The 72,089-nt window shown below is 35.5% G+C and overlaps 1 protein-coding gene and 1 pseudogene across 1 annotated transcript; one reads left to right on the top strand and one right to left on the bottom strand.

Annotated features, from left to right (window-relative positions):
• Nucleotides 1-35,932: 35,932 nt before the first annotated feature.
• Nucleotides 35,933-38,314, bottom strand: LOC149147252 (protein neprosin-like). The gene is made up of 7 exons (XM_089441761.1): nucleotides 38,183-38,314; nucleotides 37,982-38,062; nucleotides 37,704-37,862; nucleotides 37,360-37,527; nucleotides 36,984-37,037; nucleotides 36,752-36,898; nucleotides 35,933-36,331 (listed from the first exon to the last, which is right to left on the bottom strand). Exons 1-7 carry the CDS (start codon nucleotides 38,312-38,314, stop codon nucleotides 35,933-35,935), a joined length of 1,140 nt encoding a protein of 379 aa, XP_089297887.1.
• Nucleotides 38,315-57,864: 19,550 nt separating this feature from the next.
• Nucleotides 57,865-58,351, top strand: LOC149147251 (putative phospholipase A2 homolog 1 pseudogene; annotated as a pseudogene).
• Nucleotides 58,352-72,089: the final 13,738 nt, after the last annotated feature.

The raw sequence follows: 72,089 nt of genomic DNA, 5'->3' as shown, positions 1-72,089 counted from the left end.
AACCTGTTGTAGCAGGAGGCTAACACTACCAAAACAGACATGGGATTGCATGGGGAGGCCTATGTTGCAATGGTATCCTATCCATCTACAAATGGTGAACCAGTAGAAGATCCTACCTATGGGAAGATTGCAAGGAGTCACTGTAGATATCGAAGGGGCGAGTGTGCTAGCAGATTTCAAAGTGATAGAGATTGTTGATGACAACAATCCCTACCCCATGCTATTAGGGATAGATTGGGCCACTGACATGAATGGGGTAATAAATCTAAAGAAGTGCAAAATTATTTTTGAGAACAAGTCTTTTCGCTTAGTTGTATCGTTGGACCCTGCGGAAGGTCACATTACACAGAGGCAGTGCACGATGATGAGAGCGAGGATGATCTATATTGCATCTATAATATAACCGCGTGAGAAGAAGACCGGGTGAATCCAACCACGGATGGATGAATCTCATGGGAAAACAAAAGCTCATGTATGTTAGATTCTGATGAAGAAATAGAACGATGGTAGAACTGGTTACACGAAGTAACCATGCTAAACTGCAACATGATGACAAGATCATTGTGTTGTGTATTAATGGAAGTAAGGGATCTGCCTATGTATGATGGGTTAAGCAAGGTAGATGATTTCTTAAACAAATTCGAAAGTGAGGTTCCGAAACAGCATCACTTTGAGACATTGAAATGGGTACTGTGCGCTATGCCCACAAGGTGGTGGGGTACACACCAAGGAAGCTTTGTAGTTTGGCGCGGATGTAGGAGGATGATGTGTGCACGGTTTGAGAAGATGTAGATGTGATTAAAAGACAAGTATGACGGACGGGATGATCCATGTGCACACCTAGCCAGATGGGCAAAGGTCTATGGCGAAGAGCCACAACCTAAGTGGGTTCACCTATTCTTTCATACCCTATATATTATACCGATGAACTAGTATATAGAGATAGAGATCCACCATGGGATGAGTGAACGGGATATCTTGCACGAAGGATTCTTGTTAACCTTCACATTTGAGGACCGATGGTGGGACACTGTTGATGACGCATTGCAAGCAGTGAAAGAAACTATCTTTAAATTACCCCAGGAGCCAATGGAATTGATCCAACCTAAATGGGATGTTTAGCTTGGTTGTGCGCTAGAATGCTATAAGGTGAATGCGGAAGAACAAGACGAGGATCCATGAAAATTTAACATTCTAGAAATTGAGGGCCATTGCAAGGTTCGAGTACCATTGATTGAAGACCTTAACATAACTGCGCTGGTAAAAACAAAGAAGGTGAATATTGATATGGAAGCCGAACCTAAGTATGCCATGCTTAGTGACTACTGGGATGACGCAATAGTGGATAAGGTCACTGAGTTACTCCGTGAGTACCAGGAATTATTCCTGGCTAAAATCACAAATTTAAAAGGAATCGTTGGCAATTTAGGGATGATGAAGATCACCTTAAAACCCGACGCAAAGCCGGTTAAGCAGAGCCTTACTACTTGAACCCAAAGTACAAGGAGAAGGTTCGTGTAGAACTAGAAAAAATGCTCGCGCTAGAATTATCGAGTCAGTGGAAAAATCTGACTGGATAAGCCCTATGGTAGTATAGGAAAAGAAGCAGAAGGGCGAGATAAGAATATGACCCATTCCCAACTCCGTTCACAAACAAAGCACTGGAAATTGTCGGGGATAGGAAGCATATTCATTTACTGATGGATTCTTAGGGTACCACCAGTTCAAGATCATGCCAAAAGATAGGAGAAAAATGACCTTCGTGATTGAATGGGGCTTCTTTCAATACACTGTTATGTCGTTTGGGTTAAAAAACACGCCGGCCATCTTTTGGCTCATAGTTGTTGCAGCATTCAAAGAATATATCCACAAGTTCTTAGAGGTTTATCTGGATGATTGGGCTCTATTTGGATTGGTTAAACACCACGTAGAAAGCTTATTCTTAATGTTAGATACCTGTCGACGACACCAAATCACGTTGAACCTCAAGAAGTGTACATTCCTCGTTCCCTTTTGGAACCTTTTCGGCATGCGATTTGCAAACAGGGACTGATGGTAAACCCCATAAAGATTGTGGTGATTTTGAATTTGGAGGCGCTGTGAAGTGTCAAACAATTGCGCACTACCCTAGGATATACGGGGTACTATAGGAAGTTCATCAAAGTTATGCCCAGATCACCGTGCCAATGGAGAAACTATTGAAAAAGGATGTCAGGTTCTGCAGGAATGATGATTGCATGAAGAGCCTGGATGTACTCAAATAGAAATTGGCTTCTGCACCAATTTTGGTCTTCCCGAAATGGGATGTGGAGTTTCATGTCCATGTTGATGCATCATGTATAGTACTGGGAGTAGTCCTAACACAAGAGGGTGGAGAGGGATTGGATCGCCTTATCGCATTTGCGAGTCATCAATTGTCTAAAGCAGAAAATAACTACTCCACAACTGAACGTGAAGGATTGGCTCTGGTGTAGGCGCTCCAAAAATATTAGCACTATTTGCTAGGAGGACACTTCAAGATGTATATAGATCACTCCGCATTGAAATACTTGGTCAATAAGCTTGTGTTGGGTGGGCACATATGCAGATGACTCTTACTGTTCCAAGAATATGATTTTTAGGTCATTTTGAGGCCTGGACGCCTGAACACGGGACCCGATCACTTGTCACGCATTGAGACAGGGGAGGAACCTACTAGTTTGGAAGAAGGATTACATGACGCACATCTCTTTGTTGTGCACGTAGCGGATGGACACTTCGAGGATATAATTCACTTTTTGAGGTTTATCTTAGGGGGTTGGGGGGAATGGTTTGAATCCTCCCCACTCAAGTTTAATTCCTATAAGTGACATGATCAACTTTGGTGTAATGGATTTGAGCCTTATTAAAAAGAATAAATCCGTCAAGCAAAGGAATATGTATATTCCTCCATATAATATAAATGTTGGAAATAATACTGAGAGGGGGGGGTGAATCAGTATTATCAAGTTTAAATCTTCCTTATTTATACTTTGAATTATTTTTGCATATTAGTACCATAAAATAATGAGCATGAACAAGAAAAACAGATAGTCACTCCAAAGAACACCAGATGTAAGGTGGAAACCCAATGTGGGTGAAAACCACCTGCTGCAATATGTCTCTATCTTCTTTCAAATTAGAAACTCCTTTTACAATGATTTTGTACTGGTGCAGTCCTTTACTAGTACACAGGCTGCAACCTGCAGAGAGTTACAACTCTCTCTCGTTTTCCAGTCTTTCCTGGAAGGGAGCTACAACCCCCTACTTCTTTTCTTACAAGGACCACTTTTCATAAAGCATCAAATGATCATCAAGTACATGTAAATTACACAGTCAACTGCAGTAACCAGATCAACAATAATAGAACTAACCCAGAACACCTTATCAGAAGAAAAAGTCAATCAACAGAAGATCTTAAGACAGATACGCAGTTTTTCTTTCTGTGGCCTGCGTTGGTATGCACTTCACCTTCTGCGTTGGTATACCCGCAGAGAGCCTTCTGCTGCACCGCGTACCCACGCACTGCTTCTTCAATCGCGCTGCGTACTGTTACTGTAGGTACTCACCCAGAGACACTATCACGCCGCGTACTGTTGCTGTAGGTACGCACCCAGAGACACTATCGCGCCGCGTACTGTTACTGAAGCCACGCACTCAAAGATACTATCGCGCCGTGTACTTTTGTTGTGCGTACGCACCTGAACCTTTGTCGCACTGCGTACCCACGCAGTTCTCCTTCTTTTGCTCTGCGTACCCACGAAGCTCTCATGTTTCTGCTGTGCGTACCCACACACCTATATCGTTAATCACCTGCGTACTTCTGATTAGGGCCGAATTGGCAGTCCACCAGTGTAGCACAGTTAGTCAGATGCCCAGATCTGATCATGCGCTCGAGAGATCACCCTTCACAGATTCGCTTTCAACCTCACTTACATATAGATCAAGCTTTTAAGACAATAACCCAATATTTCAGATCTTAAGATATTCAATTGCAAAGATACTTAGCCAAGTGATCTCCTTTGATTTATATAGGCAACCTCCTCCTAAATTCATGGATCAATACCATAGATAACCAATACCAGGGACCCAAAAACATGGGGCTCAATAATAATAATAATATAAAATAATACCACGGGCCAAAACCATAGAATCAGGAGCGGCGGGCTAAATACCACGGGCCAAACATAGGAAACCCCATGTGAATGTGCTTCTCTGCCTTGAAGTAAGTGAAACTGGGGGTACGCACCTCCTGAACGGGTGACCTGCGTGTCTGGTCGCGATCCCTTCACGGTGTACCTGCAGGTACGCATCTTCTGAACTGTTCTCCTGCGTACTTCTTAATTTTCAACATATTGAGAGCCTTGCCACAGGTGTTGCCATCAAGTACAACATCTGTAACATAGAGCCATACCAGAAACATAATGCCAACAATCTCCCCCTTTGGACTTGATGGCAACTTTAAAAACTTCAGCTTCATTCTCCCCCTTTGACATCAAGGGCAAAGGGTTATGCTCCCCCTAAGAACATGCTCCCCCTGAATATGAACCAGATCTACAAAGAAGAACCATAATCCACCAGACACCATAAATGACCATAAAAGAGATAGAGACATATTGCAGCTATATTCAGACCAGCTTCCATGATCTCTTTCTGTACATCCTCCATAATGCCAACAATGCATTATATGCTCCCCCTGAACCTGTGCCACAACCCAGCACATGTACGCATATACCCCAGATGAACCATGCGTACAACCATCAATCAGAAGAGTTTCAACAATAAGATGATGCATCAACAACCCCCAGCTTTTGCTTGAGGTATTCAAAAGTCTCCCTAGGCAATGGTTTGGTGAGAATATCAACAACTTGTTCCTTAGAAGGAACATACTCCAACTTGACCTTCTCTTCAAGCACTTGCTCCCGGAGAAAATGATACTTGATTGGTATGTGCTTGGTTTTTGAATGCATGACAGGATTCTTTGAGATGTTGATTGCACTTGTGTTATCACATAAGATGGGGATAGGTGGTGTACAAGTAATTTGAAAGTCCTGCAAAGTCTACATCATCCAAAGGAGTTGAGTGCAGCAAGATGCAGCAGCAACATATTCCGCTTCGGCTGTAGACAAGGCAATCGAACTCTGTTTCTTGCTAAACCAGGATGATGAGCCCCAAAAATGTACAATTATTTGGGCTCATTCAACTTCCTAATTTGGCTTAGTCCACCATTCTCATTTGTTTATTGCATGTTTTTGATTATTTTTATGTTAATAGAGTGAATTTGGTTAGTCATTATGCCAACAAGTCTAATGGGTGCTTTGTGTAGCCTTTTTGGTCAACTTGGAGACAAATTTGAAGGTCTTAATGAGCACTTGGCAGCCAAATTCGTGGGAGAACAAGCTAGAGGATTTGTAGGAAGGTGTCCCCCTCATTTATGGGCCCTTACCTCGAATTCTCCACCATCAGCTCGGAGTTCAAGGGCCACCGAATCAATCAGCTCAAGGGCAGCCAAGCAAGTCAAGTTGGACTGCTGTTAACTCCAAGTCTTGGGCAGCCAAGTCCCTAACTTTTAGGAGGACTGTTGGGTCCTCAAATTGTATAAATAAGAAGGCTTGGGGCCTCATTTGGGTTAGCTAGTTAGTAGTCATTTCTGTAGCTAGTTGGTAGTCAATTATTTTAGCTAGTTAGTCATTTTGTTTTAGCCATTAGTTAGCCATTTTGTAATTCGATTTTTATGCAATAGACTAGCTTTGCTTTCAGCTCATGTTCAAGCTCTCCTTGTGGACAGTTTTGATGTGATTTTCATTTCTTGATTAATAAAGATGGATCCAGCTTTGCACCAGCTCTAAATCGTTCTTGGGAGGCTGTAGTTCTTGGGGTTGGGCCCATCTCAAGCGCCCAATACCTCCCTTTTTTATCTTTATGTGTTTGTTGCGCTCTTGAAATAAAATCTGCTCTTTAGACTTAATTCGTGCTTTGTTACTTAGGTTTCTTTTGATGGTTCAAGTAGCTTTTCATGTTTATAATAGATTGGTAGGAGTTTGTTATGCATTTAGATCTTTTGGCATGTTCTTGCTCATGTGATGTATATGGTTCTCTTTCCAAACAAAGCTGTTGTTTATTCATTTCATTGACAGTTGGATTGAGTTAGCTAGGACTTGGTTTGTTTGCAAGAATTCCTTGATTTGTTTGAATGAGCATTGTGCAGGGCATCTCTATCACCTTCATCACCTCCTCGTTCATTTGAGCCTCGTTCAGATCAGCTCCTCCATCACCAAGTCTGTTCCCTCATCTCCCATCTTCTCTTTTGCCAAGTAACCTTACCTTCTTCTCCATTGTTGCCTCAACTACCTTAAAGCCAAATCAGCCTTCCACATATCATCTCATCACTCCATCCATCAGTTCCTAGGTCACTTCAGACCCCCATCCTACCTCCATAACCATCCATGCATCTTCCATCAACCATCCATCCTCAAAAATCCAATTTGTAAACATCCTGTAGAAGAATTACAGAACATCCTGTAGAAGACCTACAGGACTTTCCTGTAGAAACCCCTGCAGACTTCCTGTAGAAGTTCATAAACACGGTTGCATGTCATCCAAACTTTGTGAAACTCTCAGAGAGAATGTCAGGTATCCCTTAGACCCTCTCTGTACCATCCCAGCCTTTCCCAAAGCATTTCATCCCTTGATCCATCCCTGCACAGTGGAAAACTAGTTAGAAGCACATGCATGATAATTTCAACAACTTAATCAAAAATACAAAAATATGTTTTCTTCAGATAGTGATAACTTAGACACATGCATTTTATCTTCCTAGAAGTAATGGCATCTCTTTTCGTTGTTTTCATTCTTTCCTTTGCATCAGTAGGACTAGCTGGTAGAATTAGGGTTTGCTAGGGTTTGTGTTTCCTTTTGGCTTTCAGTTTCTTTTCGCAAGTAGATTAACTTCCTTTGAGTTAGCTTTCGTCCATCAGTTAAAAAGATTCTTCTGAGAGCATATAGAAGTTGGCTTGAGCCCTAGCGGACTTGTGCCAGCTGACCAAGTGACAGCTGCGACAAGAGCTAGTACTTGTGCATACAGCACCGTCGCTTCCAAGTTTGTACGAACTACCGGGTTGATAAAATTAGAGATAGGGAGCTCCAGGAGTTGTAGCATTATTGCTACATTACTGGAGCCCACCATCTTTTTGGCGCCGTTGCCGGGGAAGCGGCAAAGTATTGGTGATTGTTGCTATTCTTCTATTTTCCTTTACAACCTTCTGCTAAGTAGTTTATTTCTTTTCCCTTATGCAATTTCATTTATGCAAAAGTAGATTAGCATTTCTTGCTTTCATAGATTAGTATTTCTTGCTTTCATAGATTAGCCTTTCCTGCTTTCATAGATTAGCCTTTCCTGCTTTCATAGATTAGCATTTCTTGCTTTCCTAGATTAGCCTTTCAATTCCGCAATTTCAATTTTGCAAGCGTAGACTAGCCTTTCCCTTCCTGCAAGCGTAGATTAGTATTTCAATTCTGCAAGCGTAGATTAGCATTTCTTGCTTTCATAGATTAGCATTTCAATTCCGCAATTTCATTTCTGCAAGCGTAGATTAGCATTTCATTTCATGCTTTGTAGGAGTAGAGATAAGTTAGAAAAATGATTGCACAACCCCCCCACTGCTTCACACAGCCAACGTTCTTCTTCGATGGCTGTGATGAAAGAACCCCTGGGTGGACATCAAGACATATCTGAAGAACCTCTAGGGGAGAAAAAGAAAGAAACATTCCTCTAGAGCAAATGGCTACAAGCAGAGATGTTGGGAGCAACATCTTGTCCAAAGATGAATTTAAAAATTAGATCAAAGATTTCAAGGATGATATGAGGCAGTTCCTCGCCATGCAACTGGATACCTTGCGGATCCAAAAGAAGCAAGAAGAAGCCAAGAGGGCTTTGGTATTTTTTTGTCCTAGGTGCCTTAAAAAGCATCCCAGGAACGAATGTCCAATGCACTCCCTAGAAGTGTGTTTTGTATGTGAAGAATACCATCCTACAAATCAGTGCCCTTCCTTGCCCAGAATCAAAGCTGCATATCAAAGAGCCAAGGGAGCCACTGAATCACTCTATTATATGAACCAAAGGAGGCCACATGGACCTAGATCTTACCAGCAGGAGATGCAAGGGATACCCGAGACCTATTATGACCCTTATCAAGCCACTTTCATGCCTTCTTGGGATCCCCCTGCTCATCCTTCCTGGTCTACACCTACTCCTTGGTCATATTCTCCTTGTTCCTTCACAGATCCATATTATGCCCAACCAGTTGCTCATTCATTTCACTCTTATGCTCAGCCACAACCTCAGTGGAATGCACCTTATCAGGAGTGGAGGCCCCAGTACAACTCTCATCCAGCTCATTTTCCTCCACCACCTGCTCATCCACAACCATCGCCTCCTCCAAGGCAACCCCAAATGCCTACCCAACCACAATGCCATCCATCTCCATCTCAAACTCACACCTCCACTCATCTACCCGTACCTCCATTTCCAAAACCATGCAATGGAGCAGCTCAACCTAATTGCAAAGCTGAGGCACAACATGTGCAAATGACTCCGTTTGAGCTCAATGATGTTCACCATAGATCAGGAAGAGTGTTGCAAAAGAGGGAATCTATTGACAACAGTGAAGGACCAAAAGCAAAAGAAGATTCCAAAGAGGAGATCAAAGAACCATGGGCTGCACTTAATGAAGAGAAGACATCAAAATCAGAGATAAAGAAAGATCCCTCATGGTTACCATCAAATCTTCCATGTACTCAAGAAAAAGATCAACAAAAAGAGGAAGATCAGAAGGTCATGATAGAAGGTGACATGAAGAATGATCCAGATCAGCAAAAGAACCAAGGATATCAAAGCTATATTGAGATATGGTTTAAGAAGATCACTAAGTTGCAACAGTACTTTCTTCCTCAACTTCGTTTGATCCCTTCAAAGCCAGATCATTTGGTCTCTGAGATCTGGATACTTGTCCAAGCATGCATTTCGAGCCTTCACATCATTTTGTCTCTAATCTCGATGTGCACATGGCTCCATTGGAAGTATTCTTATACTTGAAAATGATTTTGTTTTTCAAGTAGGGTAGGGTAGAAAAAAATGAAAAAAAAGAAAAAAATAAAGAAATGAAAAAAATGAAAAAAGAGAAAAATAAAAATCTAAGGTGAAAACCCCCTCGGAGGCGCCTTAGATTGGCTCATTGATTGAAAACCTCCATGAGGCGGTCAATGGGTTGGAAAGAAAAGAAAATAAAAGAGAAAAAGATCTTTGGGTGAAAACCTCCCTTGGAGGCGCCCAAGGCAGGCAATTAGGGTGGAAACCTCCATGAGGCGCCCTAGTTGTTTTTCAAAAAAAAAGAGAAAAAGAAAAAGGAAAAATAAATCTAATCTCCATTGAATAAGTTCATGTTGCAGCAATGACATTGCAGGTTAAAGGAGGACGTGTCATGACAGGAGGAGCACTCAGATCAAAGACAAAGGAGTTTTTGTGCCTTCTACAGGAAGTTTCGTATCTTCTACAGGAAGCTTACAAAAAAGTCAAATTGATCTCCAAAGAGGACCTAAAGGCTTGGAATATGTCCATGAGGCCTACACTCATCTATGTTTCCACTCCTCACCCCTTTTCCATCATTTTTTTTTCATGTCATTATGCTTCTTTCCTCAAAACTGTGTCTTCTACAGGAAAGCTTTGAATTTCTACAGGAAACATCCTGTAGAACCTTTGGACGAGCCAAATCCAATTTCAAAAGTGAATCTGATGGTGGGAGCCTATTGGTTAGGCCTGCAAGCACTTGTGTGTCCATCCCTTGCCTTCATCCATCATTTTTTTCACCTCCTTGTGCTTCTCATTGTGCTTCTACAGGATCTTCCTGTAGAAATTGTGGGAAACTAGGCATGCATTTCAAAAAGTGGTTTGGCGAGCATGGTAGCTTCCTCAAGGGTTCAGAAGCCCTCATGCCATCTTCCAACTCCTCCTCCATCATCTCCATACCTGCATCACAAGAAAAATTCATTTTGTCATCCCATGCAAGCACATGCAAAAAGCCTTGAAGCAAAAATACCTAGAGCCAAATTTGTTTTTGCCATAACTTGAAAACCATGCATCCATTTGACAAACCGTTTTATGGGGAATTGTACAAGGCCGATGGCAACATGCTTGAGCAGTTTCAGCCAATTCCGGTGCACGGTTTCCAAGGAATCAGCCTCCATCACCATTAGCCATTTTTGCATTTTCTCCATATCCGTGCATCCGTTTCAAAACCTGTTTCATGGGGAGATGCACATGGATGATAGTAGCCTACCCAAGTAGTTTCAGCCAATTCCGATGCACGGTTTCCGAGAAATCGAGCTCTGAAATCTTCAGCCATTTTCCAATTTTCTCGAAATCCGTGCATCCATTGATCACGAATTTGCTATGGGAGATGCATCATGATGGTAGGAACATGCCCACCGAGTTTCAGCTCAATCCGGTTTGCCGTTTGGGAGAAATGGCAAAAATAAGTTCTGGTCCTTTGAAAATTCAATGGCAGCAGTTTCAGGATGCAAATCTGAACGTGGAAATGAACTTTTGTTGCATGCATCTGGCCAGAGGACACCTGCACAAGGAAACCAGCCATGAATCAGCAACCAAGCCATCATGCAACCATAAAATCAAGTTCATGCAGCAACGACAGCCCACAACAGCTCACGGCAGCCATTCGACTTCGAGGTACGTGACTGATCTCATTCTTCTATTGCATAGATTTAATTTGAAAACTGCATGAATTGATGGGATGGTGGAATTAAGCCATGAATTTAGGAAGGTTCACTTGATGTCCAGTTCTCTAGCGCTCAAGGAAAAATCACGTAGCCCACGTGTATGGTCGTTCATGGAAAATTTGGAAAACACAGTTAGTGGTATATTTGTTGAACTTCAGTGCACAGGGCATCAATTAATTAACAAATAGAAGGGTTCATGATAGCACAACAGTTCATATGCGCCAGCACACGTTTTGCCACCTCACCACAAGTCACGCAGTAATTCAAGGGACGCTCGGCTGAAACTCTCACCACTCTTTGTTCAACTGCGGTCAACTGAAGCGCATGTCCACCATCCAGATCAGTTAAACAATCGTGCTCTACCGATTTCTGCCTTTCATTCTCAAGATCTCTTCAGTTCCTTAAACAATTCCCGCCTGTCGCACTGTTGATCGAATTTCCTTCAAGTCAAGAGGACCGAGTTGAATTTCTCCAATGCCATTCGCTCAGATCCATTTCAGATTTCTTATGCATTAAGAGGAGACTGATTTCATATAGACCTGTCATCGTTTGTAGCTGAGTTTCATGCTCAGAAAAAGGATCAAGCTTCACTCATATAGAAGCCTGAAATTTCCTCTCAGAAATCAAATATGTCCTCCAGCACTTAAACCCAAGACCGAATATTGTTCCCTTGGGTAATTTTAAGAGGTTTAAATGTCCACATTCCACAGAGGCCGGATTGATCTCTGCACTCTCATTCACTCAGCCTAAACTTCCAGGGTTCATTTCAGTTTTTGTGCATCAAAGAACATACTGATTACATGTATTGGTGGCTGTCTTTCTGATTAGAAAAAGGGTTGTTCTATTCTGCATCTCAGACTTATTTATGTGCCAAGGACATGCTGGTTATTTGGAATGATGGCAAATTATTATTTAAATGGTGGTGACACCCGTGGTGACACCCGTGTCTACAGGAAGACAGAAAAAGCCACTACAGGACTTTCCTGTAGAAGCCAGCGAACAGTTTCTACAGGAAAGTTTGAAAAAAGGGCAGCAAAAGGAGAAATCGGCCGAGATTTTAGCTAAGGAGGTAGCACATGTGTTGGCCACCCCAAGCACATCCATCCCCTCTATGAACACTCATTTCTTTCAAGGTTCGGGCACAATTTAGTCACGGTTCAACCTTCTACAGGAAGCTACAGGACTTTCCTGTAGAAGCCTTTTGGCAGGCCATAATCAATTTTGGAGAGGGATTTGAAGCTTGAAGTCTATTGAGGAGGCATGCAACCACTCTTTTCTTCTATCCTCCACTGGTTTCATCTCCTTTCACCACCATTTCCGCCATCAGATTGAATATACTTGCACAATCATACCCAAGCTGAGAATTCTTTAGGAAAAGGAGCAAGTAGTGGGAAGAAGCAAGGAAGCATGGTTTCATGACAGAGAAGAGGACATCACTTTAGAAGCTTGGCATGACAAGGAGGCCATCAGGGCCATCAAAGACAAGGAGAGAGATTGGTTGCTCAGAGGATGAGCAACACTTTCAGTAGGGGGGTGATGATGAGCCCCAAAAATGTACAATTATTTGGGCTCATTCAACTTCCTAATTTGGCTTAGTCCACCATTCTCATTTGTTTATTGCATGTTTTTGATTATTTTTATGTTAATAGAGTGAATTTGGTTAGTCATTATGCCAACAAGTCTAATGGGTGCTTTGTGTAGCCTTTTTGGTCAACTTGGAGACAAATTTGAAGGTCTTAATGAGCACTTGGCAGCCAAATTCGTGGGAGAACAAGCTAGAGGATTTGTAGGAAGGTGTCCCCCTCATTTATGGGCCCTTACCTCGAATTCTCCACCATCAGCTCGGAGTTCAAGGGCCACCGAATCAATCAGCTCAAGGGCAGCCAAGCAAGTCAAGTTGGACTGCTGTTAACTCCAAGTCTTGGGCAGCCAAGTCCCTAACTTTTAGGAGGACTGTTGGGTCCTCAAATTGTATAAATAAGAAGGCTTGGGGCCTCATTTGGGTTAGCTAGTTAGTAGTCATTTCTGTAGCTAGTTGGTAGTCAATTCGTTTAGCTAGTTAGTCATTTTGTTTTAGCCATTAGTTAGCCATTTTGTAATTCGATTTTTATGCAATAGACTAGCTTTGCTTTCAGCTCATGTTCAAGCTCTCCTTGTGGACAGTTTTGATGTACTTTTCATTTCTTGATTAATAAAGATGGATCCAGCTTTGCACCAGCTCTAAATCGTTCTTGGGAGGCTGTAGTTCTTGGGGTTGGGCCCATCTCAAGCGCCCAGTACCTCCCTTGTTTATCTTTATGTGTTTGCTGCGTTCTTGAAATAAAATCTGCTCTTTAGACTTAATTCGTGCTTTGTTACTTAGGTTTCTTTTGATGGTTCAAGTATCTTTTCATGTTTATAATAGATTGGTAGGAGTTTGTTATGCATTTAGATCTTTTGGCATGTTCTTGCTCACGTGATGTATATGGTTCTCTTTCCAAACAAAGCTGTTGTTTATTCATTTCATTGACAGTTGGATTGAGTTAGCTAGGACTTGGTTTGTTTGCAAGAATTCCTTGATTTGTTTGAATGAGCATTGTGCAGGGCATCTCTATCACCTTCATCACCTCCTCGTTCATTTGAGCCTCGTTCAGATCAGCTCCTCCATCACCAAGTCTGTTCCCTCATCTCCCATCTTCTCTTTTGCCAAGTAACCTTACCTTCTTCTCCATTGTTGCCTCAACTACCTTAAAGCCAAATCAGCCTTCCACATATCATCTCATCACTCCATCCATCAGTTCCTAGGTCACTTCAGACCCCCATCCTACCTCCATAACCATCCATGCATCTTCCATCAACCATCCATCCTCAAAAATCCAATTTGTAAACATCCTGTAGAAGAATTACAGAACATCCTGTAGAAGACCTACAGGACTTTCCTGTAGAAACCCCTGCAGACTTCCTGTAGAAGTTCATAAACACGGTTGCATGTCATCCAAACTTTGTGAAACTCTCAGAGAGAATGCCAGGTATCCCTTAGACCCTCTCTGTACCATCCCAGCCTTTCCCAAAGCATTTCATCCCTTGATCCATCCCTGCACAGTGGAAAACTAGTTAGAAGCACATGCATGATAATTTCAACAACTTAATCAAAAATACAAAAATATGTTTTCTTCAGATAGTGATAACTTAGACACATGCATTTTATCTTCCTAGAAGTAATGGCATCTCTTTTCGTTGTTTGCATTCTTTCCTTTGCATCAGTAGGACTAGCTGGTAGAATTAGGGTTTGCTAGGGTTTGCTAGGGTTTGTGTTTCCTTTTGGCTTTCAGTTTCTTTTCGCAAGTAGATTAACTTCCTTTGAGTTAGCTTTCGTCCATCAGTTAAAAAGCTTCTTCTGAGAGTATATAGAAGTTGGATTGAGCCCTAGCGGACTTGTGCCAGCTGACCAAGTGACAGCTGTGACAAGAGCTAGTACTTGTGGATACAGCACCGTCGCTTCCAAGTTTGTACGAACTACCGGGTTGATAAAATTAGAGATAGGGAGCTCCAGGAGTTGTAGCATTATTGCTACAATACTGGAGCCCACCACAGGATACTAGTGTGGAACCCATAAAGAGTGCACCACCACTTGTGCTTTTCCTGTCATCCACGCTTCCGGCCCAATCTGCATCTGTATAAGCATGAAGTGTGAGATCTGTATCTCTAGGATACCATAAGCCATAATTTTGAGTCCCTTGAAGATATTTGAAAATTCTCTTCACTGCCTGAAGATGAGTCTCCTTCGGATTTGCCTGAAATCTTCCAACTATTCCAACTGCATGCATGATGTCCGGTCGGGTACCTGTCAGATAAAGTAAACTTCCAATCATAGATCTGTAGGTTGGTTGATGCACTGCTGCAGATTCATCATTTGCACTGAGGCTACATCCTGTGACCATGGGTGTACATACTGGTTTTGCATCTTCCATGCCATATTTCTTCAAAATCTGTTTGAGATACTTGGTTTGAGAAAAAAAGATCCCTCCTTCTTTTTGTTGGATTTGCAAACCAAGAAAATATGTCAGTTCTCCCAGCAAGGACATTTCGAATTCTTTCTGCATCACCAAGGCAAAGCTTTGACTCATAGCTTCTTCATTGCTGCCAAAGATAATGTCATCTACATACACAACAAGTATTAGCAATTTGTCATTTTCAACTTTTATATAAAGATTGCTATCTGCTGATCCTTTTGAAAAACCTTGTTGATGAAGATATTTTTCCAAACGATAGTACCAAGCCCTTGGAGCTTGTTTGAGACCATAGAGAGCCTTTTTCAATCTGCATACAAGATTTGGATCATTTCCAAGAATGAACCCATCTGGCTGCTCAATGTATACTTCTTCTTCCAAGTCTCCATTCAGAAAGGCTGATTTCACGTCCATTTGAAATACTTTGAAGTTTTGAAAGCTTGAGAGAGTAAGGAACATTCGGATGGCCTCAAGTCTTGCAACAGGAGCAAAGGTTTCTTCAAAGTCTATTCCTTCTTGCTGCGCATACCCTTTACAAACCAGTCTGGCCTTGTTTCTAATTACTTCTCCATTTTCATTCAATTTATTTTTGAAGACCCATTTTGTTCCGATAACATTCTTATCCTTTGGTCTAGGGACCAGCTCCCAAGTGTTGTTCTTTTCGATCTGCTCAAGTTCTTCATCCATTGCTTTCACCCAACATTCATCTTTGCATGCCTCTTTCACATTTTGTGGTTCAGTGGAAGAGAGTAATGCCAAATAGCTTGAGGCTTCTGCAATTTTTCTTCTTGTTTGTACACCTTCTTCTTTCTGCCCCACAATCTGAGATTCTGGATGATTCTTCTGAACATATCCGGATGGAGTCTTCTCTTCTATTCTTGTCTGCTCCTCTGGTTCTTCTTGAGGTTCTTCTTCTTCATCATTCTGTCTTTGAGGGTAGCCTTCATCTTCTTCGATGTCTTCATGATGTACTTGCTTAGGAATGTATCCCTTCTCATCAACCACTACATCAATGCTGTCAAAAATTCTGCCAAGTCTCTTATTGTAGCACTTGTATGCTTTGCTATGAGGGGAATAACCAAGAAGAATGCCTTCATCTGCTCTAGGTTCAAGTTTGCCAAGTTGCTCATCAGTATTCTTAATATAACATTTGCTCCCAAATATTTTGAAGTGCTTTTCCGAAGGAGCCTCACCACACCAGAGCTCATGAGGGGTTTGAGTGCTGTTTACCCGGACATTTGTTTTGTTGAGAATAACAACCACAGCATGTGCAGCTTCACCCCAGAAAGTTGCAGGAGTTCCCGATTCATCAAGCATAGCACGAGCTATTTGTTGGACTGTTCTGTTCATTCTTTCCACAACTCCATTTTGTTGAGGAGTTCTAGCTGTAGAGAATTCTCTTCTTATCCCATGTTCTTCACAGAAATCGAAAAATTCATTTGAGGTAAACTCCCCACCTCTGTCGGATCTGAGGCACTTAATTTTGTGTCCTGATTCATTTTCAACCAAGGCTTTGAAGGATTTGAATTTTTCGAATGCTTCATCTTTGTGCTTCATAAGTCCTAACCAAACAAACCTGGAGAAGTCGTCAATGAATAATATCAAGTACTCTTCTCCTCGAGGTGTCCTTTTCCTAAATGGACCACATGTATCTGTATGAACTAGCTCAAGAGGCATGCTAGCTGATCCTTCCTTCTCTGGAAAGTTAGTTCTGGTTTGCTTTCCAAACTGACATGATTTGCATATGGTGTTGTCTGGAATTTTGATATCTGGAAGATCGCGAACTGCCTGATATCTGCATGCTTTCCTTATTTGTGAAAAGCTTAGATGCCCCAACCTCCGATGCCATAACCATTGTTCATCATCCTTGCTCAGATAGCATTGTTGTTGTCCTTCTTCAAATATGTATATATTATTTGGAGTTCTTTTACCTTTGATAACTGTTTTACCTGTATCAAGATCACGAACAAGACATCCATTTGATCTGAATATCACCTCGGTTCTTTGATCACACATCTAACTGACACTTAGAAGATTATGTTTCAATCCATCAACATACAAAACATTTCCAGCTTTGACCTTTTCTTTTAACTGAGCAGTGCCTTTTCCTTTTATAGTTGCAGGAGTATCATTTCCAAAAAAAACTTTCTTTCCTTTTTCTAGAGCAGAATATGATTCAAGTTTTTCTTTATCACCTGTCATATGCTTTGAACATCCACTGTCAATGTACCATAGATTTTCCTATCCCTCTGCATAAAATGCTATCCCACATCTTTCTGGTTGTGGTTCCTTTATTCTCCATGTTTTGGTGCTTGTGGCTTGTTCCTTTGTCTGCTGAAACCTGCTCCTGCATTCAGAATCTTCATGACCAAAGTTATTACAAATAGAATCTTCACCTTCATTTTCAAGAACCGAAAAGTTGTTATAGGTCCTTTTTGTAATCCCGGTCATACTTCTTTGTTTTTGAGCTTCTCTAGTCATGATCGTTTTATATGCAACACATTGAGCTGCTTTGTGACCAAAGTTATGGCAAGAAAAGCATTGTCCATTGAAGAAACTTCTGCAGTTATCAAATCTACCGGCCAAATGATTGTAATTTCTATTTTCATCCATTCTTGAACCAAATTGAGAAGATTTTACCTGTGGCTTGTTGTAGCTTTTGTTCACCCTTAAGACGGATTGCCCCTGATAGTCTCTATTTGCAATTCGTCCCTGCTTTACCTGATGGTCTCCATTGTGCTTTTGCTCATTTCTTCTTGCTGCATCAAGATAACTTTTTGAGGTGGATGCTTGAGAAGTTTCTCCATTATAGCCCAGACCTGTCTTGTTTAGTGGAGAACGCTGTACATTGATAATCTCATCCAAAGTTTCAGATCCTTTGACAAACTTAAGATTAATAGCTTTTGTTTTCTCAATCTCTTTTCTAAGACCAACAATTTCACCTTCTAATTTTTCAAGATGTTTTTCCTTTTCATCAATTTGAAATTGTAGAGTATCAATGATCATATTCTTTTCTTCTATACATCTCTTGAGTCTAGTAATTTCTTCATAAAGGCTATCCACATCTATAGCATCCATATAATCATCACCTTCAAATGCCATTAACAATTTATATTCATTACCTCGTTCATCTTCATCACTATTTGATAGACCATCACTATCTTCATGAGTGTAGTAGCTTTTCTTATTTGCACTATGTTTCTTGTTCCATCTAGCAGGTTCCTTTCCTTTATCCTTATAAGGACATTTTGCAGCATAATCACCTACTCTTCCACAAGCAAAGCATTTAAAAGGTAACTTACCTCTGAACCTTCCAGAACCCCTTTGAAGATTTCTGACGAAATTTGATTCTTCTTCTTCTTCTTCTCGCACGTGACTTGCTTCATAATAATCTCCTTTGCCCGAAGCCTTGAAAGCAGCTTCTCTTCTGTCTGAAGGACCTCCCTTTCTCATTTCATAAGCAGTTAGAATTCCGTGAAGCTGAGACACAGTAAGAATTCGTAGATTTTCCTTTTCTTCTATTGCAGACACTTTAGATTCAAACTTGGGGGACAATGATCTTAGAACTTTTTCAACCACAATAGCCTCTTTTTTTCTTCACCCAAATTTTTCATGCAATTAACAATCTCATCTACCCGAAGAAAATAGTTAGCCACACTTTCATCATTATACATCCTGAGATTCTCATACTGAATCCTGAGAGTTTGAAGTTTAGCACGCTTTACCTGTTCATCTCCTTCGTAGCTCAAGACAATCTTGTCCCATATTTCTTTTGTGGATTTATATTGCATAACCTTTACGAATTCTGTTTGAGATAAGCATCCCAGCAATGTATTGACTGCTTTAGCATTTGTTTCATATTTCTTCTTTTCGGCCGCATCTGTAGGAGTAGCTGAAGGAAAAGTGTAGCCTGTATCTATGATATCCCAAACTTCTGTACCAAGAGATTGAAGATAGGCAGTAACTCTTACCTTCCAATAATTGAAGTTTTTCCCATAAAACATTGGTGGCCTGATTGATGCTTCCCTCTCGTAGTTGCTCATGATGAATGATATTCCTTCAAGCAATCAAGCTTCTCCGAAGGACTTGCTCTGATACCAATTGTTGGAAATAATACTAAGAGGGGGGGGGTGAATCAGTATTATCAAGTTCAAATCTTCCTTATTTATACTTTGAATTATTTTTGCATATCAGTACCATAAAATAATGAGCATGAACAAGAAAAATAGATAGTCACTCCAAAGAACACCAGATGTAAGGTGGAAACCCAATGTGGGTGAAAACCACCTGCTGCAATATGTCTCTATCTTCTTTCAAATTAGAAACTCCTTTTACAATGATTTTGTACTGGTGCAGTCCTTTACCAGTACACAGGCTGCAACCTGCAGAGAGCTACAACTCTCTCTCGTTTTCCAGTCTTTCCTGGAAGGGAGCTACAACCCCCTACTTCTTTTCTTACAAGGACCACTTTTCATAAAGCATCAAATGATCATCAAGTACATGTAAATTACACAGTCAACTGCAGTAACCAGATCAACAATAACAGAACTAACCCAGAACACCTTATCAGAAGAAAAATTCAATCAACAGAAGATCTTAAGATAGATACGCAGTTTTTCTTTCTGTGGCCTGCGTCGGTACGCACTTCACCTTCTTCTTCCCTGCGTATACCCGCAGAGAGCCTTCTGCTGCACCGCGTACCCACGCACTGCTTCTTCAATCGTGCTGCGTACTGTTACTGTAGGTACGCACCCAAAGACACTATCGCGCCGCGTACTGTTGCTGTAGGTATGCACCCAGAGACACTATCGCGCCGCGTACTGTTACTGAAGCCACGCACTCAAAGATACTATCGCGCCGCGTACTTTTGCTGTGCGTACGCACCTGAACCTTTGTCGCACTGCGTACCCACGCAGTTCTCCTTCTTCTGCTCTGCGTACCCACGCAGCTCTCCTGTTTCTGCTCTGTGTACCCACGCACCTGTATCGTTAATCACCTGCGTACTTCTAATTAGGAACGAATTGGCAGTCCACCAGTGTAGCACAGTTAGTCAGATGCCCAGATCTGATCATGCGCTCGAGAGATCACCCTTCACAGATTCGCTTTCAACCTCACTTACATATAGATCAAGCTTTTAAGACAATAACCCAATATTTCAGATCTTAAGATATTCAATTGCAAAGATACTTAGCCAAGTGATCTCCTTTGCTTTATATAGGAAACCTCCTCCTAAATTCATGGATCAATACCATAGATAACCAATACCAGGGACCCAAAAAAATGGGGCTCAATAATAATAATAATATAAAATAATACCACGGGCCAAAACCATAGAATCAGGAGCGGCGGGCTAAATACCATGGGCCAAACATAGGAAACCCCACGTGAACGCGCTTCTCTGCCTTGAAGAAAGTGAAACTGGGGGTACGCACCTCCTGAATGGGTGACCTGCGTGTCTGGTCATGGTCCCTTCACGGTGTACCTGCGGGTACGCATCTTCTGAACTATTCTCCTGCGTACTTCTTAATTTTCAACATATTGAGAGCCTTGCCACGGGTGTTGCCATCAAGTACAACATCTGTAACATAGAGCCATACCAGAAACATAATGCCAACAATCTCCCCCTTTGGACTTGATGGCAACTTCAAAAAGTTCAGCTTCATTCTCCCCCTTTGACATCAAGGGCAAAGGGTTATGCTCCCCCTAAGAACATGCTCCCCCTGAATATGAACCAGATCTGCAAAGAAGAACCATAATCCACCAGACACCATAAATGACCATAAAAGAGATAGAGACATATTGCAGCTATATTCAGACCAGCTTCCATGATCTCTTTCTGTACATCCTCCATAATGCCAACAATGCATTATATGCTCCCCCTGAACCTGTGCCGCAACCCAGCACATGTACGCATATACCCCAGATGAACCATGCGTACAACCATCAATCAGAAGAGTTTCAACAATAAGATGATGCATCAACAACCCCCAGCTTTTGCCTGAGGTATTCAAAAGTCTCCCTGGGCAATGGTTTGGTGAGAATATCAGCAACTTGTTCCTTAGAAGGAACATACTCCAACTTGACCTTCTGTTCAAGCACTTGTTCCCGGAGAAAATGATACTTGATTGGTATGTGCTTGGTTTTTGAATGCATGACAGGATTCTTTGAGATGCTGATTGCACTTGTGTTATCATATAAGATGGGGATAGGTGGTGTACAAGTAATTTGAAAGTCCTGCAAAGTCTGCATCATCCAAAGGATTTGAGTGCAGCAAGATGTAGCAGCAACATATTTCGCTCCGGCTGTAGACAAGGCAATCGAACTCTGTTTCTTGCTGAACCAGGATACTAGTCTGGAACCCATAAAGAACGCACCACCACTTGTGCTTTTCCTGTCATCCACGCTTCCGGCCCAATCTGCATCTGTATAAGCATGAAGTGTGAGATCTGTATCTCTAGGATACCATAAGCCATAATTTTGAGTCCCTTGAAGATATTTGAAAATTCTCTTCACTGCCTGAAGATGAGTCTCCTTCGGATTTGCCTGAAATCTTCCAACTATTCCAACTGCATGCATGATGTCCGGTCGGGTACCTGTCAGATAAAGTAAACTTCCAATCATAGATCTGTAGGTTGGTTGATGCACTGCTGCAGATTCATCATTTGCACTGAGGCTACATCCTGTGACCATGGGTGTACATATTGGTTTTGCATCTTCCATGCCATATTTCTTCAAAATCTGTTTGAGATACTTGGTTTGAGACAAAAAGATCCCTCCTTTTTGTTGGATTTGCAAACCAAGAAAATATGTCAGTTCTCCCAGCAAGGACATTTCGAATTCTTTCTGCATCACCAAGGCAAAGCTTTGACTCATAGCTTCTTCATTGCTGCCAAAGATAATGTCATCTACATACACAACAAGTATTAGCAATTTGTCATTTTCAACTTTTATATAAAGATTGCTATCTGCTGATCCTTTTGAAAAACCTTGTTGATGAAGATATTTGTCCAAACGATAGTACCAAGCCCTTGGAGCTTGTTTGAGACCATAGAGAGCCTTTTTCAATCTGCATACAAGATTTGGATCATTTCCAAGAATGAACCCATCTGGTTGCTCAATGTATACTTCTTCTTCCAAGTCTCCATTCAGAAAGGTTGATTTCACGTCCATTTGAAATACTTTGAAGTTTTGAAAGCTTGAGAGAGCAAGGAACATTCGGATGGCCTCAAGTCTTGCAACAGGAGCAAAGGTTTCTTCAAAGTCTATTCCTTCTTGCTGCGCATACCCTTTACAAACCAGTCTGGCCTTGTTTCTAATTACTTCTCCATTTTCATTCAATTTATTTTTAAAGACCCATTTTGTTCCGATAACATTCTTATCCTTTGGTCTAGGGACCAGCTCCCAAGTGTTGTTCTTTTCGATCTGCTCAAGTTCTTCATCCATTGCTTTCACCCAACATTCATCTTTGCATGCCTCTTTCACATTTTGTGGTTCAGTGGAAGAGAGTAATGCCAAATAGCTTGAGGCTTCTGCAATTGTTCTTCTTGTTTGTACACCTGCTTCTTTCTGCCCCACAATCTGAGATTCTGGATGATTCTTCTGAACATATCTGGATGGAGTCTTCTCTTCTATTCTTGTCTGCTCCTTTGGTTCTTCTTGAGGTTCTTCTTCTTCATCATTCTGTCTTTGAGGGTAGCCTTCATCTTCTTCGATGTCTTCATGATGTACTTGCTTAGGAATGTATCCCTTCTCATCAACCACTACATCAATGTTGTCAACAATTCTGCCAAGTCTCTTATTGTAGCACTTGTATGCTTTGCTATGAGGAGAATAACCAAGAAGAATGCCTTCATCTGCTCTAGGTTCAAGTTTGCCAAGTTTCTCATCAGTATTCTTAATATAACATTTGCTCCCAAAGATTTTGAAGTGCTTTACCGAAGGAGTCTCACCACACCAGAGCTCATGAGGGGTTTGAGTGCTGTTTACCCGGACATTTGTTTTGTTGAGAATAACAACCACAGCATGTGCAGCTTCACCCCAGAAAGTTGCGGGAGTTCCCAATTCATCAAGCATAGCACGAGCCATTTGTTGGACTGTTCTGTTCATTCTTTCCACAACTCCATTTTGTTGAGGAGTTCTAGCTGTAGAGAATTCTCTTCTTATCCCATGTTCTTCACAGAAATCGAAAAATTCATTTGAGGTAAACTCCCCACCTCTGTCGGATCTGAGGCACTTAATTTTGTGTCCTGATTCATTTTCAACCAAGGCTTTGAAGGATTTGAATTTTTCGAATGCTTCATCTTTGTGCTTCATAAGTCCTAACCAAACAAACCTGGAGAAGTCGTCAATGAATAATATCAAGTATTCTTCTCCTCGAGGTGTCCTTTTCCTGAATGGACCACATGTATCTGTATGAACTAGCTCAAGAGGCATGCTAGCTGATCCTTCCTTCTCTGGAAAGTTAGTTCTGGTTTGCTTTCCAAACTGACATGATTTGCATATGGTGTTGTCTGGAATTTTGATATCTGGAAGATCGCGAACTGCCTGATATCTGCATGCTTTCCTTATTTGTGAAAAGCTTAGATGCCCCAACCTCCGATGCCATAACCAGTGTTCATCATCCTTGCTCAGATAGCATTGTTGTTGTCCTTCTTCAAATATGTATAGATTATTTGGAGTTCTTTTACCTTTGATAACTGTTTTACCTGTATCAAGATCACGAACAAGACATCCATTTGATCTGAATATCACCTCGGTTCTTTGATCACACATCTGGCTGACACTTAGAAGATTATGTTTCAATCCATCAACATACAAAACATTTCCAGCTTTGACCTTTTCTTTTAACTGAGCAGTGCCTTTTCCTTTTATAGTTGCAGGAGTATCATTTCCAAAAAAACTTTCTTTCCTTTTTCTAGAGCAGAATATGATTCAAGTTTTTCTTTATCACCTGTCATATGCTTCGAACATCCACTGTCAATGTACCATAGATTTTCCTGTCCCTCTGCATAAAATGCTATCCCACATCTTTCTAGTTGTGGTTCCTTTATTCTCCATGTTTTGGTGCTTGTGGCTTGTTCCTTTGTCTGCTGAAACCTGCTCCTGCATTCAGAATCTTCATGACCAAAGTTATTGCAAATAGAACATTCAACTTCATTTTCAAGAACCGAAAAGTTGTTATAGGTCCTTTTTGTAATCCCGGTCATACTTCTTTGTTTTTGAGCTTCTCTAGTCATGATCGTTTTATATGCAACACATTGAGCTGCTTTGTGACCAAAGTTATGGCAAGAAAAGCATTGTCCATTGAAGAAACTTCTGCGGTTATCAAATCTACCGGCCAAATGATTGTAATTTCTATTGTCATCCATTCTTGAACCAAATTGAGAAGATTTTACCTGTGGCTGGTTGTAGCTTTTGTTCACCCTTAAGATGGATTGCCCCTGATAGTCTCTGTTTGCAATTCGTCCCTGCTTTACCTGATGGTCTCCATTGTGCTTTTGCTCATTTCTTCTTGCTGCATCAAGATAACTTTTTGAGGTGGATGCTTGAGAAGTTTCTCCATTATAGCCCAGACCTGTCTTGTTTAGTGGAGAACGTTGTACATTGATAATCTCATCCAAAGTTTCAGATCCTTTGACAAACTTAAGATTAATAGCTTTTGTTTTCTCAATCTCTTTTCTAAAACCAACAATTTCACCTTCTAATTTTTCAAGATGTTTTTCCTTTTCATCAATTTGAAATTGTAGAGTATCAATGATCATATTCTTTTCTTCTATACATCTCTTGAGTCTAGTAATTTCTTCATAAAGGCTATCCACATCTATAGCATCCATATAATCATCATCTTCAAATGCCATTAACAATTTATATTCATTACCTCGTTCATCTTCATCACTATTTGATAGACCATCACTATCTTCATGAGTGTAGTAGCTTTTCTTATTTGCACTCTGTTTCTTGTTCCATCTAGCAGGTTCCTTTCCTTTATCCTTATAAGGACATTTTGCAGCATAATGACCTACTCTTCCACAAGCAAAGCATTTAAAAGGTAACTTACCTCTGAACCTTCCAGAACCCCTTTGAAGATTTCTGACGAAATTTGATTCTTCTTCTTCTTCTTCTGGCACATGACTTGCTTCATAATAATCTCCTTTGCCTGAAGCCTTGAAAGCAGCTTCTCTTCTGTCTGAAGGACCTCCCTTTCTCATTTCATAAGCAGTTAGAATTCCGTGAAGCTGAGACATAGTAAGAATTCGTAGATTTTCCTTTTCTTCTATTGCAGACACTTTAGATTCAAACTTGGGGGACAATGATCTTAGAACTTTTTCAACCACAATAGCCTCTTTTATTTCTTCACCCAAATTTTTCATGCAATTAACAATCTCATCTACCCGAAGAAAATAGTTAGCCACACTTTCATCATTATACATCCTGAGATTCTCATACTGAATCCTGAGAGTTTGAAGTTTAGCACGCTTTACCTGTTCATCTCCTTCGTAGCTCAAGACAATCTTGTCCCATATTTCTTTTGCGGATTTATATTGCATAACCTTTACGAATTCTGTTTGAGATAAGCATCCCAGCAAAGTATTGACTGCTTTAGCATTTGTTTCATATTTCTTCTTTTCGGCCGCATCTGTAGGAGTAGCTGAAGGAAAAGTGTAGCCTGTATCTATGATATCCCAAACTTCTGTACCAAGAGATTGAAGATAGGCAGTAACTCTTACCTTCCAATAATTGAAGTTTGTCCCATCAAAAATTGGTGGCCTGATTGATGCTTCCCTCTCGTAGTTGCTCATGATGAATGATCTTCCTTCAAGCGATCAAGCTTCTCCGAAGGACCTGCTCTGATACCAATTGTTGGAAATAATACTGAGAGGGGGGGGGTGAATCAGTATTATCAAGTTCAAATCTTCCTTATTTATACTTTGAATTATTTTTGCATATCAGTACCATAAAATAATGAGCATGAACAAGAAAAACAGATAGTCACTCCAAAGAACACCAGATGTAAGGTGGAAACCCAATGTGGGTGAAAACCACCTACTGCAATATGTCTCTATCTTCTTTCAAATTAGAAACTCCTTTTACAATGATTTTGTACTGGTGCAGTCCTTTACCAGTACACAGACTGCAACCTGCAGAGAGCTACAACTCTCTCTCGTTTTCCAGTCTTTCCTGGAAGGGAGCTACAACCCCCTACTTCTTTTCTTACAAGGACCACTTTTCATAAAGCATCAAATGATCATCAAGTACATGTAAATTACACAGTCAACTGCAGTAACCAGATCAACAATAACAGAACTAACCCAGAACACCTTATCAGAAGAAAAATTCAATCAACAGAAGATCTTAAGACAGATACGCAGTTTTTCTTTCTGTGGCCTGCGTCGGTATGCACTTCACCTTCTGCTTCCCTGCGTATACCCGCAGAGAGCCTTCTGCTGCACCGCGTACCCACACACTGCTTCTTCAATCGCGCTGCGTACTGTTACTGTAGGTACGCACCCAGAGACACTATCGCGCCGCGTACTGTTGCTGTAGGTACGCACCCATAGACACTATCGCGCCGCGTACTGTTACTGAAGCCACGCACTCAAAGATACTATCGCGCCGCGTACTTTTGTTGTGCATATGCACCTGAACCTTTGTCGCATTGCGTACCCACGCAGTTCTCCTTCTTCTGCTCTGCATACCCACGTAGCTCTCTTGTTTCTGCTCTGCGTACCCACACACCTGTATCGTTAATCACTTGCGTACTTCTGATTAGGACCAAATTGGCAGTCCACCAGTGTAGCACAGTTAGTCAGATGCCCAGATCTGATCATGCGCTCGAGAGATCACCCTTCACAGATTCGCTTTCAACCTCACTTACATATAGATCAAGCTTTTAAGACAATAACCCAATATTTCAGATCTTAAGATATTCAATTGCAAAGATACTTAGCCAAGTGATCTCCTTTGCTTTATATAGGTAACCTCCTCCTAAATTCATGGATCAATACCATAGATAACCAATACCAGGGACCCAAAAATATGGGGCTCAATAATAATAATAATATAAAATAATACCATGGGCCAAAACCATAGAATCAGGAGCGGCGGGCTAAATACCACGGGCCAAACATAGGAAACCCCACGTGAACGCGCTTCTCTGCCTTGAAGTAAGTGAAACTGGGGGTACGCACCTCCTGAACGGGTGACCTGCATGTCTGGTCGCGGTCCCTTCACGGTGTACCTGCGGGTACGCATCTTTTGAACTGTTCTTCTGCGTACTTCTTAATTTTCAACATATTGAGAGCCTTGCCACGGGTGTTGCCATCAAGTACAACATCTGTAACATAGAGCCATACCAGAAACATAATGCCAACAATAAAGATATTTCTACCTCAAAATATTGTTGACACATATATGCAATGAACCTTCTGCGCTTGTATCCATGTCCCCTAAAAAGAAAGCACTTTAGCTACATTGAATGATGTTGAATTTTAAAATTTTGAATCAAACCCTCAATCTCATTTTTTAATGCATATGGATAACTATAAGATCTAATGTTGAGTGGTACACTTCTTGGTTGCAAATGAATAACATGGTCATGATAGTGACTATGAGGAAGACCCTTAGGTGTCTCTCTGTTGGGTCCCTATAATACTAGTGATTACCCCATTACTATTGTAGTTATACCCCTTATTTATATTGTTGTGCCTCTATTACCCCCATGTTGTTATTTATGTGCCCCATAGAATCCCTCTATTGTTTTTTTGTGGCTTTATATTATTATTGTTAGGTCGGCTGGATTATATTGTGACTCCTTAGACTCCTATATATAGAAAGGAGGTTTTGTCATTTGTATCATCCAAGAATTGTTCATTTATGTAATGTAAAGGAGGTTTCCCCTCGAAGAGGCTGAATTCTAAGGCGTGGATCTCTCTTTTCTATCTTTTTGTGAGCTAGTTTCATAACATTTGGTATCAGAGTTTTGGATTCTAGGGTTTCGCTGCTCCAAACAGGTCATCGTGGCATTTTCGCTATAACTTTGTTTCTGTGACGTTTCAGAAGTCGCAAAAAAACCCATTTGAGAAGAAATTGTGCTGAACCTTGGGTCCGAATTTCAGAGCTTTTCGCGCGATATTTGCGGAGATATGATCTGAGGAAGTTGGTCCTTTTGCAGACTCCTGAATTACATTCAAAACAGGTGACCTGGGGAAAATCGTCATAACTTTCTCTCTGGGGATCGGATTGAAATTTTATAAGAAGGTACAAAAGGAGGATGGACTTTAGTTTCTTGTATGCATTTTTCAGATTCAAAGGTTGAAACAGTGACTCGTGGCACGTCGTACAAGTTAGCTCTACTGAACTAGTCTAAAAGCAAGTCACTGTGGGAGATTTCACATAACTCTTCCTTGGAGAATCCAATTTGGCTCAGACTTGTGGCATTGGAAAGAGGACACAGAAGGCTACTACAGGTAGCAATTTCAGAACTGGATGATACGAAATCACAGAGATACATCAGATTCAATATCAAGCTTCTATAAAGTGAAAAAAAAGTGTGTAGTTTTTTTTTTAAATTTTTGTGTAAGCTTGGTTTAACGGAATTCAAAGGGCATAGTAAAGCATTATTATTGGTAACTGATGCCCCGAGGAAAGAAAATGCAAACACCTAGTAAGGAACCTGAAAGCTCTAGCATGACTCATGAAGAAGAGGAAGAAATGCTACATGATATATCAAAATTACAAGAACAAGTGCAACAAATGTCACGCTCACAAAAGCTAACAGAAGCTAAGATAAGTGGCGTGGAATCTAAGATAAATGGCGTGGAATCTAATATAAATGGCGTGGAAGCTAAGATGGACGATTTGAAGATAGATTTGAAGACAGATTTGAAGAAAGACATGGCAAATTTGAAGACAGATTTGAAGACAGACATTGCAGATTTGAAGACAGATTTGAAGACAGACATTGCAGATTTGAAGACAGATTTGACAAATTTTCTACAAGAGATACTTACTAATGGTGAAAAGGTTGTAAAGGAAACTCATGATGTGAAAAAAAGTAATGTTAATCATGATTCCATAGATTCTAATGTTGGATCGAAGACCCACCATATTCCAAAAATCGATATGAGGAAGTTTGATGGCAAGGATCCCGCCACATGGATATTACAGATGGAGCAGTTCTTCGATCTCAATAATGTGCAAAACACACAAAAGGTACGTATGGCAACTGTATATTTGGAACCAAATCAGTTTGTATGGTATCAATGGCTTTGCTCTCGTAAAAAATTTATCACTTGGGCAATTTTTACGGAAGAATTGATAGCACATTATGAAGATACAAAAAGCAACACTTTTTTTAGCCAATTGATAAGTCTCAAACAAAAGGGTTCAGTAATGGAGCACATTGAGGAGTTCCAAAAATTGAACATAAGGGTAAAAGATATTCCAGAGGAGCATAGGATTGATGTGTTCATAGGGTCTTTAAAGGATAATATCCAACATGATGTTCGCCTTTGGGAACCTGATTCATTAGAGAAGGCATTCAGGTTAGCAAGAAAAATGGAAAGCAAAATTATGGCAACTAGGAAGCATACCACTCACAACTATAAAGACGGAAGTGTTGTTGCCCCTAGTCTTCCACAACCTATAAGGTTGACACCACAACAATTGGAAGAAAAAAGAGCAAAAGGGCTTTGTTACAGTTGTGATAGCAAATACACTAAAGGTCATAAGTGTGCTGAGAAGAAATTATTCTACATAGATTGTGAAGAGGAAGAAGAAAAGGAGCAAGAAAGGTCAAAAGAAGAAGATATACTCCAGGAACAAAGCCTAGATGAAGAACAAATAAATCCGACCATATCTTGTAATGCATTGGCGGGAATTACCACTCCTCAAACCATCAAGATAGAAGGACAAATCAAGAAGAAAAAGGTAATAGTGTTGATTGATTCAGGAAGCACCCACAATTTTATTCATTGTAGGGTAGCAAAAGAATTGAATTGCTTCCTATATCCAGCACCAGAGTGTCAAGTGATGATTGCAAATGGAGGAACAATAAATTGCTCTGGAAAGTGCCATAATATCAAGCTATCCATGGGAGAATATGTATTGACTAGCCCAATGCTTTCCATTCCAATGGGAGGTGCTGATGTTGTACTAGGAGTCCAATGGCTACAATCCTTGGGTACAATAGCTTTTAATTTTCAAGAACTTTTCATCAAATTTTCTACGGAAGGAAAGGAAGTTGAATTAAGGGGTATTGCAGGGAAACCAGGAAAGATAATCAGCTCTAATGGTATGACAAAGCTTCTAAAAAAGGAGCAAAGAGGTGTAATTGCACAATTATGTTCGCTAGATGTTTCCACATTGGAATCATCTATTTCTCCAGATCTCCAAAAAGTCCTGGACAATCATTCCAAGGTATTTGAGACTCCCAAAGGTCTCCCACCTATGCGTGATCATGATCATGCTATTCATCTGATTCCAGGAAGTGTTCCTCCAAACATCAGGCCGTACAGATATCCCTATGTCCAAAAAAGTGAAATTGAACGTATGGTTGCAGAAATGCTAGAGGCTGGTATAATTCAACCAAGTCAAAGTTCTTTCTCTGCTCCAGTAGTATTGGTGCACAAGAAGGATGGATCATGGCGCATGTGTCCGGATTATAGGGAGCTCAACAAGCTCACTATTAAAGATAAGTTCCCCATTCCTGTCATTGATGAATTACTGGATGAATTGCATGGATCAATTTACTTCACCAAGTTGGATCTTCGTTCGGGATATCATCAAATCAGAATGAAGATTGAAGACATTCCGAAAACGGCATTTAGAACTCATGAGGGTCATTATGAATTTTTGGTCATGCCTTTTGGCCTTACCAATGCACCTTCAACATTTCAAGGTTTGATGAATTCAATTTTCAAACCATTCCTTAGAAAATTTGTGTTAGTATTTTTTGATGATATACTAATCTACAGCAAGTCTTGGAAGGATCATGTTGAACATGTTGACAGGGTGCTACAACTATTGGAGGAGAAACAATTATATGCAAAAAGATCCAAATGTTTCTTTGGAGTCCAGGAGGTGGAATATTTGGGTCATATTGTATCTCATGAAGGAGTTAAGGTAGACCCTAGCAAAATTAAAGCCATTAAGGAATGGAAAATCCCCACATCCATAAAGCATCTGCGAGGATTTCTTGGGTTGACAGGGTATTATCGCAAGTTTGTTAAGAATTATGGGAGAATAGCAGCACCTCTAACAACATTATTGAAGAAAGATGCATTTTCATGGACTCCAGAAGCAACAAAGGCCTTTGAACATCTTAAAGAGGCAATGTGCCAAGCACCGGTCTTAGCTACACCGGACTTCACAAAAACCTTTATTGTGGAATGTGATGCTTCAGGAAATGGAATTGGTGTTGTTCTAATGCAAGATGAAAGACCCATTGCTTTTGAAAGTCGTCCAATCAAGGGAAAGTTTTTAAGCAAAGCTATTTATGAGAAGGAAATGTTGGCAATACTCCATGCACTTAAGAAATGGCGACCCTACCTAATGGGAAGACACTTCAAGGTAAAAACGGATCATGATAGCCTTAAATACTTTTTAGAACAAAGATTATCCTCTGAAGAGCAACAAAAGTGGGTCACAAAGATGTTGGGTTATGACTTTGAAATCATCTACAAAAAAGGGAAGCAAAATGTGGTGGCAGATGCACTCTCAAGAAAGGATGAGGATGTGGAAGCATTGTTGTGCGCCATTTCTATTATCCAACCAGATTGGATAAACGAAGCAAGGGAGGAATGGAAGAATGACGAAGAAGTGTGGGCACTTATTCGAAAGCTACAACAAGATTCCAGTACGTCTGATACATTTAGCTGGCAAAATGATTCGTTATGGTACAAAGATCGCTTATACCTCTGTAAGAATTCCCAGCTAAAACAAAAGATTCTTATGGAATTGCACACTTCTCCCTTAGGAGGGCACTCAGGATTTTTAAAAACTTACCACAGGGTTAAGAAGGAATTTTTTTGGGATGGCCTTAAATCAGATATTCAAAAGTTTGTGGCGGAATGTTTGGTTTGCCAACAAAATAAAGTTGAAACAATTAAGACACCGGGTCTATTACAACCTTTATCCATTCCAAGCCAACGTTGGGAGGAGGTTTCAATGGATTTTATCACAGGTTTACCCAAGTCTGAGGGAAAGAGTGTCATCATGGTGGTAGTTGACAGACTTACCAAGTATGCACACTTTTGTGCATTATCACATCCATTTAAAGCCAGTACAGTTTCTACTGCATTTATGGAAACAATTCAAAAGCTACATGGAAACCCAAAGATTATTGTAAGTGACAGAGATCCCATTTTCACTGGAAATTTTTGGACAGAATTATTTTCTTGTCTTGGTACTCAGTTAGCTCATAGCTCATCTTATCATCCTCAATCTGATGGGCAAACTGAGATAGTAAACAAATGTTTGGAAGGATATCTTCGTTGCTTTGTATCTGATAAACAGACACAATGGGTCAAATGGTTGCCTCTGGCTGAATGGTGGTATAACACTTCCTTCCATACAGCAACAAAAATGACCCCATTTATGGCACTTTATGGGTATCAACCACCATCCATCACATCATATTTAAGAGAAAATTCTAAGGTTCAAGCAGTGGAACATCACATCGAACATCAACAACAAGTCCTCCAACTCTTAAAGGATAACCTCGTGTTGGCACAAAATAGAATGAAACAACAGGCAGATCAACATCGCAGTGAAAGAAGTTTTGATGTAGGTGATTGGGTATTCCTACGGCTACAACCATATAAGCAAATGTCCCTAAAGCAAGCTAAGAAGGATAATAAATTATCACCAAAGTATTATGGTCCGTACAAGGTGTTGCAAAAGATTGGTACTATGGCATACAAATTGGAGCTTCCTGCAGCTTCTCGATTGCACCCAGTTTTCCATGTTTCATGTTTAAAGAAGGTTATAGGCGACAAGCTCCCAGTTCAAACAATATTGCCAGAACTTGACGAGGAAGGAAAAATTATATTGGAACCGGAAGCAGTCACAGAAACAAGAACTCGACAGCTACGAAATCGATCAATTTCAGAGTATCTTATCAAGTGGAAGAACTTATCCGCTGAAGATTCCACATGGGAGGATGAGAATTTTATGCAGAAGTATCCAGAACTACTCAAGCGTTGAGGACAACACTTTTTTGAAGGAGAGGGGCATGTTGGGTCCCTATAATACTAGTGATTACCCCATTACTATTGTAGTTATACCCCTTATTTATATTGTTGTGCCCCTATTACCCCCATATTGTTATTTCTGTGCCCCATAGAATCCCTCTATTTTTATTTTTGTGGCTTTATATTATTATTGTTAGGTCGGCTGGATTATATTGTGACTCCTTAGACTCCTATATATAGAAAGGAGGTTTTGTCATTTGTATCATCCAAGAATTGTTCATTTATGTAATGTAAAGGAGGTTGCCCCCTCGAAGAGGCTGAATTCTAAGGCGTGGATCTCTCTTTTCTATCTTTTCGTGAGCTAGTTTCATAACACTCTCTGAATAACAAGAAATAATTGTAGATAACTCTTTGGAGATCCATTTGGGTAGAGAATATAGATATTTGAAAATATAGTGAGAACAATTGTACAATTACACTGTCATGTCCATTTCTCAATAATTTTGTCAACTTGCTAAACTATATCACTTTATAGGGTTTCTATTGGATACCTATAAACTAAAATTTCCTTGCTTGTTGAGAAAAATCTTATGAAATGATAAATGGAAACTTGGGTAATTGTCCCAAGTTGTTGTGACCATTTCTCCTCATTTAATGCAACATTAACAACACCCATTTAAATTGTAATTATAAGATCATCCAATAAATATTCCCCTTATTAAGATTAACATTGTTGCACTTTCCTCCCCATATTAAGATTAATACTATGGCACTTCACTGAATAGTTTATAGTTCCACTATCTAAAATCGTTATTTATTTTTTCAACAATTAGGCTTGTGTAGTAAGGTGAATTCTAATATCTACCAATATAACCCATTTGTGTCATAGTATTCCTATTGAAATTTTGGTGTAATTGCACAAGAGGTAAATATAATTATTAGGTATAAGTAAATTTAAATTCAAGATTGGTTTTATGGAAAGGGAAGTTTGGTTTGATGAATTGGAATTTTCTTTGTGAGAAACAGTGAAATAAATAAATTTAAATATTTAATTCAAATAATATTTCTAATTTTTTTTTCCCGTGGAGAAAAATCATAATTTTCATTGATCATAAGATTACATGTTGTAGATGCTAAAAGCATATGCAGAAATGTGGGCAGAGCCACTTACATAACAATACTCCAGAAGGAGTATTCCATAAAAAAATCCTAGGACAGGGTAGAAAGCACATAAAATGGGTATGTAAACCCCAGCGAACCTACAGAAGCAGATCTGTAGAGGGAACCCATACCCATTACAGAAAATAATGAAAGAGAGCAGTGGAGCAGCACCAAGAGGGAGGCGACTAGACGCACAACTCAGACTCGACACTGAAGCACCACAAGCAGAATAAAAAACTCTTGAGGAGAGAAACCAAGACATGAAGCTCTAAACCTGGCGGCCCAGACAAGAAAGAGAGGCATGAAATGAGGAAGATAGCAGCAAGGGTAGCCACTCCTTCCCCGCCCCCTCAAAAACTCTCCTCCTTAAATGGACAAACCAGATGTAATAACAACTGCCCCCAATCCACAACAGTCTTCAAAAACCCCATCACACCCAGCCGTGTTGTAGCGGCACGAAACAAAGCGCAAAGACAAACCTCCACACCCACGTTCCCTCAACGCTCCAAAACAGCCAAGGTTAGGCTAGCAATAGACCAACAAAAACCATCGTCGAGTCCGTCCAGTGAAGCAGAGGTGAAACCGAGGGTAGAGGCGGCTAGGTTCAGCCACCTCACCCCCATACAGTGAATATACCCTAGAGACCAGAGGTAGTAATTTTCTGCACCTGCACAACTAGGCTATATGTTCACTAGAGGTGGAGGTCGATGGCACAAGTGAGCAGGTTCAAAGGGCCTCAGCTACTCAGCGTCAGGCACAAAGGGTCGACGACAAAGAGATCCAAGGATGCTAATCTGCGACTGGAAGTCGTGGTCAATACTTTGTTGTCGTGGGAAAAAGATGGAGCAACAACAAGGTTAGTCTCAGCCCAGTCTCTCTCTTAGTAGCGACGGCTCAGCAAGTTCAGTGATGGTGTTCATTGTTCAGGCGAAAAGCGGGCTGAAGCTTCCAAACCCTAGCGCAGCAATCCAAATAATATTTCTAAATATAATAGAATGGTTTTTGTTTTTTATTATTGGGTTCAAAGAGGCTCTCAAATACATTAGAAATGTGTAACTTAATGCAACATAATATATATTTGTAACATTAATATAAACATTTTGACATAAAAACTTGGGAAAAATAAAAATAAAATATGGTAGAAATGTATAAAACTTAATGTAATATATTTTAACTAAAAACGAAATAAAAATAAGCTTATAAACATTAATAATAAAAAAAAGAAAAAGAAACCTGACATTAACACATAGCATTAGGAACCCACAATATTAACCCACTACACTTGGCATTTGTATATTTTATTTTTATTGTTGAATAAAAGAATACATAATGTATGTATATATGAGCAGAAGCTTTAGATTTTTTTAGAAGAATATAGGGTAATTAAAAAAAATAAAAATTTAACAAAAAAAATTAAATCAAAAAATTTAATAACTTTAAAAAAAATTAATATAATATAAAAAATAAAACAAAATAAAATAATAAAACAAAATTTCATACCTTCTTAGTAGATCCGAAGTTAATAAAAGAATAGTGTAAGCTAGAACACCCATCATATGATATTATTTTTTATAAACCAAAATCCAGCAATGACATGAATGTGTGTAGACTAGACCCATCATATGATATTATTTTTTATAAACCAAAATCCAGCAATGACATGAATGTGTGTAGACTAGTTAATAAGAAACTATGGTAAACCAGAACATTCATCATGGTATTATTTTTCACAGACCAATGTAGGCCAGAGAATACATGATATAATATTATTTTTCACAGATATCAGGCCACACACTGAGGATTATTCGCACTGCCTGGGCCTCCAAAGAAAATATTTTTACCCCAATCTGGATCTGCTGTGTCATCATAAATCTCTGTATAACAATCGGGCTTTGTTGAACTAAAAGCAGGATCGGGATCAATCACCTCCCCAGCGGGATCAAACATTTGTATGGCCCTGGTATATGCGGCAAAACCATGGCCTTCATCAGCAAAGTGACCGCTACCCATCCCGGTCGCAGTCATGGGCCCCGGAGGTCTCGAGTCATGAGCAACTTCTCCTCCAACATGGAACCTACTACCGCCTTCAGCAAGAGAATCGAACAATGAGGCTGGCCAATGACCTATATTCAAGCCGTTGAAATATAAATTCCATACCAGGTAATTGTTATCATCTTCTTCCTGCAATTTAACAATAGTTAAGTATTGGGGTGTTTACAGTGCATTACAATTTTTTCAATTTTGTGAGTATTATTTGATGCAATGAGTGCTAAGCAAACTATTCAAAGTTAGTTATGATTATCTCTTATGGAAATGGTCATAAATGAATACTCCAACTCAGTTGAATCCCAAAAAATGATATCTAATATTTTAGTTATTTAAGATTTTCGAACTATATAGACATCAAAATATAAGCATCACATATAGACATCAAAATCCCTGAGTTGAAGTGAATTGCAGATTCCCCAAAAGTTGACCCCGCTCATGTCCATCTCATTTACCTGAATATTCAGGGATCTGCGCCATATCCATCCGATTCTCAAATATTCAAGGAATCTATAATCAACTTAAAGATGCCACATCAAAATATACATTACTTACGAGGTGAAGACTTAGAGCAAAATCCATCTGTGCCCCTCCATACACCGATACCGGATACAATGGTACAGCGGGCAAAATTTGAGCGTTAGTAGCTGGCACATATCCTGGACAATCTCGGTCATAGCATCCGTTATGGTAGTCGTCAGACTGCATCAAGGCAATCACTTATTATAAAATCTGCATCACGACGCCACCTTTAATACATCAATCAAACTTGGGACTATGTAAATACCGTCCAAAAAACAAAGAACGTTGGTTGAGGTGTATGATATCTGCTCGGATAGACCTGCAATAATCATCTAAGAATTGATTAATAGTGGGTAGTATTTAATTTAGTGGTTGTTCTCTAAATCACTACACTAAGCTTTGCTGATTGAATGGAGAGTGTTCAACTTCTTTAGCTTATGTTGATGGTTGATTCACTAAATATTTGGTAATTAGAGAGATACAAGTGTTTATTTCACTCTTTTATATTTATCTGATTGTAGAATATTGAGCGAATCAACCATCAAATCATAAAGCATCCATAGCCAATTAAGCTGTCCGAGAAATTAATGGGAAGAAGAAAAATATATAAGAAATATGAATGAAGTTTGTCATCCACTTGCCATCCATCCGGCCTCTACGGTCTCCAGTTTGCCTTGATCATCGTTAGCAATCCAAATTTGGCTGTTACTGAATCCGGCATCGGTAGTAACGGTCGGACTCCATAGGTTAATACGAGTAGCTACTCCAAAGATTGGGTCACCGGGGGAGTCGTAGGTGACAGTAGAATACTGTTAAGGACAGTAATACAAGAATATTATAAAGAAAATATTGTACATGAAAATATTTGAAAGAAAATATTGTACATGACATCATATTATACATCATGCACGTGGCCGTCGTCAGCATTGGGTCTGATATGGTTGCTTCTCCTTCTTGTGTGTCCCCTGTTCAAAAACTGTCTCACTGATCCCGCTCTTTCGACATCTTCACGTTTGATTTCCGGGGTGGCCACTGTGTCCTCTGGACACTCTGACTTAACGCCGCGCACCGTTGAACTATTTGCCGTTGCGCTACTGCTGGGGTCATAGCTCGGCAGTTTAAATATGGGTGCTTTCTTCAAACCCTTAAAACGCACAAACAAACAAACAGACACAAGCAATTATTGTCAAACACTTTGCATATCTTATTTTCTAATGTTTTACCAGTTTAATATCTTAGGTTCAAAACACTAGGATGTCATACCCGCGTAACATTATCCGTTGAGTACTTCACAGATATTTGATCAGTGAATTTTACGCAAAGAATGGTCTGTCCAAACTCATTCTGCGTATCAATGGAAAGCACAGAGTAAAAAAAACAGGTTTTAGTTACTTCACATGGCATTTATCAAAATATTATGATATAAATGTATAATGTTTCAAATATAATCAGATTTGATATTACCTTATATTTGTACACTGCAGGAGGATTAACGAAATTGATGTATTCATCGATGCTCATTTCACGCACATCAACAGAAGACGTGAAAGCGACATGAAACAGAAACAAACCCATGAAAAGGAAAAACGAACTCATTGCAAAGCAACCAGAACAACACGGAAGGATGAGCAGAAGATCTCAATTAAATATTTTGTGACCTATTGCTACAAGATATAGATGGAGCCTTGTAGTTCAGTGTCTCATTTTTTTTTTTAAATTAGAAAATCGACGAAAAAGTACTTTATGCAGCGTGCTTATCTGAGAAAACTGCGCAATTATTGGTGGGCCAAGCTTTTAAATAGGATTTTTTATCATCCAAATCTACTCTTTTTTTTTGGGTGGTTGACAAACATGGTCAGTTACTTGGTGGCGCTAAGTTTACTTGTTAAAAGAAATTTAGCTAACGCGTCTCAACTTTGTCTAATTGAGCTAATCCTTAGTATTTCTAAATCTACTCAATTATTCGTTAGATTGAGCTAATCTTTAATACTTCCAAATCTACTCAATTATTCGTCCAATTGAGCTAACCCTTAATACTTCCAAATCTATTCAATTATTCGTGCAGAATTGTGATCATTCGCAGGAATTATTCGTCCGTCCAAATGTATTAAACATTGTGGCATATTTTTAATGCATTACGGTAATTAGTTTAAAGTTTAAAGAAAAGTATATATAAATGCAGCTATAATTTTGAAACAAGTTTCAAACATCAATGAGACATTAATAATAATTTTCTGTGCGTTAATGGTAACATTGTGCAATACGGAAACTTTTTTAGTATTAATGGTAATGAGGTGCAAAACTTAAACATTAATGGTAATTCAGCGCAATAAAGAAACTTGATAAAGAAACTATGGTAATTCAGTGCAATAAAGAAACTTGATAAAGAAACTTTTGCCATTAATGGTAACTCATTGTAATATGGGAAGGAATTATTCGTCCGTCCAAATGTATTAAACATTGTGGCATATTTTTAATGCATTACGGTAATTAGTTTAAAGTTTAAAGAAAAGTATATATAAATGCAGCTATAATTTTGAAACAAGTTTCAAACATCAATGAGACATTAATAATAATTTTCTGTGCGTTAATGGTAACATTGTGCAATACGGAAACTTTTTTAGTATTAATGGTAATGAGGTGCAAAACTTAAACATTAATGGTAATTCAGCGCAATAAAGAAACTTGATAAAGAAACTATGGTAATTCAGTGCAATAAAGAAACTTGATAAAGAAACTTTTGCCATTAATGGTAACTCATTGTAATATGGGAACTTTAGATATTAATGGTAAGTTTGCAAACTTTAGATATTAATAGTGATTTTGTGCAATATAGAAACTTTAAATATTAATGGTAATTCTTGTGCATTACATAAACTTTAGGAATTAATGGTGGTAATTTTTTCTATGTAGAAAAACATAATTGGAAAACAAATTAACTATATCATTAATGATGATATCAAAAATTGCTGTACATAATGTATATATTAATAAAATAAATAAACCTTTTATTCAATTTCCCGAACTTTCTTGCACTCCAGTAATCTCAACTACCTTATCAAGTTAGAGCTCTCATTATGTATTGAACTTTGTTAATGTAAATATGAAATAAACATAAATTAGTCATGGTAATGGTTAGTGTAAGTTAATGTAAATATGAAATAAACATAAATCAGTTGTTGTAATGGTTGGTGTAGAGGTACATCATTAAAAATTAGTATGGAAAAAATTTCCACTGTTTAAACTTTCTATATGATTGGTTTATTTTGGATATTTTTCTTAATTTTTTTTGTTATTAAAATCTAGTAAGAATTGGTTGGAATTATAAGCTTGAGTTTTTATAGGTGTAAAATTTGAGTGTTTTATGAACTTATTTTTAGTAGGTTAAATATTTTTTTGTTATATTATGATTTATTATGTAAATTAAAATCTAGAAAAATGTTAGGATTATAGAGTACTAATAGAAATTGTGGGGTCTAACAACATTGTTGTTTGTTCCCACTGGTTAGCAAACAATTTAATATACATTTTTTAGTCTATAAATAATCTCTATCATAAATAAATATCATGGGAAAAGCCATAAACCACAAAACAACTCTAACAAAAATTAGCAAAGAAAGGCATCCTATGGGTTTTTTTGTTGTAATGAGAATCTAGAAATTATTTGGATAGTGTGACAGGAATTGGTTGGATTTATAAGTTTCAATTTGAATACTTCAGAGATTTTTCAGAAAGCTAAATACATTTTGTTATTTTGTTATATTATAAATATTTTTGTTATATTATAATTAGTTATGTAAACTGAATTTTAAAAAAATTAGTTATATTATAATAATTATATTATATTATATAATTATATTATATTATTTTGTTATATTATATTAGTTATATTATAATTAGTTATGTAAATTGAATTTTATAATAATTAGTTATATTATAATTAGTTATGTAAACTGAATTTTGTTATATTTTTGTTATATTATAATTAGTTCAGTGTCTCATTTATATAGATGGAGCCTTGTAGTTCAGTGTCTCATTTATATAGATGGAGCCTTGTAGTTCAGTGTCTCATTTTTTTTAAATTAGAAAATCAACGAAAAAGTACGTTATGCAGCGTGCTTATCTGAGAAAACTGCGCAATTATTCGTGGGCCAAGCTTTTATTGACTAAATAGATTTTTTTATCATCCAAATCTACTCAATTTTTTTTGGGTGGTTCACAAACATGGTCAGTTACTTGGTGGTGCTACGTTTACTTGCAAAAAAAATTTAGCTAAGGCCCCTCAACTTTGTCCAATTGAGCTAACCCTTAATATTTCTAAATCTACTCAATTATTTGTTCGATTGAGCTAACCTTTAGTACTTCCACATCTACTCAATTATTCGTCCGATTGAGCTAACCCTTAGTACTTCCAAATTTACTAAATTATTCATACAGAATTATTCATGCAGAATTATTCATTCAGAATTTGGATAGTGTGACAGGAATTGGTTGGATTTATAAGTTTCAATTTGAATACTTCACATATTTTTCAGAAAGCTAAATACATTTTGTTATTTTGTTATATTATAAATATTTTTGTTATATTATAATTAGTTATGTAAACTGAATTTTAAAAAAATTAGTTATATTATAATAATTATATTATATTATATAATTATATTATATTATATAATTATATTATATTATATAATTATATTATATTATTTTGTTATATTATATTAGTTATATTATAATTAGTTATGTAAATTGAATTTTATAATAATTAGTTATATTATAATTAGTTATGTAAACTGAATTTTGTTATATTTTTGTTATATTATAATTAGTTCAGTGTCTCATTTATATAGATGGAGCCTTGTAGTTCAGTGTCTCATTTATATAGATGGAGCCTTGTAGTTCAGTGTCTCATTTTTTTTAAATTAGAAAATCAACGAAAAAGTACGTTATGCAGCGTGCTTATCTGAGAAAACTGCGCAATTATTCGTGGGCCAAGCTTTTATTGACTAAATAGATTTTTTTATCATCCAAATCTACTCAATTTTTTTTGGGTGGTTCACAAACATGGTCAGTTACTTGGTGGTGCTACGTTTACTTGCAAAAAAAATTTAGCTAAGGCCCCTCAACTTTGTCCAATTGAGCTAACCCTTAATATTTCTAAATCTACTCAATTATTTGTTCGATTGAGCTAACCTTTAGTACTTCCACATCTACTCAATTATTCGTCCGATTGAGCTAACCCTTAGTACTTCCAAATTTACTAAATTATTCATACAGAATTATTCATGCAGAATTATTCATTCAGAATTTGGATAGTGTGACAGGAATTGGTTGGATTTATAAGTTTCAATTTGAATACTTCACATATTTTTCAGAAAGCTAAATACATTTTGTTATTTTGTTATATTATAAATATTTTTGTTATATTATAATTAGTTATGTAAACTGAATTTTAAAAAAATTAGTTATATTATAATAATTATATTATATTATATAATTATATTATATTATATAATTATATTATATTATATAATTATATTATATTATTTTGTTATATTATATTAGTTATATTATAATTAGTTATGTAAATTGAATTTTATAATAATTAGTTATATTATAATTAGTTATGTAAACTGAATTTTGTTATATTTTTGTTATATTATAATTAGTTCAGTGTCTCATTTATATAGATGGAGCCTTGTAGTTCAGTGTCTCATTTATATAGATGGAGCCTTGTAGTTCAGTGTCTCATTTTTTTTAAATTAGAAAATCAACGAAAAAGTACGTTATGCAGCGTGCTTATCTGAGAAAACTACGCAATTATTCGTGGGCCAAGCTTTTATTGACTAAATAGATTTTTTTATCATCCAAATCTACTCAATTTTTTTTGGGTGGTTCACAAACATGGTCAGTTACTTGGTGGTGCTACGTTTACTTGCAAAAAAAATTTAGCTAAGGCCCCTCAACTTTGTCCAATTGAGCTAACCCTTAATATTTCTAAATCTACTCAATTATTTGTTCGATTGAGCTAACCTTTAGTACTTCCACATCTACTCAATTATTCGTCCGATTGAGCTAACCCTTAGTACTTCCAAATTTACTAAATTATTCATACAGAATTATTCATGCAGAATTATTCATTCAGAATTTGGATAGTGTGACAGGAATTGGTTGGATTTATAAGTTTCAATTTGAATACTTCACATATTTTTCAGAAAGCTAAATACATTTTGTTATTTTGTTATATTATAAATATTTTTGTTATATTATAATTAGTTATGTAAACTGAATTTTAAAAAAATTAGTTATATTATAATAATTATATTATATTATATAATTATATTATATTATATAATTATATTATATTATATAATTATATTATATTATTTTGTTATATTATATTAGTTATATTATAATTAGTTATGTAAATTGAATTTTATAATAATTAGTTATATTATAATTAGTTATGTAAACTGAATTTTGTTATATTTTTGTTATATTATAATTAGTTCAGTGTCTCATTTATATAGATGGAGCCTTGTAGTTCAGTGTCTCATTTTTTTTAAATTAGAAAATCAACGAAAAAGTACGTTATGCAGCGTGCTTATCTGAGAAAACTGCGCAATTATTCGTGGGCCAAGCTTTTATTGACTAAATAGATTTTTTTATCATCCAAATCTACTCAATTTTTTTTGGGTGGTTCACAAACATGGTCAGTTACTTGGTGGTGCTACGTTTACTTGCAAAAAAAATTTAGCTAAGACCCCTCAACTTTGTCCAATTGAGCTAACCCTTAATATTTCTAAATCTACTCAATTATTTGTTCGATTGAGCTAACCTTTAGTACTTCCACATCTACTCAATTATTCGTCTGATTGAGCTAACCCTTAGTACTTCCAAATTTACTAAATTATTCATACAGAATTATTCATGCAGAATTATTCATGCAGAATTTGGATAGTGTGACAGGAATTGGTTGGATTTATAAGTTTCAATTTGAATACTTCACAGATTTTTCAGAAAGCTAAATACATTTTGTTATTTTGTTATATTATAAATATTTTTGTTATATTATAATTAGTTATGTAAACTGAATTTTAAAAAAATTAGTTATATTATAATAATTATATTATATTATATAATTATATTATATTATTTTGTTATATTATATTAGTTATATTATAATTAGTTATGTAAATTGAATTTTATAATAATTAGTTATATTATAATTAGTTATGTAAACTGAATTTTGTTATATTTTTGTTATATTATAATTAGTTCAGTGTCTCATTTATATAGATGGAGCCTTGTAGTTCAGTGTCTCATTTATATAGATGGAGCCTTGTAGTTCAGTGTCTCATTTTTTTTAAATTAGAAAATCAACGAAAAAGTACGTTATGCAGCGTGCTTATCTGAGAAAACTACGCAATTATTCGTGGGCCAAGCTTTTATTGACTAAATAGATTTTTTTATCATCCAAATCTACTCAATTTTTTTTGGGTGGTTCACAAACATGGTCAGTTACTTGGTGGTGCTACGTTTACTTGCAAAAAAAATTTAGCTAAGGCCCCTCAACTTTGTCCAATTGAGCTAACCCTTAATATTTCTAAATCTACTCAATTATTTGTTCGATTGAGCTAACCTTTAGTACTTCCACATCTACTCAATTATTCGTCCGATTGAGCTAACCCTTAGTACTTCCAAATTTACTAAATTATTCATACAGAATTATTCATGCAGAATTATTCATTCAGAATTTGGATAGTGTGACAGGAATTGGTTGGATTTATAAGTTTCAATTTGAATACTTCACATATTTTTCAGAAAGCTAAATACATTTTGTTATTTTGTTATATTATAAATATTTTTGTTATATTATAATTAGTTATGTAAACTGAATTTTAAAAAAATTAGTTATATTATAATAATTATATTATATTATATAATTATATTATATTATATAATTATATTATATTATATAATTATATTATATTATTTTGTTATATTATATTAGTTATATTATAATTAGTTATGTAAATTGAATTTTATAATAATTAGTTATATTATAATTAGTTATGTAAACTGAATTTTGTTATATTTTTGTTATATTATAATTAGTTCAGTGTCTCATTTATATAGATGGAGCCTTGTAGTTCAGTGTCTCATTTTTTTTAAATTAGAAAATCAACGAAAAAGTACGTTATGCAGCGTGCTTATCTGAGAAAACTGCGCAATTATTCGTGGGCCAAGCTTTTATTGACTAAATAGATTTTTTTATCATCCAAATCTACTCAATTTTTTTTGGGTGGTTCACAAACATGGTCAGTTACTTGGTGGTGCTACGTTTACTTGCAAAAAAAATTTAGCTAAGACCCCTCAACTTTGTCCAATTGAGCTAACCCTTAATATTTCTAAATCTACTCAATTATTTGTTCGATTGAGCTAACCTTTAGTACTTCCACATCTACTCAATTATTCGTCTGATTGAGCTAACCCTTAGTACTTCCAAATTTACTAAATTATTCATACAGAATTATTCATGCAGAATTATTCATGCAGAATTTGGATAGTGTGACAGGAATTGGTTGGATTTATAAGTTTCAATTTGAATACTTCACAGATTTTTCAGAAAGCTAAATACATTTTGTTATTTTGTTATATTATAAATATTTTTGTTATATTATAATTAGTTATGTAAACTGAATTTTAAAAAAATTAGTTATATTATAATAATTATATTATATTATATAATTATATTATATTATTTTGTTATATTATATTAGTTATATTATAATTAGTTATGTAAATTGAATTTTATAATAATTAGTTATATTATAATTAGTTATGTAAACTGAATTTTGTTATATTTTTGTTATATTATAATTAGTTCAGTGTCTCATTTATATAGATGGAGCCTTGTAGTTCAGTGTCTCATTTATATAGATGGAGCCTTGTAGTTCAGTGTCTCATTTTTTTTAAATTAGAAAATCAACGAAAAAGTACGTTATGCAGCGTGCTTATCTGAGAAAACTACGCAATTATTCGTGGGCCAAGCTTTTATTGACTAAATAGATTTTTTTATCATCCAAATCTACTCAATTTTTTTTGGGTGGTTCACAAACATGGTCAGTTACTTGGTGGTGCTACGTTTACTTGCAAAAAAAATTTAGCTAAGGCCCCTCAACTTTGTCCAATTGAGCTAACCCTTAATATTTCTAAATCTACTCAATTATTTGTTCGATTGAGCTAACCTTTAGTACTTCCACATCTACTCAATTATTCGTCCGATTGAGCTAACCCTTAGTACTTCCAAATTTACTAAATTATTCATACAGAATTATTCATGCAGAATTATTCATTCAGAATTTGGATAGTGTGACAGGAATTGGTTGGATTTATAAGTTTCAATTTGAATACTTCACATATTTTTCAGAAAGCTAAATACATTTTGTTATTTTGTTATATTATAAATATTTTTGTTATATTATAATTAGTTATGTAAACTGAATTTTAAAAAAATTAGTTATATTATAATAATTATATTATATTATATAATTATATTATATTATATAATTATATTATATTATATAATTATATTATATTATTTTGTTATATTATATTAGTTATATTATAATTAGTTATGTAAATTGAATTTTATAATAATTAGTTATATTATAATTAGTTATGTAAACTGAATTTTGTTATATTTTTGTTATATTATAATTAGTTCAGTGTCTCATTTATATAGATGGAGCCTTGTAGTTCAGTGTCTCATTTTTTTTAAATTAGAAAATCAACGAAAAAGTACGTTATGCAGCGTGCTTATCTGAGAAAACTGCGCAATTATTCGTGGGCCAAGCTTTTATTCACTAAATAGATTTTTTTATCATCCAAATCTACTCAATTTTTTTTGGGTGGTTCACAAACATGGTCAGTTACTTGGTGGTGCTACGTTTACTTGCAAAAAAAATTTAGCTAAGACCCCTCAACTTTGTCCAATTGAGCTAACCCTTAATATTTCTAAATCTACTCAATTATTTGTTCGATTGAGCTAACCTTTAGTACTTCCACATCTACTCAATTATTCGTCTGATTGAGCTAACCCTTAGTACTTCCAAATTTACTAAATTATTCATACAGAATTATTCATGCAGAATTATTCATGCAGAATTTGGATAGTGTGACAGGAATTGGTTGGATTTATAAGTTTCAATTTGAATACTTCACAGATTTTTCAGAAAGCTAAATACATTTTGTTATTTTGTTATATTATAAATATTTTTGTTATATTATAATTAGTTATGTAAACTGAATTTTAAAAAAATTAGTTATATTATAATAATTATATTATATTATATAATTATATTATATTATTTTGTTATATTATATTAGTTATATTATAATTAGTTATGTAAATTGAATTTTATAATAATTAGTTATATTATAATTAGTTATGTAAACTGAATTTTGTTATATTTTTGTTATATTATAATTAGTTCAGTGTCTCATTTATATAGATGGAGCCTTGTAGTTCAGTGTCTCATTTATATAGATGGAGCCTTGTAGTTCAGTGTCTCATTTTTTTTAAATTAGAAAATCAACGAAAAAGTACGTTATGCAGCGTGCTTATCTGAGAAAACTACGCAATTATTCGTGGGCCAAGCTTTTATTGACTAAATAGATTTTTTTATCATCCAAATCTACTCAATTTTTTTTGGGTGGTTCACAAACATGGTCAGTTACTTGGTGGTGCTACGTTTACTTGCAAAAAAAATTTAGCTAAGGCCCCTCAACTTTGTCCAATTGAGCTAACCCTTAATATTTCTAAATCTACTCAATTATTTGTTCAATTGAGCTAACCTTTAGTACTTCCACATCTACTCAATTATTCGTCTGATTGAGCTAACCCTTAGTACTTCCAAATTTACTAAATTATTCATACAGAATTATTCATGCAGAATTATTCATGCAGAATTATTCATGCAGAATTTGGATAGTGTGAGAGGAATTGGTTGGATTTATAAGTTTCAATTTGAATACTTCACAGATTTTTCAGAAAGCTAAATACATTTTGTTATTTTGTTATATTATAAATATTTTTGTTATATTATAATTAGTTATGTAAACTGAATTTTAAAAAAATTAGTTATATTATAATAATTATATTATATTATATAATTATATTATATTATTTTGTTATATTATATTAGTTATATTATAATTAGTTATGTAAATTGAATTTTATAATAATTAGTTATATTATAATTAGTTATGTAAACTGAATTTTGTTATATTTTTGTTATATTATAATTAGTTCAGTGTCTCATTTATATAGATGGAGCCTTGTAGTTCGGTGTCTCATTTATATAGATGGAGCCTTGTAGTTCAGTGTCTCATTTTTTTTAAATTAGAAAATCAACGAAAAAGTACGTTATGCAGCGTGCTTATCTGAGAAAACTACGCAATTATTCGTGGGCCAAGCTTTTATTGACTAAATAGATTTTTTTATCATCCAAATCTACTCAATTTTTTTTGGGTGGTTCACAAACATGGTCAGTTACTTGGTGGTGCTACGTTTACTTGCAAAAAAAATTTAGCTAAGGCCCCTCAACTTTGTCCAATTGAGCTAACCCTTAATATTTCTAAATCTACTCAATTATTTGTTCGATTGAGCTAACCTTTAGTACTTCCACATCTACTCAATTATTCGTCCGATTGAGCTAACCCTTAGTACTTCCAAATTTACTAAATTATTCATACAGAATTATTCATGCAGAATTATTCATGGAGAATTTGGATAGTGTGACAGGAATTGGTTGGATTTATAAGTTTCAATTTGAATACTTCACAGATTTTTCAGAAAGCTAAATACATTTTGTTATTTTGTTATATTATAAATATTTTTGTTATATTATAATTAGTTATGTAAACTGAATAAAGCATCCTCAAATGTTTGTTAACTAAGTTTATTTTGTAATGAGATTTAAGAAATCGTTTTGATAAACCTCTTGGAAGAAGGTTACAACTTCCAACATCCAGAGGTTTAAAAGTTTGCCTAATCTTTGTTTTTGTTGTTGCAAAACCTTTCTATCTTTTCAAAATCGTATCGATGGAAATTCAAGTAATCATCCAAGGCACAAATCCAAACTGGGTAGGCACTTAATCTCTGAGATATAGCTATTAGATTTGAATCCTACCATCAAGATCCATTCGGTTGGATACAATGGGCTAAATAATGGTAGGCTCACATTCATAAGACATTATCCATAAAAGTAGAGAGGGGGTTTTGCTTGCAAGGTTGATTGTATGGAAGCATTCCTGTAGTTCTTCATTCAAAGAAGTTAATCTACCAGGTCTTTTTAGTTCGAATTCACTTATGTTCTAGCTTACGCACTTGAAAATGGCATGGTCTTTGCATGGTTGAGAGTAGAGAAACATTGTTGTGGTTGTTCACATGAAGAAGCACTAACTCTGTTTGATCGTAGGAAAAATTGTTGTGGTTGTTCATATGAAGAAGCTCTAACTCTGTTTGATCACAGATAGATAGAATATTCGCAGTCTATGGAATCCTTATACTCAGATTTTAGAAAACATAATAAGGGTACTTACAATTTCTCTTGTGTAAATATGGATTATCGCCCATGTTTCTTGTTTTATAAAACTATCACTCAGAGTCATAGTTTGAAGAATATGGCAGTGGAAGAATTAAGCGTCTTCATTATTTTATATTTTGAAATTTTTAGTTGAAATTGGATAAAACAATTTTCATGTTAAATTTAGATGTTTTGATGTTTTGATGTTGTATTAACTATAAAGTCAGCATCCAAAAAACACTAAAACATTATATTGTGAAGAATTCAGAATTTAAATTTGTGATTTCAATAAAGAAAATTAGATTATAGCTAAATTTTAAATAAACATCCAAAATTCTTAAAAAGGTTACAAGCACAAAGCCAAATCTTTCTGACTTGTAAGTAGTTGACCAATTTCTGTGTTTTTCTTGGAAACATGGCAACTTATTTCACTGTTATTCCTGGTTAACTCCCTACCGAGAAAGCAAATGTATTTTTCAGTCTTTAACCCTTTTAGGCAGAAACAAGTGTTAATTACCATTACAAATACTCCCAAAGATGATAATGGATTAAAACGTTCATATTGACTCATTTTTCTATTCAGTTTCCATGATGGACAGATGGTGAATAAAAGTCAATATTGCTTCAAAGTAAGGTCTCTAGACCCAGATTGCAGCACCGGGTGTTAGATGCAGCAGCCTTGTAGACATAGTGATTCCTGTAACAATCCAAAGTAAATATAAAGTTAATTGCCTAATTAATATCAAATTCAAACAAATGAGAACTTACATATATTACCTGTGATCAATGTCTGCTCAATGACAACAAGGTTTTGGGGACGACTCTCCACCCAACCGTAGACTCAATTGCGCAAGGATTTGCTACAACTGGCCACCCTCAAGCCCTCAATCAACGTACTATTGTCAGTGACTCCTATGTCTTAGAACACCATTCTCCCAAGAGAATGAAAGATAGAATCTTGGAATGATAGAATGCAGGAATGTCTCTCATCTTCCTCACCATCTATTAAATAGAACAAACATTGGAAGGGGAACCACATGCACACACTCCATGTGTCTACATGCAACTTTCTTGTTTTATTTCTTTACTTTTCTTTTGATTTTTAGCTTTCTTGTTTTATTTTCTTCTTTTTGATAGTTTTCTTGTTTTATTTCTATTTATTCGTATTTAGAGCTTTAGTATGGTTATTACTATTTTTATTTTTATTATTTTTATTTATTTTCTTGTATATGATTTTAATATCATTTATTATTTAACATTTATGATTTATTATTCATTATTAAGTGATTTATTTATTATTATTTATCATTTATATTATTAATTATTATTTTTGTATTATTTATTATTTATTATTATCTTTATAATTTATTATTTTATTTACTTCATGTTGCCAACACCCTCTATTGAACTATTATAACCAGTAGGCATTCAAAGTCCCCAACACCCCAGGAAATCTCAAGGAATCTCTGTCCTTTTTCCCACTTTCGGCACTAGGCATAAGCTTGACCCTGTCTGTATCCTAGTCCAAGGCTAGCCCCAAGGCTTGCACCTGAATCAGACCTGATCTGCCCCAAGGCAAGCATCTGCTCTGGTACTCAATGACCCCCAGCATCTCACAAGGTTGGCCCACTCCCTGCGCAACTACTAAGGTGCACAGCCCCAGGCATTGAAGTCCTTTACATCCCTTCCAGACTTCAGCATCCCAATCTAATAACAGACACCTAGCCTAGAACATCAGGCACTTGGCCTCCTCAAGATGGTCCCATAGCCCTTGAAGAGCTATCCATCAAGAGTTATACAGAAGACAAAGGAACCACTGGCATATGTAGTGTTAATTGAGTTTTGTCCCCAACCCATATGGTGTTACTTATTCTCCCTCGTGCATATAGGCTTGCATGAGATCATCAAATAAAGCGACCCATTTGTGGAGTCCTGTGAATCATCACACCTCAACATGCGTCCAATGCATTAACCATACCATCATAGTATCATAGGAAATAATCCACATGCCAAGTCTTGCATGTCATCATGAGAACGTTCATCTTTGTTAATTGCAACATTATGGATAATAATGAACTACATGCTCATGCATGTCATAGATTTGTACACAACTATCGCATGTTTCAGTTATACCATCAACATAATTATATCAAAGACATATCGTGACTTCACATAATTGAAGCACATGTCAATAATCCTCATAATATAGCATCATATTTCCCATGCCATGTTATGCATATCATATCCATCATGAGTATTGGACATTAAATACCTATCATCACGTAGTAAATGAATATGTCGATATACTTTGACATAATGTCATATTACCTATTCATATCGCTATCATCATATGGATACATTATCAATATAAGAATCATCATATCATGAAACATCGTCAATATGGTTTCATCAAGTTATCAATTACTTTTCAATAATCACTTCTTTCAACTAGGAAGTTGATCATTTACACCATCGTATAGGTATCTAAGTACATCGTTAAATTTCGCATGAGCCTCATCATCTTGACTCTTAATCTCTTGAGGAAATTCTGGTGAAATTCATTGTTTAAGATATTACTAGTTATACCATCATTATCTTGAAATTAAAATCCCTTGGTTTTGCCTTCATTTACCCTTTGGCTTACCGATTTACTGGTATGAGGTGGTATGAGGGTTTGTTGATCCATGTTGACTTATACATATATCACTTAACAATTATCATTTTCATCCACCAAAAATATTTTTTATCTTGTCAAGTTCCTTTATTAAATTGAATTTAATTTCTCACGTCTAGTCATTGTGGTTTTTGTACCTCCTCTTAAAACTTAACACTGATATACTTCGAAAATGTTGTTACTCTTTCCCAACTTGATTAATACCTAAAAAATAATTTCATTAAGATGGCCACCAAATGTAATATGCTTATCATCAACATAATAAAATTGCCTAATCCTTTATCTTGTTATCCATAATTCATTCATATAGTTAGTCACTTACAGAAAACTTTACAATGTGGCTCTCCCATTGTTCTAGATGTTGTTATGCACACAAATTATCTTATCCAATCATTCTATTTATAATACCATCTAGGTTCCGTAAAAATGTCCTTCACTATTATCATGATTATTCAACTTCATTAGTTGATTGCTAATATTTTCTTCTTTAAGTGCATCATCCTTAGATAGACCTTATAGTGATACCAAGTTATGTTTATTCCATTATGTTCCAAAATAGGTTGCCTCTTCTTACTGATTTCTTACCCTTGTTGTGATACTTCTTCTCTACCACCTTAAGCAACTAATGCACATTGGCCATAATCACATGAGCTATCATTAGTTATCATCCTTAAAAAAAAAGTGCAAGTTTCTCCTTTCCTTTTCTCCTTAGACAACTTTTATCCACTATATGCAATTAACCTTGAATCACGAATTCTTATACTCAACATCATACAGTTAATTAAACTAAATTGAAATCATAGGGTATGATTTAGATGTATCATAATGTTCAACCCATAAAACATGACTTAGTCTGTCTTAGCTAAGTAAGCGCTCCAAATGGGTTCACAACATCTTAATCATCAAGATCATATTGAGAGAGTTGTGTTCTTTTAATAACAGACTAGAGAAATACCAAGCCACTGCTATTGCTAAAGGACAATGAGAATAGTAATCCAACCCAGATAATTAGTGAAAAATATGATCAACATTCAAGGATTGTTAGATCAGATTGAATAATGAATAGATGCAAGTGAATAATGATCAGCTAAAGGTAATAAGATATCAGAGTTTATCCTTTGAATTGGAACAAATTTCACTGTCTTAGAGCACTTCAATTGGTGAAAATTTCAACTTCAATTATCCAATTACTTCAAGTGCTATGTAAACTGTGTTGTAAAATGAACCGGTGGTGAGTAGTTACACCAACATTAAATATTTGTTACAAAAACATGCAAGCATACCACATCAATAGTGCAATCTTTTAGAGAATTATACATCATTAATTATGGGTAGATTATCGCCATCAAGATTAGAAGATTATATACTTTTCCAATGAATCAATGAGTCATAATAAAACTATATCTTAATTTATGTGACTCATTTAGAATTTTGCTTTGTTATATGGTTGTAATGGAGAGAGCTATGCGAGCACAAACAACTCAAAAAAAATGAGATAGTGGTTTTACCATGTAATGAGATTCTAATGAGAGCAGAGATCCACCAAGGAAAGGACCGGTATCCAAACCAAATAATCTATTTTCTATAATGATGCATGAGAAAACCAATGAGGAACTAATGAGTGCACCAAACTTTAACTTATACCAGCCAAACACTTATAGTTGATCCTCCAAAACAGATGGTGATACCCCTGGAATTTCAGGTCTCACTTATTTAATATCAGACTTTTGTAATGATTCTTAAGAAATAAGCTTGCTGTAGCTAATTTAACAAGTATATCAGTCTACCAAAGCCATATCAGTTATCAAAATGTGATGAAAAAGAAAGTTGATGAGCTGTAAAGAAAAGAAGGTTGATCTAGAGACCTCGTACGAGAAATAAAAACACTACTGTAACTCAAGATTCATCACTGAAGAAGCATAAAATAAGAACCAATATACTCAATAATAATTATTATCAAAGTCTAATAAGGTTTATAAGTTATCCTTATTATCAGAGTTTATGAGTTTAATAAGATATACTTTTATCATAAATCATCAACAATCACAATCCTTAAACCATAAATTACAATATAAGGATCGAAACATAACCAGGAAACTCTGGAGCAAATGTATTGGCTACAATACATTTTAGCTATAATGATTTTAGCACGTTTAAAGATCTGGTGACAAGTGGAGAGGAGAGATTGTGGATTCTGTCAGGACGTTCATCGCAGAGAATCAGATGAAGGTTACTACCTGTTGTCTTTGTCGAGATAAAGGTACCTGTGCACTTACAAGTTTAACATTTTCAGTACATGAATTGAAATATAATTGACTTGTCGCAAACATACTAGTTGCGTAATAACAAGAATTAACGCCAAAAGGTAAATGGAAGTAAAAAACCACCTCGCATGCAAAGGATAAGCACTTCAACACATTTCGTATTCCAGTTCTATTCTTGACAAAATTGATTGTTCACCGGCACAAAATTATCAAATTCTAGTTCTATTCGTGACAAAATTGATAGTTCAGCGGCACAATATTGCCGAATATGAGGATAAAACTTTACGCATTCAATAATAGTCTTTGAAAACTATGAACTCAACTGATGCTCCCACACTGGCATAGATTGGTAGCTCTTGACAAACCTCCACCGACCCAATCTCCCTACGTGCACAAATCTAAAGCTTCAAGTGAGGCTCCAAATTTTCATCAAATTATGATAAAATTCAATCATGATGAAATAATGTTTATATGCAATTGCATATAGCGATATTGGAATCAGTAAGAGTTGTGTTCTTGCAATAATAGACTAGAGAAATTCCAAGCAACTAATATTGCTAAAGGATAATGAGAACAACAATCCAACCCAATTAGTGAATAGTATGATCAACATTCAAGGAATGTCATCTCTGTTTTCTTTTTAGATCAGATTGAATAGTAAAATAATGAACAAATGCTAGTGAACAATGATCATCTAAAGGTAATAAGGTGTCAGAGTTTATCCATTGTGAATTGGAACAGATTTCACTATTTTAGAGCACTTTAATTAGTGACAAATTTCAACTTCAATTATCCAAATACTTCAAGTGCTATGTAAACTGTGTTGTAAAATGAACTGGTGGTGAGTAGTTACCATCCAAGATTACAAGATTATATACTTTTCCAATGAATCAATGAGTCATAACAAAACTATGTACCTTTAATTAGGTTACTTGTTTAGAATTTCACTTTGTTATATGGTTGTAGTGGAGAGAACCATTGTAGTTGATTATAGCACTTTTCATTTTATGAAATAGCGTTTAGAAAATTATAAGAGGAGGCAAGCGCAAACAACTCAAGAAAATGAGATAGTGGTTTTACCATGTAATGAGATTCTAATGAGAGCAGAGGACCAAAGAATCTTCTGTCTATAATGATGCATGAGAAAACCAATGAGGAACTAATGAGTGCACCAAACTTATACCAGCCAAATATTTTCAGTTGATCTTCCAAAATAAATGGTGGTACCCCCAGAATTTCAGGTCTCATTTCCATAATTTAATATCAAACTTCTGTAGTGATTTTAAACAAATAAGTTGGTTGTAGCTAGTTTAACAAGTATATCAGTCTACCAAAGCCAAATGAGCTATCAAAATGTAATGAAAATAAAGTTGATGAACTGTAAAATAAATTATTGATATAGAGACGTTGTATGAGAAATACTACTATAACTCAATATCAAGATTCATCCCATAAAATAAGAACCAATATACTCAATAATAATTATTATCAGAGTCTAATAATAACAAGGTTAATAAGTTATTATCAGATTTTATGAATTTAATAAGATATATTTTATCATAAATTATCAATAATCTCAATATATTTAAACCATAAATTATCAACAACCACAAATTTTGTAGTATAAAACCATGGAAAGCATGAGTTAGAAGGTAATAATGATTTCAGAATAAACTTAGAGAATTGTCTCAATGTAAAATCCAAATTCAAATTACTAAAGCTTAAGAATATTGGTGGCATTATTGTGCTAAGAAGGTACTTGAATTTTGAAGGAAATTTTATTCATCACCAATATTAATTCTATAGATTCATGATAAATTGAAAGATTTTGTGTTTTTAAGTATTTGTTTAAGCAAGTGTATCTTAAGATTCTTATGGATATTAAATAATTACTCTAAGAAATCAAACCATCAAGAAATATTCCACACCATAACAAGAAGAGACACCGCCACCTGACCCAGAACCGAATCGGTTGACTGGGAAGGTTATCCCTCCCCAACACAAAATAAAATCATTTTATTAATTATATGGCCTACCTGCAAGCACACCCATGAAGGCAACACCATATCAAATCCCTTAAATTACAATACATTTACCCATAATAATTTCCCGGATAAGACATAAAATTGCCTGCATGTGTATAGAAACCCAATACATCATATTAAATGTTTGCAAGGGTGTAACATATCTGCTGCTATAGCTGATACACCTGATACATCTGTTAACTTTTGATATCTCATAAATGAACATGATGCTCGCCTGAAGAAGAAATGCTCGATTGAAAGCGTAGAAAGAGGGACCATATTGCACAGTTTTGGATCAAGAGGGGTGGCATGGCTCAAGGAGACTGTTGTAAATTCTCGGGTGACAAGTGAACTTGTGAGTTAATAGGCTCGCAAAAATGGTGCTATACAAAATCTTAATCAAATGAGTGATCACCGAGGGTGATAAATCATACAATCAAAATGGAGGGTATAACCAACAATATAGTGAATCAAAGTCACCCATGAAAATAATGAAATGAGCGGCGCAACACTGCTATCAAATATGACTACTGAGGTGGAATGAGACATACATCAAATATCACTGGAGTAAAATTTGAATTCAATTACTATCATATCACCAATCAAAAACCAATCAAACTTTCCAACGAGGTTTCCATCAACATATTGCAATACTAAATATAAAATTTCATTTCTCAGGAACTATTAGCACGTATTGGCCATGATATATCTCTGTCATAAAAGTATAATGTAATATATGGCACACGTCATGATCTCATACAAAGCGTAAGTCACATCATAATTATAATATAATTATTCCAAAACTAAAGTGCATAATATATCAAGCATCAAATATCACAACCTTCATCCATCACATGAAATATCCAATAGTCATGCAGTACAACTAACCTCACATCCTAATGCCATGTCCTTTACTTATCATCATGAAAGAAAGAAGACCTGCAACAATATTTTAGAGTGGAACAGAACCAATTCAAGGAGGGATTAAACTGTGGTGTAAGGTCAATGTTCTTTCTTAGTTGTAGTTCCTTGAAGTTTTGAGCATGAAGGACACTAACCCTTAAATTATGGTAGTTTGAAGCAGAAAAGCAAAGGAATACTTCTACCTTCTTATCAAATTAAATATTCTAGGTTGATTGTTCATGCTTATTTTTTTTTATTTCCTACCTAATAATAAAAACATAAAGGCTCACCTATTAGAAGACCTGAAAACCAACAAACACGCTCCATCATCAAAGTCAATTGAAAAGTTGGGTGTGAATACAATACTAGTTCATTCGTTTCTTTAAAGATACGGGGATAGTAGTTCTTATTAATGAATTGTAGAAGTTGAAACAACCTTTGAGTAATGCTCTCAGGGAAGAGCTTGCAGAACAGGAGAGGGAATTCATGGATTCTGTTCTTGAGAGACCAGATGAAGACAACGGCTCTACAAATGGTAAGGAACATAGGTCTAGGCCTCCGTTGGAGTTGGGAGTGTATTTTTGGAGAGATTTGTATGGGAATTCGATGGGCCTTGGTGCTATTTCATGACAAGGCTCTTAATCAATCAATCAAGGAAAGGTAGACAATGCAAGGCATAAGGCGGAGGATGGAATTGGGACGTGGTGCGAGGAATGGCACAAGTTGCTCCAAACCACTGTACATATTCATTATAATTATTGTCACAATTTTATCATCTCCTGTATTCCATTGCTTTGGAATTGTTGGGGCTTCCAAGGCCAACAGAACCTCGCAGCCAACTTGTAGCAAGGTGTGCGTCGTACAGGATTGTAATTCTCTCGGAATTCGATATGGTAAATATTGTGGCATTGGATGGATTGGCTGCCCTAGTGAGGAGCCCTTCGACGATCTCGATGCATGCTGTAAACCCCATGAGGAATGCATTGAAAAAAAAAAGGATGATGAATGTGAAATGCCATGAAAAGCTCAAGAAGTATATAAAAAACATTCAAAAGTCTAGAAAGCCTGGATTTTCTGAGCAGTGCTCCTATGACGTAGCAGTCCCGACCATGACTCAAGGCATGGATATGGCCATTATGTTTAGCCAGTTTAACAGTCCTGGCCATGAATTGTAAGGAACACAGTTCTGTAACTGATAAAGAACATAGCTTTGCCAATGATGGAGGCTTAAATAATGAGTATTCTAACGGAAAATGAATTATGACAAATGGATGCTCCGAAGAGTCTAGAAAGGGCCACAAGGAGAGTTTTGCAATGAAGCAATGTCTTTTGTGTAATTATAATATCGAGCGGATCCAAACATATATTAGGACACTGATAAAATCTATGCAAACTAATATCAGTTTGAATGGCATGTGTTGGAAGCTTCTAAGGTTGTCAGATGATCATCCTGGTGCAAAACCAAATCGAGTTATGACCTTATATAATCTGAGAAGAAGATCTTTATGCATCATCAATGATTGGATCATGTATGACATCGAGGCCACCTAATGCAACTATTTCACACAAGGATGCCTTTCAAATTTGTGTACATCATGCAAGGTAGTGGTTGTGTGACTTGGACCAGCCCATTCATCCAAACTATACTTTTTCCTATAAGAATTTGAGGGAGAGACTGAACGACATTCTTGACAAACAAACAGAATAAAAATAAATAAATTAAAAAATTAAATTAAAAAAAAAAAAAATCTGTACAAAAATGAGCCTATAAACAATGGGTAACGAATTAATGGAAACAAATCAGAATTATGGAAATATAGAAACCCCTGAGCCCTTAATCAACGTACTACTGTCAGTGACTCCTAAGTCTTAGAATACCATTCTCCTAAGAGAAAGAAAGATAGAATCTCAGAATGATGGAATGCCTCCCATCCTCCTCACCATCTAATACATAGAGCAAACATTGGATGGGAAACCACATGCAGACACTCCATGTGTCTACATGCGACTTTGATTTTTGGCTTTATTTACTTTTCTTTTGATATTTTTAGCTTTCTTGTTTTATCTTCTTCTTTTTTATAGCTTTACTGAATTTTTTATTCTTTTATTTGTTTTATTTCTATTTACTCTTATTTAGAGCTTTAGTATCATTATTACTATTTTTATTTTTTATAATTTTTATTTATTTTCTTGTATATATTTTAAATCTCATTTATTTATGATTTATTATTTTTATTATTTATTATTTTATTTACTTCATGTTGCCAACACTCTCTACTGAACTAGTATAATGAGCAGGCATTGAAAGTTCCCAATACCCCGGGAAATCTCAAAGAATCTCTGTCCTTTTTCCCACTTTTGACACCAAGCATAAACTTGATCTGGTTTGTATCCTAGTCCAAGGCTGGCCCCAAGGCTCGCACCTAACTCATACCTCATCTACCCCAACGCAGGTATTCAGTCCGGTGCTCAATGACCTTGGGCATCTAATAAGGCTAGCCCACTCCCTCCACAACTACTAAGACACACAGCCCCAGGCACTGAAGTCCTTTACATCCCTTCCAAACTTCGGCATCCCAATCTAATAACAGGCACCTAGCCTAGAACATCAGGCACTTGGCCTCCTCAAGATGGTCCCATAGCTCTTCAAGAGCTATCTGTCAAGAGCTATATACAAGACAAAGGAACCACTAGCATATGTAGTGTTGATTTTCCAGAGTTTGTGCCAACTTCTAGCACGTAAAACATGTATTTCCTTTAAAGACAACTTTGTATCTGAAAATCATGAGTTGCGTATGCTCTGATTTTGGATTAGATTTTGAAATTTTGATCAAAGCCAATTTGATATGCCAAAAGCCGTGGAAGACGTCTGTGGGCTAGAGACAACTCAAATATTGATACCAAATTTAAATAAGAAACAAATAAAAAAATTCCTGGACAAAATGATTGCAGAAACAAATTATCCTTCAGAACCACGATATATAAATTTATGATAAACGAGCTTTATCTAATGCCTATCATAATACACACCATTCAGTTTGTGGCAGGGCCTACTAACAATTGTTAGAAATGGCTAACGAATTAATGAAAATAAATCAGAATTGCAGAAATATAGAAACCTCGATTCCAAAGTTCAGTTTCCGTGGAAATTACTCGTAGGAAAGTAAGCATCCTGTAACTTTCAAAAACAATTCAAGTTAAATATCCTGACAAAATAAAAAAAATTAGATGCCCATAGGCCCTAAGGGTTGAAAATTGCTCTGATACCATATGTAATAGTCCAAAGTAAATATAAAGTTAATTGCCTAATTAATATCAAATTCAAAAAATGAGCACTTACCTATATTACCTGTGATCGATGTTTGCGATATGACAACAAGGTTTTGGGTACGACTCTCCACCCAACCGTAGGCTCAATTGCGCAAGGATTTGCTACAATTGGCCACCCCCAAGCCCTCAATCAACGTACTACTGCCACTGACTCCTACGTCTTAAAACACCATTCTCCCAAGAGAATGAAAGATAGAATATTGGAATAATGGAATGCAAGAATGCCTATCATCTTCCTCACCATCTATTAAAGATAACAAACATTGGAAGGGGAACCACATGCACACACTCCATGTGTCTACATGCAACTTTCTTTTGATTTTTAGCTTTCTTGTTTTATTTCTTTACTTTTCTTTTGATTTTTAACTTTCTTGTTTTATTTTCTTCTTTTTGATAGTTTTCTTGTTTTATTTCAATTTATTCTTATTTAGAGCTTTAGTATGGTTATTACTATTTTTATTTTTATTGTTTTTGTTTAATTTCTTGTATATATTTTTAATATCATTTGTTATTTAACATTTATGATTTATTATTTTTATTATTTATTATTAAGGGGAGGGATATTACAATTCCTCAATTATCATTACCATTCTTCAGTTGTCATTAGAAGTTCCCATGGTCCAAATTCTAACTTCCGAATTTATCAAAAGATATCATTCTCTCAAGATGTAAACAATCTTCTTTCTTTACTATCTCATGCATTCTCCATATACTCAGAAACTGAAGTAATATCAAGAATGAAAATATCAAAACATAAGAATGTATGGTAATACTTCTTTACAATTTGAAATCAAATTAATGTTATGCTGTACAATTTCACTGCCAGTGAACAAAGGTTATCTCACTATGGTAGTGATATAACTACACCATGAATCTATATCTAGTAATATTAGGAGTTGTTCATGGCTTTTTGGAAGCTTTTATGGTGGTTTTTTCCAATCTAATTTCTATAAAATCCGACAAGGAATTTATTGAAATCAAAAGCTTGATGGGTAATCATGTGTAATCGAAGTGCCCTAGGGGTTTTTCACGGTGCTGAATCCATATATACAATAAAAAAACTAGTTTAAATAACACAAATAAAGATTTCACCTCAAATTTTTCCACGGATTCCGGCATGAGAAAGTCCAAAAAATCACACTAAAGACAACTCCGTAATATTATAGATACCTAGTAGTATTATGGAAGTTAAAAGAGATCCTTTTTTTCCATTAGATTTATTTTTTTAATCTTGTTTTTCTTATAACAATAGTTATAAAGTGTATAAATATTATTATTTAATTATTTAAAATAATAATAATAATAATAAAATGATTAATTATATAATTAGAATTAGAGTTTAATTTGATTTTTTTAATGTAGAAACACAACCATATCCCATTTATTAACTTTTCTATTTATATAAAAATTGGATGAATAATATCTCTTCTTCATTTAATCTCACCTATCTATATAATTAAAAAAATTTAATTATGCTTTTTAAATATAGATGTCACTATAAATTGCAAATAGTTTCAAATTGAAAAAAATATTTAAAAAGTCCATTTGATCGTGTAAGTTATGAGAAATAAAAATAAATGCATGTAAGTCTAGTAGGTTTAGCTTAGACTTTTTAAAATCACTACAACAAGACAGTGCCAAACGTAACCAGTTCCTCCAGAGATGCCCTTAACAAACATACATATGGCTAGTAGCCACTTCCCCTAGAGAAGCTTCTCCTATGATGACTCAAAACTTCATCTCTACAGGGCTAACAAGGGGGTCAAACTGTGATGATGTGGGGTATGCTAAAAGTAATGATGTAAGGTAAGTAAAAAGTATATTCTTCAATATTTTCCTTTTGATAGGAAAACACCTCATTATCAGAGTTATACATTCATTACTTTTCACGTTGTAATTGTTCCTTCAGATGCTTATTTTTACTCCTTTCTTTCTTCAACTTGTCAAGGGCACTAATGATTTCCCTTTCAAGGTCTACTACTCCTTATTCTTCCTCTTCAGAGTCCATAATACCTTTTTTTTGGAGTCTATCTGAACGGATATAAGAAGATACTTATATGACTCATTTTCTGATGAATCTTCACAGTCTGACTTTGATGCTAAGCTATCCTTTTTTGAGAAGAACACCTTCTTCTTATAGGGCCTTTTCTTCTAATGTTTGAGACTTGTTTCCAAATTTCACATCCTCTTCCCTTTCAACATTTTCTTTATAAGGGCATTTAGAAGAGAAATGTCCAACTCTTCCACAGTCAAAACACTTAAAGGACAACTTCCCTTTATATTTTCTTGAGCCACGCTTTAGTTTTCTAGCTAGTTGATCCAACTCCTGATCAGATTCATAGATAGAGCAGTCTTGATGATATTTGTGCTCCTTGCCCTTTTTGGATACTTTGAACATTGCTTCCTTTGGTTAAGATTTTTTAATTCCTACTCTCATCTCATAGGCTATGAGGGTACCATGCAGTTGATCCATCTTGAGATCCATTAAGTTAGCCATTTCCTCAATAGCTGAGATTTTGGCTTTAAATATCATGTGCAAAGATCTTGATATTTTCTGAATAATCGTCTCTTCCTTCACTTCTTCACCAAGTCCTCTAATCATATTAGTCACTTCATCAACTCTGAGGAAGTATTCTTCTCATTTCATTCTCATTCATTCTCAGGCTTTCAAACCCCATTCTGAAAGTCTGAAGTTTCACTTGTTTGACTTTGTCATCTCCTTCATGACTCTGGTTAAGCTTTACCCACAATTCCTTAGCAGACATACAGTGCATAACTTTTACAAATTCTGATTGACTAAGACCAAAGAGAATGGAATTCTTGGCTTTGGCATTGTTCCTATATAAATTTTGACCATCTACATCAATGGAGGAAATATCAAGGACATTGTATTCTACTAGGACTAAAATCCAAACATCTACTCCCATGGACACAAGATATGCTTCCATTCTCACTTTCCAAAAAGCATAGTTGGACCCATCAAAGACTAGTATTCTACTTGAGTAAGCTTCTTGACTCTCTTGCCTAGACATAATTCCTTATAAATCTACCTTCCAATGTTTAAATTGTTGCTGAAGGAACCTGGCCTCTGACACCAACTATTGAAATAAGGAATTGTTGAGAGTGGGGGGGTGGGGGTGGGGGGTGAATCAGTAATTATGAAACCCTTTTCTTTTTCTTATTATTCTTTTACTCCCTTATTATATTATTTAACTTATGAGACCATTCATTCACAAAGACAGTGAACCAACAATATTTTAGACACACATGTTCAAACAAAAATCACATGAGAAGCACACATTTGACACAGTGTTTTTCACGTGGAAACCCAGAGGGAAAAAACCACCAATTTTTTTGTTTGTTAATGATGTAAATTAAGTATCTACATAATTAGAAATGTTTTTTTGTGAGCACCTACTTACGTCAGACATTGACCCCCTTAGGTTACAAGTACCATTCGTGCATTCGAAACAATCAATTGCTTCCTTCAAGGATTCAAATTCGTTTCTACTACCAATGTTGTCCTTGGTTTTTTGTTACAGAGTCTTCAATTGGATTAACCCTTTTTAAACTACAGACTCCTATGTGTCTTCATTCAATATCGCAGTTTCCAACCAATACATTCTTTAAAGCTATGTACTTCCCTATCGGAGTGATTCCATATCTCAACAATTCTATATCGCAATCTTCACAGTGGTGCAGTGTTCTAATATTCTATTCATGTGATCGTTGAGCCCCTTCTACTTAGCCCTCATAGTGCTTCTCATCATAGGACCGCTAATTGTTACTTGTCACTTAGAATTAAAGTGTTAAGCCTTCTTACTCCTGCTGGGGGACACTCTCCCTTTGTTAACTACTCTGTGTCCTTAGTTCATTAATATCTTACAAGCATGTGCCAGCCCTATATCAGAATCCCTATATATTAGAACTTTTCAAAACTTCCACTACACTAGAGTTCTGATATCTTAATCCTCCAATTTTCGTGCTCCAGTATGACATCATCAACTCCACGTGGTGACTCCTTAGAGGTGACATGTGTCACCTGGATCCGACCCATTAGCCTACCCAATACAGTTAAATATGCCTGCCACGTGTCCTGCCATATTGCCACATTGCGTTGACATCAACTTCCAATGTAGCTTATGGAAGTCAATCATATGCTGCCATGTGTCTGGCTAGAGATGAGAGAAGAGGACCCGTCAACCTTGGTTTTGCACCATAATCCTTCCTTATTATTCTTTTAAAATTCCTCGGTTCTTTTAAAGGTTTTATCAGAACTTATCGATATCACAACTTTATGCACTTCACTCACTTGAAAAATTTTCAATACTCCAATATCCAAGTTCTGATTTCCTCTGACCTCCGATACAACCTACTCAGATGTACCACACCTCTTACTTCCAATATCATCGATGATGCTGATACACTGACATCCCAATCTTCCTTTCATCGATATGTCGATATGCTGGACCTTCCTAAGGCTTCAAATCCCTGAATTTCAGCAAGTCATAACTTTTGATCTAGAAGTCCATTTTTGGACTTCTGTATATCATTGGAAAGCTTGTTAAAAGAAATTTCTAATGGGGCGGGTTTGATGGAAGTTTTGAGTCCTTCAGTGATGTGGACAATGACTACAAAATTTTCTTCTCATTGACTTTTTGGACAATGAAACCCACAACCACCATGATGATATTTTTATGGCTTCTTCAGTAAGCCTGCTACAGTGATGATTCTATACTAGAAGCCTACAATGACCATGGGATTCCTCCCAAACACCTAATCATACATGATGATCATTTTATGGCTTCTTCAGTAAGATTTCTACTATGATGATTTTCTACAAGAAGCCTGCACCTACCATGGGATTCCTTCCAAACACCCAATCGTCATGCTGACCCTTGTGTGACATCAATGCCAACACTTAAAAAACACCTATACACCATCAAATATCCAATTGTTTTAAGCTCTTCATGAAAATTCACTCAGGTATGTCTCCCAGATATTCATAACAACTTAGTTTGGATACAATTGTTATTGAGTTTTACTTAGGAGATTGAATGATAACATTAAAAATAAAATTAAACAGAGGATAGTTAATATTCTTGGCTAATGCAAAGGCAAAGGTATATATATATATATATATATATATATATATATATATATATATATATATATATATATATATATATATATATATTCTTATAAGGTTTTACGGTATAATAGAGAAGCTCATTAGGTTTTATAGTCTAGCAAAAGAGCTTCAAGTAGATTATATATATATATATATATATATATATATATATGATTCATACTCCGGATCTATTAAGCACCGAGAGAGATCAAATCTTTCAAAGTGAAAACAACTCCTCATGTTTTGCACTAAAAAAACATTATCTCTAACTAAAACATAACTTAATAATATATTTAAATTATAACACACACTTTCTTATAAATAATGTTTATATATATATATATATATATATATATATATATTTAATATTATTAAAAAATATAAACCCATCTTACCTTACTTTATAGCCTTCTTGTCATATTATTATAGTATATTTGGTTGTCGATGTATTGTATTATGTTGATATCAAAACCTTCTTTATAAATGGAATTTAAATATTAATGTGTTTTTTATTGTTGATTCAAAAAAATTTATTATTTTATTTTTAAATTTATAATAGAAATAAAAGATAAATTTTTATTTTTTAATGTTTATAATCATATAAAAATATATTTACAGCTAGAAATTTTGAACTAATCACTAAATAACCTTCTAAATATGCATATAAAGATTCGATTTTATTGGATATAATGTATAACACGGCTAAGCCTGCTTTGCTGTAGGATATGTTCAATTACTCCAAATATTTCTACGATTTTCTTCCCAGGGTCATATTTTTATTATTTTTAAACTGATAGGCTTTCCTCTGAATCTGTTCACCTCAAAAATTCGTCTACAATTTTCATGTCAAATTGACATTTGTGCACCGTTGCTCATAGTTTTAAACATAAAACCATCATCGTCTACCTAACATATGTAATTACCTCCAAAGAAGCAATCTTCACAATGGCACTTGGTGAACAGGCATTGATTGTGCACAGATAAATGATGTGGCAATTGATCCCTTTCATATAGGCACTCACAGGAGCACCCCCAAAATCATTTTGTGAAATGCTTGATCCCTTTGCTTTGTTCAAGATTTTTTTTGCCAACAAGGTCTAAATAAGTATCCAATACGAATGAATTAGACCCAAGCCAGGTTGGTGACATATCACCTTTACACATTGTGAACAAAACCCAAATCAGTTTGGTAAGAGATATTAGATTTTTATATGTATGTGTGAACCATACCCAAATGAGGTTGATGGCCGAGATTAAATTTTTGGTATCTATGTTTTTCTAAATAAAGAAAACACAAATAAAGTTGGTGACATATCACTTTAACTCTCTATGAACAAAACCCAAATTAGTTTGGTGAGAGAGATTAGATTTTTATATGTATGTATGTGTGAACCATACCCAAATCAAGTTGATGGCCGATTTTCATTTTTTTCTCTTCATGGTTTGTAAATAAACCAAATAAAAATAAGGTTTGCAGCAAAGGTTAGTGTTTGGTGTGTGTATGTGAAATGATTGATCGATTAATAAATCTCGAAAAGATTTCAAACCCTCCTGTATCATCAACGTATAAAACTATCCACAACTTTCATGATACAACTTTCATGGTGTTCCTCATACATATTAATATTTCTAAAGAGCAATTGAGTTTTTCTTATTTCCATTTCAAAAAAAATTGTGGAGGGGATTTTAAATTTTGATAATTGACTTCATATTGGAGTTGCTACCAATTTTTGAAAAAGTGGAAGAATTAATGTTTTTATTAGCTTTGGGGCTTATATTTTGTTCTGATAAACCAAATAATTCAGTTTGTCGACATATTTTTAGGCTTGTCTTATGTTTGATCAAAATGAATTTCATTGGGATTGTTCAAGTTTTTTGGTTGGATGGTATTAGTTTGGGAATTACAAACATAAGTGGGAAAATTTAGGTATTTTTAGCTATTTTCTTGGATGTTACATATTTTTGGAAAATTCAATATTATTTGTTCTTGTTCATAGATAAATGAGTAAATTCTAAGCAAATTCTAGAGCTTTGTGCACTTGGTTCTTCCTTTGCGTTTTGGAGGCAATTTTGTGCATAAGATGTCATATGGGTTTCATTCTCAAAAGATAGATGACCTACATTGGATTTATCTAGAGATTCCATTAATAAAAAAATTTATTATTATTATTGATTATGGAATAAAAAAAAAAAAAAAAATCAATTTAAAAATCTTATTGGCCTCTCTTTGCACCTTTTAGAACAATTGCTAGTTTTAATTTTTGGATCATAAATGCCATTCTAAAACTTTATATTGTATTTTCATACAGATTATTTTTTAATTTTTTTTACATAAATGTGACTCTAAATCATTATATTCTATTTCCATACCAATAAGAAAAGTATGATATTTTAGAAAAAAAATATTATAAATATTAAATGTATATAATATTTTATATATATATATATATATATATATATATATATATATATATATATATATATATATATATATATATATTTTGTCTTATAACTAATTAAATAAAATAAAAAATCCATAAATAGGTGATTTTAACTTGATACTGAGTTAGTTAAATAGAAATTCAACAATAATTTTACACCAACTGATATATAGATATATATGTTCATTATTTAATTAACAATGGCTTCGCTTTATGTTCATTACCGAATGAGCAATTACATTATTTTTAATTTAAAAATAAATTTAACATTTCATGATTTTGCAATGTTTATTATTATTTTTTACCATTCACTCTTTTAAACTTTCAAATAAAAAAATATTATATTAATTTTCTTTTAGTTATAATTTTATTATTTTAAATATTTTTTTAAGATTTGACTGAAAAAAGGCTTATTTTCCTTTTCATTGCTTTTAAATGGCTAAGTCATAAAATTCACGACATATTTAAATTACTACACGAGCTTCCTTATAAATAATGCCAATTAAATTAAAAATAAATATATTTTTAATATTAATAAAAAATCATGTAAATTTTGTTTATAAATTTTTTATATTAATATTGGAGTCAAGTCATGGCATAGCTTATTTTCTATTTTTTTTTTACATGTACATTAATAAGTTAGAAGAGTGTTTGTATGTACATTAATAAGCTAGAAGAGTGTTTGGAGGATAAAGGTTGCATTAACCTCACATTCACTGGTATGGTCATAACTCTTTTCTCTTATGTTGATGATGTTGTTCTTTTGGCAAAGAACCATTATGATCATGGAAAACAACTTAAAATCCACCAAAATGTAAACTCAAAGAATGATATGGTTGTAAATACTGACAAAACTAAATTCACCATAATTAAATCCAAAAATATCACCTATGATAATTTCAGTTATAACAATAGTTCCTTGAAGGAAATTCCTTCATACAAATATTTGGAATTGACACGCATCATAATTTTAATTGAAATTATAGCATTGAGAAAAGGGTAAAGGAAAGTTGGAAAGGTAATGAAGGGCTTGAAAACAATTGGGTCTTTGGATTTGGAATAAATACCTCTTCTTTGATAGTCTTGTTACTCTTGTTATTTTATATGGATGTGAGATTTGGGGTTGTAGCGTGATGAGAGAATTATGGAGGAAGATTGAACAAATCCATGAAAGCATGAGTATGACTTGGATAAGAAGAAGTTGCACAACATGGATGCCAAGATGTTTCTTAAAATTTCTTCTAACTCTAGTAAAAAAACCCCACTACTTTTGACTCAAATGAAGGGCATAAGGATGCCCAACCTTGAATAGAACATTGAGGAATAAAGGAGGAGATCATTTCAAAAAATTCAAATAATATTAAAAATATTATTATTTCCATATTTAAGGAGAAACTTTGGGGAATTAAAGAGTTGAAGGAAAAATGAAACTATAATATTATAAGGGAGTCAATAAACTCAATATTGAAAACAAAATTATAGTTTTAAGAAGAAAATAACCAGTTCAATGATTAGAATTTATTCTCATGAACTTCATAGTGAAATCGAGCATTGGTGAATTTCCAAAACACCATGGGAAGAAGGACTTTGTGGCCTGTACAATTCTAGGAGAGTTGAAGATGAAAATCACTTTCTCTTAGATCATCCATCTTACACTCACAGTCATTTAATTTTCTAAATATTTGTCATACTGCCAAACTTCTTATTTTTTTAATTCAACAAAACTATGGTGATTTGGAAGAGATTATTTCATTTTTTGGGTATAATATTTAATCTCCTATTTCCATAAAATTCTACACTTTAATCATTATGGTCAAATAATTAAGTAAAATCTATAAATATATTATATTAACATCATAACCTTGTTTGTTAAAAAAATATATATTTAAATATTCTTCCATCTTTAAATATTATTTCAATTACCTTTTATATATTTAAAGTAAAAGTGAATTAAACCTTTTTAACTTTTCTAAAACTTTACTCGAGTTTATTTTGAAGGCTCTATTTCTTAAAATTAAATTAAATACATCACAACAAAATTTCATCATCAAATAAAAAAAAATTTTAAATTATACCAATATTCAAATTTCTACAATTTTGATTTACTCACTAATAACCCTTGGAATATAAATATTTCATTGGATAACTCATATAACATGGTTAATGTCACATCCCTCTCCTAGCAGTAGTCTTTCAACCGCACATATGCAGGTGCGGCACCGCTACCCAATTTCTTTTCACCAATACACTTGAGTACGGAATACGCTGAACATTCAACACTTAGAATAATTTTCAGCTCTTACTAAGAATTCATCTTTTAACACAACAGAAATACATTCATCATCATCATTTATAAATATTCACAGCGGATGCAATCTTCTTTTAATGGGAGGGGCAAATCCCTGGTTAGAGTTTTCCCAAATAATGATAATAATCACGTTTTATAATTAAATACACATATACATTCTTTGCAAGAGAACCCAAAGTTCCTCTTTTACAATTCTATCAAAATACCTCAACTCGGCCTGAACTATTCAACAGTGCCCAAGTTATCATTCAAGGTGGTCTTCATAGTTGTGCAGCCCACCCTTGGGCAGAGGCGCCCACCCCTGCTGGGTCGGGTCGCCCTCCGCATTTTGTTAGGCAGAGACGCCCACCCGAGTCGCCCTCCGCATTTTGTTAGGCATAGAAGCCCACCCGAGTCGCCCTCCGCAATTGTTCGTGCTAGTTCTATGATTGTGCCTTGTCCACAGCTTGTCACACTTCTATATCTCAACCACAACCCCTTCATCTTGTGCACTTCCATGTCTCGACCCAAAAGTCTCGACATTCACCACACCACCAACCCACATTGCAACTTGTCAACCATCCGCAGTTCATCTGTTCAGGCAGGGTTGCTCCACCATGTAGGTACGCCCCAGCATTCAGCTCACCCTCCTACATCTCATTTGTCGGCCAGACATGCCCCGCCTATGACCCGCCAAAAACCCGAAACTGATTTTATGTTTGCCTCCGCTCGATGCTACGACCCACAGTCCACTATGGAGCTATAAAAAGGGTCTCTTTCACCTCTAATTACCTCACATTAGTATGTCAATCCAGGTACGTTTCATTATTTCAAAGAGTGTCTCAGTCTGAGGCTATCATTTGCCAGAGTAATGCTATTAGTATAGTGTTCAGAAATATAAGAGCAAATTGATGCTTGTTTATGGCTAACGACTTTAAAAGATTAAACCACACATTCAGAAAGCTAAACAATTTATCAGTCAAGGGTTTAGTAGCAGTAACTCATCCCTTTGTAAACTGATGGAACTAAGGTAAATTGGAGAACAGATCATGGATCTGGGAGCGGACAGCGAATATCAACGCTCACTACAGCCTGAGATCGTTCTTCACACCAAAATAACAATTGGCAAGAAATGAAACGGAAAATGAGAAATAGGGCAGCAATCAAGAAATAGAACAACAACTCTGAAATGGAACAGCAAAGCTAAAATGGAACAGCAAATCTAAAATGGAACAACAAATCTAAAATGGAACAGAAGTTAAGAAATAGAACAGCAACTAAGTCTAACAAGCAGTAACCCCTTGGTCTATAAGATCAAATGCACTAATCGTAATCTACAAGAATCAAACGACAGTCCTTCACTCTTAAGGACTGATTGAATAACACACCAAAATGGAATGGCTTAGATTAATGATGAATTAAGGAACAACACTCCAAAATCATATATGCACACGACAACCCTAAATAGTAACCCAATCTTGGTAAACCAATTATCACTCTTCAGCTATAAAAGATTACGACTGCATTTCAGAAGGGAACAACAATGTCTATAAATACAACAATCGCAAAGAACATAATTGCTAAGATGAATTTCGTCATAAGTGTACAACATAGAGGCTCTGTAATTGAACAACAACAATATCCATAAAGAATAACAGTATTGTATCAACATTCAGAAGAATAGTGATTCGTCACAAAGTCAACACAATAAGTCTGCCTTTAGA

This window comes from Pinus tabuliformis, chromosome 9, assembly GCF_031772625.1.
Source record: "Pinus tabuliformis cultivar Carrire ecotype Pingquan chromosome 9, CPIR1, whole genome shotgun sequence".
Taxonomy (NCBI): Eukaryota; Viridiplantae; Streptophyta; class Pinopsida; order Pinales; family Pinaceae; genus Pinus; species Pinus tabuliformis.
Note: the sequence above shows the minus strand (reverse complement) of the source record. Positions and strands in the feature narration are given on the sequence as shown.

What these genes read in the sequence shown, in the direction of transcription:
- LOC149147252 (XM_089441761.1), bottom strand. Translation starts at nt 38,314, where the DNA reads ATGAGTTCGTTTTTCCTTTTCATGGGTTTGTTTCTGTTTCATGTCGCT. An exon ending in CTGCAGTGTACAAATATAAG is followed by an intron (nt 38,063 to 38,182) that starts GTAATATCAAAT and finishes ATTGATACGCAG; the next exon opens with AATGAGTTTGGACAGACCAT. An exon ending in CAACGGATAATGTTACGCGG is followed by an intron (nt 37,863 to 37,981) that starts GTATGACATCCT and finishes GTGCGTTTTAAG; the next exon opens with GGTTTGAAGAAAGCACCCAT.